Source organism: Podarcis raffonei, chromosome 3 (genome assembly GCF_027172205.1).
Source record: "Podarcis raffonei isolate rPodRaf1 chromosome 3, rPodRaf1.pri, whole genome shotgun sequence".
Lineage (NCBI taxonomy): Eukaryota > Metazoa > Chordata > Lepidosauria > Squamata > Lacertidae > Podarcis > Podarcis raffonei.
The window spans coordinates 29,934,431-30,006,519 of NC_070604.1; the positions used below are offsets into that span (position 1 = coordinate 29,934,431).

At 44.1% G+C, this 72,089-nt stretch overlaps 1 protein-coding gene across 1 annotated transcript; it reads left to right on the forward strand.

Moving 5' to 3' along the window:
• Positions 1-3,211: 3,211 nt before the first annotated feature.
• RNF144A (ring finger protein 144A) lies at positions 3,212-56,956 on the forward strand. Its single transcript, XM_053380937.1, has 8 exons — positions 3,212-3,382; positions 41,770-41,915; positions 50,154-50,258; positions 50,452-50,512; positions 51,262-51,469; positions 52,915-53,062; positions 54,921-55,010; positions 56,444-56,956. The coding sequence occupies exons 2-8, from the start codon at positions 41,781-41,783 to the stop codon at positions 56,573-56,575; spliced, it is 879 nt and encodes a 292-aa protein (XP_053236912.1). The 5' UTR covers positions 3,212-3,382; positions 41,770-41,780; the 3' UTR covers positions 56,576-56,956.
• Positions 56,957-72,089: the final 15,133 nt, after the last annotated feature.

Sequence of the window (72,089 nt, forward strand, 5' to 3'; positions counted from 1 at the left end):
TATGGAGCGGCATCTGCTGGCTTCACAGTTTTCCCCACATAGTTCTTTTTGCATAGCGCGCGTGTGCACACACACACCATGAATGTAATATATTGCCAGGTCAAAAATTATGAAAGCAACATCATGATATGGACTTCAAACCAGTTTTGGATGATATATCGCCCCGCCCTAGCGCATATCCTGATTTAAGTTATATTGCCGGGTCAAAAACTATGAAACGGATATCACAATATGGACTTCAAATTGATTACTTTGAACGATATATCGATACAGCGCCCAGTCGTATCCAGGACAAACATCATGACAAGGGGGAGACCAGCTTGGCCCTCATCCATTAGTCAGTGAAGGAACCGCTGTAGGGAGCTTGCTCCCCTCCTCTCCCAACACCAGAAAGAACACTGGACTCTCCTTCCTTGAGATTCCTGCAATTCAGGGGGCTGGACTAGATGACCCTCAGAGGTCCCCTCCCACTCTACAAGTCTATGATTCTATGGATAGCAACTGCCAGAGACCATGAGATTGCAGGCCCCAAGCACGGAGCATGCACTGACCATCAACAGGGCTGTTGGCCTGCATGTGAGTTTTGAGCTTGTTATTGCTGCTGTCAACAACTTGTAAGCTGGCCTGAGAATAACTGCATTTCAAAGACAAGCCTAAAATCCTCAAAAAAATCATCATTTTTTTATTTGTATGCCACTTTTCCACAGTTAAAAACAATACACAAGGCGGCTTACAACATGACAAGATTTACATAATTACAAAAGTCATAAACAATAAATAAACCACATCAAAAAATACACAACCAAATGGAAAACAATTTCCACATAAATCAAAATCTAAAACTAAGAATACAGCATTAATATCACAGATTAAAATGACATAGGTAAAAAATAACAGCAATTTAAAATTTAATAAATATTCCGAATGACAATGAACCTGGGCAGATACTGTAATGCACCATTATGCTACAATCCCTTCCATTTGAGAGGGATTTTATTTTGTCCCTTTAACCACACAGCCTAGTAATATTTTGAAAGATGAATTTTAAGCTGGTTATGATGACCTGCGTTACATTGGCAAGACACCAATTTAGACCAAAGCCACAGGCTCTATATAAAGATGTATCATTTGCTGCCGGGACAAAATAAATATGTAAAAAAAGAACTTCTTGAATGGTAATTCTCTGAATCACTATTTTTATTGCCATAACCATAATCATATACAACAAAGTGTGTCCAGAAATTCTCCCATCCTTATTATTTCTTTTATGTAGGCCTTTGACATTAGTTTTCCCCCTCCCCGCCTTCAAAATATGTAAGAAGAAATTATGGGGCTTGATTCCACAGCAGTTTAGCCAAATCTGCCCTCTCTTCAGATGGAATCTTGCCTAAATAAAGTTTGCAAGTCTACACCCAAACCACATATATTTCATTATGGATTGCATTGAGCCTTAAAACCTCAAAGCCACCAGCACACATGTTGCAAGAAATGTGATGGCGTCTGTTCCAGCCTTACTAGCAATGCTACTCTACCATTACAACCGCTGCCTGCTGTTCATCCAGAATATCTGCTACTTAGCAGCTGAATGTATTACAACAGCCTGTAGAACTGAATCTCCTAGCTCAGTTAGCCAGCAATGTAGTTTTCCTGGGCAATTCTGCACAGAGATTCTTCCTGATGCCCCAGAGAATGATCTAATTAGTGTGTTGATCTTGCTCATAATTAGTAAAAAAGTTTTTTTGTTATAAACAGATTAGCCATTCAGGTCATCACCAGACAGTTCAAAAATGCTGCCCACTTGTGCTTGATGGGAGTGTGAGGGGAGAGGTAGTACCTCTGCTGGGGGAGACATGTTGTGGTCCTCCTGGAGTAGTTTGTCCACTCCCCCCCTCCCCCGCATTCAGCTGTCACCTGTGGCTCCTATAAGCTGTCAGAATGTGACAGCAGCCTGGGGAATGGCTTCAACTGGCTGACTAAACCAAGCGAGGGCAGCCAATAGGTATCAAAACCTTAATAAGTGAAGGCAGGCTCTGGAGGATTGAGCAGACAGACCAATAGAGGGTCCAACAGCCGAGAAGGCAGTTTCTGCACATGCTGTAGAGCTGGCATCCCCAACCTGCGGCCCTCCAGATGTTTTGGTCTACAACTCCCATGATTCCTAGCTAACAGATCGGGGTGATGGGAATTGTAGTACAAAACATCTGGAGGGCCAAAGGTTGGGGATGCCTGCTGTAGAGGGAAGTGAGGAGCACATATGGGTCATCAACTTGGGAAGGTAGCCCATCTAGAAGAAACGACCGTAAACCTGAACTGCCTTGTGCGATATCTTCAGAAGAAAAGTCTACACAAATCCCTAAGGCAGTTGGATGGCACCTTGTACACCTCCTTCCGGCAACTCCAGCAGCCAAACTGGTGCCAAACGTATTGCTCTGCTTTCCTTTGGACCACATCAGCAAGGCTTGTCATCTGGGCAGCCCAGGTGCTCTATACACACTGCCCAGGTGAAGCAATGAATGCCTATTACCTTTCTCCATCTCGGATTCCCAGATGTTGTTGTACTACAAACCACAACCATCCCTGGCCTGCAGAGACCAGCAGTCAGAGATGACAGGAGTTGTAGTCCAACCCCACAGCAGGCTAGTTTCTACTCACACTCATCCTACCTATATTGGCCAGGGAGTACACAATCTCTCCTCGCTTTCTGTCACGGGTCGACGGCAGCCATTCGCACTGCCGCACAACCCACCCAGAGGCGCTTTTTCGCAACGGGTGAAGAAACCGCCCTCCAGCTCCTGGAGCGCCATCCGGAGGCCTATCCCGACCACCGGGCGCTGTGAGGGGCTGCTACCCCCCAGCCAGCCCTCTTCTCCGGGGGCGCTTCTCCTTCCCAAGCTGGAGAAAGGAGACCCCCACCACGCCAAACCTCCGCCCCGTCTGAGCGAGGCGCGAACTGGGGAGTCCGGCAGGGGGCGCGTCCTCCCCGCGCCGCGCCCCGACTTGAGCGGCGCGCTTCAAAGCCCAGCCGCCGCGGCTGCAAAGCCGCCGGAGCTTAATGGCGTCCTTGCGCTCAGATTAGCGGCTCCCTTTTCCTTCCTTCCTTCCTCCTCCTCCTCCTCCTCCCCTTCCTTCGGGGAGGCGGGCAGCGGGCAGGAGGAGAAGAAAAGGAGCGGCGGGAGAGGGAGAGGCAGAAGCGCCCAGGCGCGCGGGCATCCGCACACAATGCGCCAAGAGGCAACACCCGGGCAAGGCAGCGCGGGAGACTGAGGCGCGGCGGTCCAGGCGAGCGGGAGGAGGAGAAGCAGCAGCAGCAGAGCAGGAGGGAAGAGGCAGCGGCGGCCCCAGTCCCCCCTTCTTCCCTCGCGGCGGCGGCGGCGGCAGGAGGGTAAGGCGGCGCGGCGCGCTCGGCTTTGTGTCTGCTTGCATCCGACGGGGATGGCGCGCTCGCTAGGCCGCTCGCTCGGGGATTGGCGAGGCGGCTCCTTCGCCGAGGCGTCCGTACCGATACGCGCCTTTGTGTTTCCTTCCCGGTGACGAAGATGCGGGCATAGGAGCCCCTTCTTAGGGCCGAGGTCTCCCTTCGCCCCCCTCCCCCAAATAAAATATTGGAGGGGGCTCCCCCCCCTCCACAGTTTATGGACATTGCCGTTCAAATGGCTTGTGCGCACCGCCACGTCTTGTGGTGGATTATGCGGGGCGGAGCTTACCTGGTCCCCCATCCCCAATATTTTGTTCAAGTTGGTACCCCTGTGCAGGGTTAGATTTTAGCCCCCACTCCCCCAAGAGGTTGAGGTGGCGCCTTGGAGAAGTTCACTTTGCCCCCCAGGGCGGCTGGGAATGCGGATTCCAGGTTCTCGCCTGTCCCTCTGGCTGGGTCGGTGGGTGTGCCTCTTGGGTGGTGGGCATCCTTGTCTATTCTCCTCATTCTTCTCCACCAGGCAAATGAGCGTAGGAAGTTGGATCGGGCACCTCTTAACGCTTCTTGATTTATAAAGTGCTATATAGGTAGCATCTCCCTGAAACAAAAAAAAAATAAAATATCCACGCAAGTCGTTGTTCGCCAAGAGGCGCAAATTGATTTTGTGTTGGTTATTTATCTCTCTTGGAATTGGTTTTCACGTCGGTTATTTATTTCCCTTAGCTGGCCTGCACGCTGGCCAATAAATGAGGGTGTATGGGGAAAGACCTTCTTGATTGGCACCCGTGGCAGGTACAGATGGCTGTGGAAGTACTTTATTGGATAGCTATGTGGCATCTTGTGGCACAATGAGTCATTGCATCTGGCTGTTGACCCCGAAGCCTGGTGGTCCGAGCCCACCAAGGCACAGCTGTGGGCAGGATTCCTGGGGGTTGGACTAGATGACCCTTGGGGTCCCTTCCGACTCTACGATTCTTTGTACGCACACAATTTAATATAATCATGGGCCTCTCTCCTGCTGTCCTCCTGCCGCATTTGGCATCCATCCTGACGTGACCCTCCATTTATAAAGCCCTCTGCGCCCATGGGACACTTTTTGTTTTTTTGTTTAGTTTCCCCCACCCTGTCCGAGCCAAGGTAGAAGCAGGTTTGTAGAGACAGTACAAAAAGGCAGAGAGATGCAGCCAGCATCCACAGTCTCCACTGACATTAATACTCAGGCAGCCTTGGAATCCCTTCGCATGGAGAAGCAGCAGCAGGGAGAGCAATCTCCCAACTTAATCCTTTCCACTGGCAGATTTTCTGCAGGGGGAAAAAGGGTGAGATCTGACAACCTTTGGCCGCACTTGAAGGTCTGAGTATGTGGGGAGGGCTGCCAGAACAGAGGGAAAAGCATTGGGAGAGTATTTAAGAAGCTTTCAGAGGATTTAGGCCTGGGATGGTGCTATGTGTGTATGGATGGATGGATGTGATTATAACGCCCAGATTCCCCTTTGCTGGTTCTCTGATTTGTTGAGACATATAATATCCCCCGAAGGGACACGGGTGGCGCTGTGGGTTAAACCACAGAGCCTAGGACTTGCCGATCAGAAGGTCAGCGGTTCGAATCCCCGCAATGGGGTGAGCTCCCGTTGCTTGGTCCCTGCTCCTGCCAACCTAGCAGTTCGAAAGCACATCAACGTGCAAGTAGATAAATAGGCACTGCTCCGGTGGGAAGGTAAACGGCGTTTGCATGTGCTGCTCTGGTTTGCCAGAAGTGGGTTAGTCATGCTGGCCACATGACCCAGAAGCTGTATGCTGGCTCCCTCGGCCAATAAAGCGAGATTGTGCGCCGCAACCCCAAAGTCGGTCAGCACTGGACCTAATGGTCAGGGGTCCCCTTACCTTTACCTATTATGTCCCCCGGGAAGGTCAAGGCTGTAAGGCTGCGATGGGGAACCTGTGGGTCCCTCAGATGGGTTTTTTAGGACTCCTAATTCCCATCATTCAAGAGTATTGGCCATTCTGCCTGGGGCTGATGGGAGTTGAATTCCAACAGCATCTGGAAGGTGGTAGGTTCTCCATCCCCGCTGTTGGGTAATTGACTTTATTCTTATACCTGTGGACATTTTCAGATGAGCTGTCTCTTCAGGATACATTGTTGGGAACAGCTGCACCTGTAGTCACTTCATCCATGTCACGCTTATTGGTTCTGCCTTGTGTTGCAAGAGTGCTATCCAGCCATGTCCATCCCCTGTTGGAAAGCCATTTCATCCAGTGGAGGCTTCCATTAGAGCAGGGTTTCCCACACTTGGCTCTCCACCTGCTTTTGGACTACACTTCCCATTATACCTGACCAGTGGTCCTGCTAGCTAGGGATGATGGGAGTGGTAGTCCAAAAGCAGCTGGAGATACCCAAGTTTGGGAAGCACTGGTTTGCACACACTGGTGAGGTGCTTCCACCTCTTTCCTGAACCCATTGGGCTCACCACTTCTTGTTATGGAGATCTTCTGTGTGAAATCACTGCAATCACTCCAGCTAGAAAAGCACTGGCATTGCTGCTGGCTATTGCCATCTGAAGTCATTGTGGTTGTCTGTGCAACCCTATAACCAGGAAGGCCTTGGGCAAGGTTGCTTGAGAGATGGGTGGGGGAGAGAAAGTGGCTGGCTCGCATGTGTGAACCAGTTCCTTGTGATCATAAGGAACCAGATGGTGGAGCTTGCCTGGACCAATTCATGGACTACATAAGGGGGCAATCTGGTTTATGGAGTACCTGGTTCACAATCCGGGAACGCTTTGTACCTCCTGTTCACATGTTTAGCAAACGTCCTGATGATAATAATAATAATAATTCTTTTGCAACACATTCTTTGGGCACTTCACAAGTGGGTTTTTCAAAATGCAAGTGTGGAAGGGTTGAGGCTTAGAGTGCAAGCGCCTTTCTCCCATTCCCTCTGTCCGCTGGAGGAGCCAGAGTTGCGTGAATGTCAAGTCTGTCTCTCTCTCTTGTGTTGCTACTGGCAGATGCCTTGCTCTTGGAAGTTCAGATCTGCTAAAATGGCTGAAAGATGGTGAGTTCCTAAAATTAGCCTCAGAAGAAGCAGCAGAATTGTGCAAATACCAAGTGTTGTTGTTGTTGTTTAGTCGTTTAGTCATGTCCAACTCTTCATGACCCCATGGACCAGAGCACGCCAGGCACTCCTGTCTTCCACTGCCTCCTGCAGTTTGGTCAAACTCATGCTGGTAGCTTTGAGAACACTGTCCAACCATCTTGTCCTCTGTCGCCCCCTTCTCCTTGTGCCCTCTATCTTTCCCAACATCAGGGTCTTTTCCAGGGAGTCTTCTCTTCTCATGAGGTGGCCAAAGTATTGGAGCCTCAGTTTCACGATCTGTCCTTGTAGTGAGCACTCAGGGCTGATTTCCTTAAGAATGGATAGGTTTGATCTTCTTGCAGTCCATGGGACTCTCAAGAGTCTCCTCCAGCACCATAATTCAAAAGCATCAATTCTTTGGCAATCAGCCTTCTTTATGGTCCAGCTCTCACTTCCATACATCACTACTGGGAAAACCATAGCTTTAACTATACGGACCTTTGTCGGCAAGGTGATGTCTCTGCTTTTTAAGATGCTGTCTAGGTTTGTCATTGCTTTTCTCCCAAGAAGCAGGTGTCTTCACTGCAGATGGTGACAGCAGCCACGAAATTAAGACACCCAAGAAAGTAAAATCTCTCACTGCCTCCATTTCTTCCCCTTCTATTTGCCAGGAGGTGATGGGCCCAGTGGCCATGATCTTCATTTTTTTGATGTTGAGCTTCAGACCATATTTTGCGCTCTCCTCTTTCACCCTCATTAAAAGGTTCTTTAATTCCTCCTCACTTTCTGCCATCAATGTTGTGTCATCTGCATATCTGAGGTTGTTGATATTTCTTCTGGCAATCTTAATCTTAAAAATACCAAGTGTAGGAGGAACTATATGTTGTATCCTGCCACTTCGAGACCGCAGAACTGCACAGAGGCCTCCTTACACGTTTTCTAAAGGAGCTCCGGTCATCTCATCCATAGGCTGGCTTGGCGAATATTCCACTCCCTCCAACTCTGCTGCCTGGAGAGGCTCATGTGCTATTCTTGGTATGTTTTTTAAAGCGAGCCTTGCTAAAGCCGCTGGCAGGAAACCCACACAAATTGACTCAGAATACTCATCATTTGCTGCAGGGAAACATAAAGGAGATAGATGGGGGCAGGGAGGGGGAATAGTACCCTCAAGTATGCTGTCAACGCAGCGTCGCTGGGCATTTATCCATAACCTTGCTTCACAATAAAGAGGCTCAGAGTGAGATCGAAGTGTAAGAAATAGAACACGGAGAAAGAAAGGCAATAAGTATTGTTTGGCCGAGTCGTCGTTCTGAATTGCTGTATGCAAGCTTTCAGGTGACGCAGGTTTCATCCCTGTGTAAATCAAAATTTAGGAATATATGTGTATGTGTTGCATCGTGTCTGGGCTGTACTTATTTACTTATAAACTTATTTATAAGCTGTCTTTATGGGCATAGTCCTTACAAGGCGGCTTCCCTATCATAAAAACACAATACCATTTAAAGCCAAACTAGACCGTTTTAAATGCTAGCAGCACAAAATTACCCGAAACATAGACCAGTTAAAAATAAATGGAACAGCAGCATGAATTCCAGAAGCTAAAAAAGCTATGCATTCCAAAACAGCTATTTAATTTTAGCTCCTAAAATTAAGGCCTAAATTTAAAAACTGGTGTGGTTTTTTTTAAGCCTGTAGATTTTAAAATTTGCAAAGTTGAAGCCATCTGCTGTTGGGGATGAAATCTGGAATTTTAATTTTTGAGCAACTGTAACGGATGAATTAACTGGGTGGCTTATCATGAGGGAGTCCATCCTTTGCTAACTAAACACTGACAGCATGAAAACTTCTCAGTTGTTGCTGTTTCGCCTGCATTTTTCCATAATTCATTGGAGTTCTCTGCGTCCTTCCCATCTTGGCTTATATTTTGGGGCAGATTTCATTAATGTCATGAGTCACCCTAGGCTATTTCAAATCTAGTTACATCATAGGAATCTTATTTTATTCCAGCAGATCTTCCGGTCTAATTATATGAGCCTCCCTCGCTGACCTTTGACCTCTTCACATCCTTCAGAATTCTTGTTCTCTTCTGCTCCTCGGCCATTTCTTCTCTGTAGAAGCACACCAAGCCTTTATGAGGATCCTATGGTTTCTCTTCAAGAGATCTCTCCATCCTCTTACCTTTTTTGCTTGTTAGTTTAAACATGAATATCTACTGAGGGTTTCCTTATTATCTATAAGAGGGGAAATAACAACAACAACAACAACAATAATAGCAATAATAATAATAATCTGGCTGGGTTTCCCCAGAAACAGAAGGGGGGGGGGAGTTGAGTGAGATGGAAGGAACATTGCTGTAAATATTTACAGCACCATGGAGTTAAATCTGCAAAAGAAGGAACCCTTACAAAGGCTTGCTCTTGGCCTATTGTGCAAAATTATCTGCAGTTTCTCAGCACAATGGTGGAATAGCTATACCTTCCAGCACAGGGGTCGAAACAGCTCTTTTATAGAGAGGAAAAATAATGAGAGAGAGAGAGAGAGCATCCTGCAGTGTAAGCTGATTAGAAATAAAGGCTAACAACTTTCTCTTCTTCTTCTTTTGCCCTGGCAAGTTCCTTTGCCCATTTACAGCAGTCTGACAGGCAGAAATATAGCAGATGAAGCTTTTCCTGCCATAAAGACGAAAGGATGGCTAAAGCTGCACCTGCTACATTTCTGCACGCCAGGTAGGTGTTAAAGACCCAGGAGTCCTGCCAGGAAACATTTGGCAACCTTAGCTGGGGTTGGGGTGGGAATAGTACTAACTGTGCTGCTGACTCGCTAATCGCTTATGCTGGTATGATCTCAATGTCTTTTTTTCATCCTTTTAATGGGGCACCAGTGTTTGGTTAATTGTACCCTTAGGTCAGGGGTCAGCAAACTTTTTCAGCAGGGGGCTGGTTCGCTGTCCCTCAGACCTTGTGGGGAGCCAGACTATATTGGGGGGGGGAGGAATGAATTCCTGTGCCCCACAAATAACCCAGAGATGCATTTTAAACAAAAGCACACATTCTACTCATGTAAAAAAAACGCTGATTCCCGGACCGTCCGTGGGCCAGATTTAGAAGGCGATTGGGCCGGATCCGGCCCCCGGGCCTTAGTTTGCATACCCATGCCTTAGGTATAGTGTCCATTTCATTAGCAGCCCTCAACTGCACACTGTACTTCTGAATCACAAAGGAGAAACTGGCTATTTTGAGGGGGTTAGAAACTCAGATATATAAGCTAGGTACCAAATGGCTCCTTAAACCAGGGTTGCAGTTGCCAAAACAGAATGTCCATTTGCCATTTTGGGGCAAGATAGCTTCAAAGTCTTATTTTTCAAATGATGGACTGACTCTGATTGATTATCAGTTACACCTCGGGCTAGTGCAGAAGACAACCTTGAGCTTGGTTAAGAACTTGGAGAAGAAAAGTCACTTGATCCAGGGGCAGCCCACATAGATATTGGCCGATTCCTACCTCTTTTTCTTCATGGTGACACGGACCATTCATAACATAAGAATATTCTTTACAACTGTGAGCAGGACAGTGGGGTGGAGTAAGTGGAGACAAGTTACAACAGTTAACTATAATGTTGTTCACTGCACAGAAAAAGCCAAGTTTGGTTCCTGAAATTTGTTCCGATTCTGCAGATAAAATATAACTGATAGAATTCTGCAGGATGCGAAATTAGTGTGTGGAAACAGTCAAGATCCAGTGATCCCCAGGCATGCACCTCCAGATGGTGGAGATGTCAGGCGCCATCTTGGCACCCAGGAATCTTCACTTGGTCACAAGTGGCCAGTAAAGGTAAAGGGACCCCTGACCATTAGGTTCAGTCGTGGCCGACTGGGGTTGCGGTGCTCATCTCGTTTTATTGGCAGAGGGAGCCGCCATACAGCTTCCAGGTAATGTGGCCAGCATGACTAAACTGCTTCTGGCGAACCAGAGCAGCGCACAGAAACGCTGTTTACCTTCCCGCTGGAGTGGTACCTATTTATCTGCTTGCACTTTGACGTGCTTTCGAACTGCTAGGTTGGCAGGAGGTGGGACCGAGCAACGGGAGCTCACCCCGTCGTGGGGATTCGAACCGCCGACCTTCTGATCGGCAAGTCCTAGGCTCTGTGGTTTAACCCACAGCACCACCCGCGTCCCTTAAGTGCGGGCACCTTAATCAGCCTGGCACCTGGCTGATTTTGAACACTGGTTGGGAAGGCCCTCCAGCACCCAAGTGTGCATCTGTTGAGCAGTAGTTACTTTGTTCTGCTTTAAGGGTCACGTTATCTACCTTCAACACCACCCGCCATGCAGATAAGCAGCTAGCATAAAGCACAGCATGGGTATGGCTTTATAGAAAAGGCTGCTGTTATCCCTGCCTCACCAATTTTTCAGAATTCTTTGACACTGTCAGCACGCATGGAGGAAGTCACCCATTGGACTTCCAAAAAGGTTTCAACATTCTTCATTAGCTCTTGGGTAAATTTAGCAGCCTGGGGGGGGGGAATGGTGGATTCTCGCGTGGTTCAGGAATGGATTAAAGAAAGCAAAGAATCTACGTGACATTTTAACAAATAGCAAGTTTACTTTGGCATTAGCTTTCATAGACTGAAGTCTACTTCCAGATAGGTGAAAGGGTTATCTTAAGAGGCACATTTATGTGTGGGTGGAAGAAACAGTGGGGGTCAGATGGCAGCGGAATGGATAGTGAAAGGCAATTTAATATGTAGAGTAAGCTAAGGGAGGGGTTCACAACAACAGTAGCTAGTGAAAACTAAATAATCTTAGATTTTCTAGGTTGCTTGGCACTAAATTTGTAGGCTTTTGAACTCAGGAGATCTGGGCCTCAGGGATCTATCCATTCTTAAAAATGCCTGGAAGTTAAATGTTTTGAGAATGCTTGCCCACATGTTTCTGTCCAGGGTAACTCCAACAGCAGAGATGTCGGCGGATGATATTGGGTGTGTGGCTATCCCTCCAATTGTTTTAGGGAAATGTTTTAGGGAACCGTCATCTGACACCTTTCCCCAGTTGGTGCAGATGATGACTTCTTGCTGTTGGTGTCTGTTGGTGTTGCAGAAGAATATGTTGAACTCTCAGTGCAATTCATTTTTTTCCGCATAGCTCTGAGGCATAGTTTGTGGAAATGTTTCAGCAGTGCCTTTAAAGGGCTGTTTGCTCAGAGTTCCACTCAGCACCATTGGCCTGTGCCCCCACCCTTAATTTAAGGAAGGTGGAAAATTGTTTCAGCCTAACTGAGTTGTCCTTCGATGCCGTCACTTGCCGACACGCCTCAGGTTATTTTACGAGCGGATTGCCATCCTGTGTAATATAGAACATCCATCCATCTTTGTTTTGGCTGCTCGTACTTCTGGACTGCCCGTTAAATGCAGAGGCCAGCTTCTACAGCATAGTTTGGTTCAGTAAAAAGACTGACCTATGCCTCTGAGAACACCTGAGTTGTGTTTCAGAAATGCTGCTTTATTGTATGATCTGAAGTAAACTGCTTTTTAGGGAAGGTATGTGGCATTTTTGCTTTGCAGTACTTTGGGGGGAAATGCTCAAGAGCCACCAATTAAATAGGACTATTCTTGGATTTTCCAAAATTAACTGGTTTGAAAATTCTGTCTGTTTACTAGAACTTACAGTACAGTATCATTCCTAGATTTTTATAGGGAAGTAAAAAGAAGCAGCAGTCAGAGTTTTTTTTATCTATTTAGGTCTTTCGGCGCATTATGTTCCAGACATTTAGAAAACAATTGCAACCATAATTGGCTCAGTTGCTCCCTCGAAAGCCTCTAGATAATGTCTCATTCAGGAGCTGCCCATGTAATCCATTCTTGCTGTCTTCTCCAGAAGGATGTGAAAGAGGAAGAAATAAAGCAGCATATTAGCAGGCTATTTCCAAGCTTCAGTACACTAAAGCAGAACACTAGGTCTTTTTGGGTCCAGACTTTTGAGATACAGTGGTACCTCGGGTTACATACGCTTCAGGTTACATACACTTCAGGTTACATACGCTTCAGGTTACAGACTCCGCTAACCCAGAAATAGTGCTTCAGGTTAAGAACTTTGCTTCAGGATGAGAACAGAAATCGTGCTCCAGCGGCGCGGCAGCAGCAGGAGGCCCCATTAGCTAAAGTGGTGCTTCAGGTTAAGAACAGTTTCAGGTTAAGTATGAACCTCCGGAACGAATTAAGTACTTAACCCAAGGTACCACTGTATAGGAACTCCAGCCCAGGTAGACATTTAGCTAATATTTTGAAAGGATAGCTTTTGGAGGTATGAGCTTTCAACAGAAAACAGTACTCAATATAATATCCTTTAAATTCTGCTCCAATTTCTAGATAGCTTTCCGGTGCTCATGCGGGAATTCTTTGAACCTGAGGTGCAAAACTCTCATCTGAGGCCTGTTTCATGCATGATTCACATGCATCCCTTGATCTTTCTGTCAACTCTTATTTGATTGACTGTTAAATGTGTCAGCTACTAAAAAGCTCTGTTTGTGATGGCAACTCTTTGCTGCCTGTGGTGATGGTCCATTATGAAGTCTGACAGTCATGAAGTAGGGAAGAGCATGCATGTATGTATATATGGATCAGCCTGGAGATAGGTGTGACTCCAGCTAGATATCCAACTTTTAGAAAATACTTCCGTCTCAGCTACTTAGTTCCTGGCTGTCACATATGTCTATGGGTTAGACTCAATCTGGTTCTCTGTGCACAGTGACTCTGTTTCAGGAGCAACTCGAACCGTGGCTTGGAGTATCTTCCCACAGCCGTGGTTGTAGGGCGCTAGGAAATTTTTGTTTGCTCGTAGGTTTGGACTCCTGGCTTAAGTTTCTCCCTCACCCCACTAAAAAACACCTCCCCCAGCTGACCACTGTCTTACTCCATGACCCAACTGCTGACTTCTGGTTCCCATCTCCTGATTTCCCTCTGACAGCTGGTTGTGGCTTAGCTCTGATACAGAGCTGGGTAGAGTGTGGTGGTTCCTAACATATTCTCCAAGAACTGAGTATTTCCAGAGCCATACTTGACCTTGGATATGCTGGCAGCACAGATGAACATTGAATTGGGTACCACATAGCAAGGGACTCTTGGGCAAGCTGTGTACAGCAGCTTGCAAGTGATGTGCAGGTGTCCTGGCATGTGCTTTTCCTGCCATTAAAGGCTTTCCAATGTGGAGAGAGTCAGTGTGGTATAGTGGTTAAGAGCGGTGGACTCGTAATCTGGTGAACCGGGTTTGATTCCCTGTTCCTCCACATGCAGCTGCTGGGTGACCTTGGGCCAGTCACACTTCTCTGAAGTCTCTCAGCCTCACTCACCTCACAGAGTGTTTGTTGTGGGGGAGGAAGGGAAAGGAGAATGTTAGCCGCTTTGAGACTCCTTCGGGTAGTGATAAAGCGGGATATCAAATCCAAACTCTTCTTCTTCCCTGGGCTGGACAGGCAGGAAGTTATTTGTAGCCCATTTGAGGTGCCAGCCTCCCAGCAAAGCCATGGAACTCCTCACCCAAGAAGCACTTGTGAGAGGTACATCCAAGCCAAAGTAGCTGCCTTGGAAGAAGCAGAGGTGAAGTACCACCAAAATCTTCTTCCCGTCTGGAGAGAACTGTGGCTGCTGGTAGCTGCTACTAGACTGCATCTGTGCCCTCCGAGGCACCATGAGATTTGATGGCAGGGTGATCCTTACCCTGGATCTCTAAACCTTTGTTCATGGGCACCTAATCCTAGCCATAAGGGCCCACTTTGGGTATTCCCAGTGCTGCTGACAACTGAATGTTCTTCAAGCTGAGAGCAAAACAACAATCCCGTTGGGATGGTGTGAAGTAGTCACCGTCTCCTCCGGTGATTCAGTAGGGGAGGGAGCAGGAGGCAAAGGAAACAAACATATCAGCATAGAAAAAGAAAGCATCGTTTATTATTTAGAGAGACTCGATATGTTTGGAGATGCTGAGAAATGCTACAAAAGTGACTTGCACTTTCTGATCCTGCACTTCCTCAGTGCATCCAAACTGGAACTTTTGCATCTTTCCCCACACTAAGATGCTCAAGAAGATGGCTTTCTATTCTGTGGGGAGATTGATCACCCTGAATCTTTGTGTTATCTAAAGGTGATTTCTTTAAATATTTTTTAAAATTAGGATTTATAAAGAAAAATACAAAGATTATTATCAAATAGCTTTTTTTTGTCCAAACTAAAACAATAATCTAAAGGGGGCGGAGAGAGAGGAAAGAGGGTAAAGGAAAAAAGAAAGAAAGAGGAAAAGATAGAGAAAAAGGAATGGAAAAAGATTTCAGAGAGAGAAGTAAAGAAGCTGAAGAACTTTTGATTCTTCGTCTGACTTCTATATATAATTATTTACTTCATCCATTCCAGTATAATTTCAGTTTTTCTCTCGTTTCGTTCTGTTTGAAATCCATAGCCCAATTCAGTCATTTGATTTCTCTCCCCATTTCCATGTATGCTGGATACATTTGAGGAGGACAGATCATGCCCAATAGCTCTGTCTTCCAAACTTTTTGTGTTCAGTGCAAACATGGAAAGGGGTTTTTCTGCGTGTATACAGCTGTATATACATTGGCTTCTCCAAATGGTTGGACACCCAGATTTCATGAAGAACCTTTTTTAGCTTCCAGATGTTCCTAAGTACAACTTGCATCATCTGTGGCCATTGGCCATGCTTGTTGGGGCTGATTGAAGCTGTAGGTCAGCAACATCTGGAGTGCCAAAGGTTGTCACCCCTGGCAAGGCACACAGATCTCCTTTCAACTTACACAGAACCATGGAAATCTGATGGATACATATAGTTTGTGAGACAATGAGTGAAGCACTAATACTTGCTGCCAGTGATATCCTGTTGGAACAGATGAGACTTCCCATCTGAAGAAGTCTGAAGCTCATTATGTGTGGTGCCTCCTGTACTGGACAAGGAAGAGCATTTCAGAGGGTGGGTGATACCACAGAAGAGACCCACATCTGAGAAACTGTTAAACAACAGTTTGCCAATAATGGTATGGTTAGCAATGCTCCCTCTGAAGATCTTATGGTTCAGCTGGGTATACAACAGAGTGGCCGTGTTTTGTAACTTCTGAGAAACTTCTGTTGTGTTCTTGTATCTCCCTTTTAATTTTGCGTTAACAAACTTTTATGGCCCCGGATCATCTGCTTGGTCCACTAAGTGTTACATATGTAGTATTTTGAAACACAGGGGGAATTTGAAGTAAAGGGCATTTTGACAGGTGTGGTCTCATTTTATCTAGTAGTGTACTTCTTGTGGTTTTCATTATGCTCAAGATGAGATGAATGGGATACGGTTTTAATGTGCCTTGGAACATTATTTCTGAACTGTCACTGCCAGATACTTTCTGCAGCCCTGCATGGATGCAGACCAAAGTTGGTGTGTGTGTGTGTGTGTGTGTGTGTGTGTGTGTGTGTGTAGGAAGCTTTCCAGTACAAATGATTCAGTGCCAAACTGCTCTACACAGGGTTTTAAAAGTGATTTGGCTTCAGTGAATTGATAAAATCTCAACGGTTTGAGCACCTACATCATGAACGGGGACTCTGTGGCCCTCCAGATTTTGATGAACAACTCATCATTAACTCTGACCATTGACCATGCTGCTTGAGGCTGATGGGAGCTGCAATACATTAACATAAGAGGGCCACAGGTTCCTTGCCCCACGCATACACACTGACTTTTACACATATGCTGGTGGCTTCTGGGAATCAGTGTGTCCAGCCCCACTTAGACAACATATAGCGGATTTCGAAATAAATCTAATCTGAGACAAAGAAAGGTGGAATTCCAGACTGTTAGAGCCACACCCCATAGCTGAACATTTTTTTTGGGGGGGGGGTCATTCAAATGCAGGTTGAAGTCAACTCACTTCTGCATATAGTAACTGCCCTGTTATTGGAAGAATCATCACAAAGTTACTTCTCATGGGGTGAATATTTCATTTTAATATGCCTGTTTATGATTCAGACCAGATATTTGCACCATGGGGGGGAAGCAACGAAAATTAATTTGCCCTGATAGGTAAGTGTCAACCTTTGCCAACAAACAGGGCATACAAACAAAATAACCCCAAATATGGTAAAATTGCCTTATGTTGACCTTTCTGTATCAAAAACAATGGGTGGAACTGGGCGTTGTTTTAAGACCATTGAGAAAAATGAAGAGTCCATCCTTCCTGCAGGGGTCGTTGATCCTCTCCTGATTTCATCCTCTAATTTTAGTAGAAGGGCTAAAAGCATGCATGTACGAAAAAATGAATAGCAAATCATGAAATCAGAAATACATACGTTGCTAATAAGGAGAGGAGCTGCTATTTGGCAAACTGTAAAACACTAGGAAAATAAAACGGTTTTCAATTGGTGCCTGAAACTTAACCATGTGGGAGACAGACACTCCTGAGTCAAGGCCATACCACAGAGAAGGCTGCCCTGTGCATCCCCTCACCCTTAATCTTGGCAGGGTCTGCAAGCAGATTTAGTTGTCTGATGTTGCAGAGATTTGGGTCCCAAGCTGTTTAGGACTTGTATCCGTCACTAGCACTTTAAATCAGATCTTGAATCTGAAGCCTTGAATTGAGGTTAGAATAATATACATGTAACTGTTGCCTCAGCAGCTCAAGGAAACCGGCATTTGCTACAGCCAGCTAATCTTCTCTGTCCTGCTGTTCCCCAGAATCATTTATTTATTTATTTTTATTACTAAGGAAAACAACTGGCGTAAATTTGGCACAATTCCTCCATCCCCACCAGCAGTGCACGAGGCATGCACTCCTGAATCATTGGGTCTATTTCCTGAGATTAATCCTGCTATAACAGAACCTCAGCTTCCCTCTCTGGTTTCTAGCAAACCTTTTATTGATTATAACGAAAGCTGTGCAGCAGAATAGTACGGTGGTACAGGATCTGCTTAGTTTTCAGTAGAGATAGTAGGAAGAATGGTCGAGTCCGCTACCTAGTCTGGAATGTCCTTGTATCTTTGTTGACTGAGGAACAACGAAAATGCTGCACTGCTGAACACTGGAGTGTTAGGCCTTCCATCTTATAATGTTCCCTCCCTTCACTCTGACAATTTCCCAGCATTTAAAGGTGAGACAGGCTTACAGGTATGTTTTTCTTAGCCCACAAGACATCTACAACAGAGTATTACCTCACTTTTCCTCTGAGGATGTTAAGGTCAGGTACATAGTTCAGAGCAGCCCCTATGAGGCTGAGAGATGGTGAGTTGCCCAGGGTCACCCAGTGAGCATATCCTTGCACATTTATGTTAGCTAATTACCTGTGGCATATTGATGACTTGAAAGGGAGGGGAAACTGTTTTTACTCATCACATACAACCAGAATAGTAGCTCTTAATAAGCCTGAAGAGAAAAGTGGATTTTGATATGGAATACTATTGCAGAAAAGGGGCAAGGAATTTTAAAGCCTCGACACCCAGTGATGAGGTCCATTTGTCCAGGAGATGTTGTTTCCTGGCAGAGGGGTTGTTTAGTTGTTGTTTTGCCATTACTGTGATAACAAGTGGCTATCAAGTGAGATTCTGATTTCAGAAGCTGACAAATCTAAAACCAGCCAGGGCAAGTTTAGGACAGTTGTATCTCGAGGTGGTGATCTGTTTGGGCTAAGATCTGTGTTTTCTCACTTGACATCCAGTCTAATAACAACACATTTTCAAACTGCCCAGTTCTAATCTGCTTTGAACTTTCACAGTACCGTATTTTTCGCCCTATAGGACGCACCGGCCCATAGGACGCACCTAGATTTTTTTTGGGGGGGGGGAGAACGGGACCGACCCCTCTCGCTCTCCAGGCTTCAGCGAAAGCCTGCATTCGCCCCATAGGACGCACACACATTTCCCCTTCATTTTTGGAGGGGAAAAAGTGCGTCCTATAGGGCGAAAAATATGGTAGGTACATTTCCCCTCTTAGCCTCTAAAATAGTCTGTCTTTCTTTCTTTCTTTCTTTCTTTCTTTCTTTCTTTCTTTCTTTCTTTCTTGCATGTATTGCATTTTCCCGAGGTAGCTGTCAATTGGATAAGGAAACTAACAGTGTTCAAAGCCTTTCTCTCACATTTTTAACTTCTCACCATATTAAGTCATCAGCAGGGTTTCTGCCTTCTGTAGATAAGTTTTGGCAAGAGATTCTGCATTTTTTTTAAAAAAATAAAATCTTGGGATACTTGCCTGAGTCACCACATCTTTCTTGCCAAAACTAAAACTGCCATCTTGGGGACGCACGGCACGTTCTGCCTCAGCCTCATGTCTTCAACACCCTGCTACCGTTTCTCCTCTGCAAGTTGGGGTGGTGGTGCCAGAAGGTGTTGATACATGTATTGAGGTGGCGGAGAAGTGGGCAGAGGGGGCTTAACCCACCAACCCACCCCCAGCTGCTTCCTTCTGCAGCCCAGATTACAGGCCCATGTTTCTGTGTCAAAGGCAGGTTGCGGCAGGATTAAACTCTCTTTGCTTGCCTGCCCACGTATCACACCTTCTGAATTCCCCCGCACCCCTACTTTCAGATGAGAATGGGAGCTGAGTGTGGAAGACATGAATGTGCAATTCCCCTTCCCCATGGCAGTTTTAATTTTGGAAGGAAAAATGGAGGAGGGGCCCCCATGGAAGAAAACCAGTGAGCAGGAGAAGGGTTAAATATTTATCCCACTTATTGCTCCCCCCCCCATGCAAATTAAGCCCTTCTAGCAGAGGGGAAGGTAAAGGTAAAGGGACCCCTGACCATTAGGTCCAGTCGTGACCAACTCTGGGGTTGCGGCACTCATCTTGCTTTATTGGCCGAGGGAGCCAGCGTTTGTCCGCAGAAAGCATGACTAAGCCACTTCTGGTGAACCAGAGCAGCGCACGGAAACGCTTCCCGCCGGAGCGGTACCTATTTATCTACTTGCACTTTGAGGTGCTTTTGAACTGCTAGGTTGGCAGGAGCAGGGACCGAGCAACGGGAGCTCACCCCGTCACAGGGATTCAAACCGCCGACCTTCTGATCGGCAAGTCCTAGGCGCCACCCGCGTCCCATTGCAGAGGGGAAGCAATGGCCAAAACACATTGACTAGACTAGGCTGAAACAGAAGGCAGTTCCTCCCTTGGAAAGTTAACGTTGTTCTTCCTGCCCTTTGTTCGTGTTAGACTAGCTACATTTTTGTTGGTTTTGAAGTTAGATTAGGTACATTTTTGTTGGTTTTGAAGTTATTTATTTGTTAATTTATTCCATAAACTTTATACAGTTCTTTATTGCAACTAGCTACATTTTTGTAAAGGTTTTCCTTATTCTTAGTAACAATGGGGCTCCTCTTAGGACTGCCACGTTTTGTTCCAGCATGGTTCTTGTGCTTTTAATTTCGGTGTAACAGTCTGAAATCCAACAGACACACATACAGTCGTACCTTGGTTGTCGAACTTAATCTGCTCGACTCCCGAAAGGGTTCGAAAACCAAGGTACCGCTTCCAGTTGGCTGCAGGAGCTTCCTGCACTCAGTCGGAAGCAGCAGAAGCCTCATCGCACATTCGGCTTCTGAAAAAAATTCGCAAACCAGAACACTCACTTCCGGGTTTGCAGCGTTCAGAAACCAAAACGTCCCAAGTACCAAGGCGTTTGACAACCAAGGTACAGTACGACTGTACAGTGATAGAGAAATTCCCCATTACGATGAGGTTTTTTTTAATGAGAATGCAACTGTTAAAGGTACTGGAACCCACTTAGTTTTAGTTTTACAGACAACCATAGGTATTATAAAAGGGCTGCAGAACAGGATCTAGCAACACTCCTTCACAGGCTTAGGCTGAATCCTGCACACCTTTACCTGGAATTCACCTTGAACTCAAGTGTGACTTACTTCTGAGTAGACATGGGATTGTGCTGTTAGTGGATGGACCTCATGCCTCAAAAGTTTCATATAAATTTCATATAAATTCTTCTGATGTGTATTTTTTGAAGTTGAAATAGCTTTAAGAAAAATAAATGGCTAAAAATGAATAAATTGCTAACAACTTAAAAAGTGCTAGCTGGCAAGTTGACGCCAGCTGTTTGCCAAGTTTGGAAAGAAGAGCTATATATGCAGAAGTTCATTCAGCAGTAATGCAAAGATAGAGCTTGGTATTTTTGTCATTTATTTTAACCTTGCACCTGCAACACACAAGTGCTTCTGGGTTGAGAGAATAGAGTTACAAATAATACAAGTACAAATAGGTACAAATAATAACGTTGCTGTTGTTGTTTATTGATGATGTTGTTATCATCATCTCAAGTCCAATAAAACAACAGCCTAGCTGATAAAATACAACAGATAAAGATTTTTAAAACTGTGTCAACTCAGAGGTAGGGATGGCGGACAAATTAGATTTAATTCACATTGAAAGGCAAGCCTACCTAACTACAAAACATTACACAAACTGAAATTCAGGCATCGTTTGAATTCACACTTTGCACATTTTTCTTTGCAGTTCTCCTGCCAAGCAGTGTGTACTAACACACATAGGCTAGGTCCAAGTGCTCATACAAATGTATTTATTAGTGGAAGCAACATTGGAAAGGCATTGAATTAGGGAAAATTGCTTTACAAAAATGTGTAGATTATGCAAAACTGCATAAAAAGCCTATGTAGTAGTATAAATTTGCTGATGAATTTTCACGAGGACTTAAAAATAATAATCACAAACTTATGTTGGATTGTGGAGAACTGAACTAAACATTAGAAAAATGGGAAACTGAGTTTGACCAAATTGCCAGTCCCTACTCAGAAATCAGGGACGGGGGTGGCGCTGTGGTCTAAACCACTGAGCCTTGGGCTTGCCGATCGGAAGGTTGGCGGTTTGAATCCCCGCGACGGGGTGAGCTCCTGTTGCTCGGTCCCTGCTCCTGCCAACCTAGCAGTTCGAAAGCACGTCAAAGTGCAAGTAGATAAATAGGTACCGCTCCGGCGGGAAGGTAAACGGCGTTTCTGTGCGCTGCTCTGGTTCACCAGAAGTGACTTAGTCATGCTGGCCACATAACCAGCAAACTGTACGCTGGCTCCCTTGGCCAGTAAAGCGAGATGAGCGCCGCAACCCCAGAGTCATCCGCGACTGGACCTAACGGTCAGGGATCCCTTTACCTTGTACCTTACTCAGGTCAGTAGGTATACATTTGCAGCTTATATTTCAGGCAGAGATTTTTGTGCCCCCTCCAACTTTTCTCCAGCAGGTCCCTCATACCCTGGCTGCTATGGGGTAAAACCCAGAGTCCTGCCTGCTTCAACAAGCAGAAGGAGACTGTCATCGAGGACCAGCTTTTCAGTCTGCCCCTGCAGCTATGCCTTTTAATAGCTGCACAAAAGGCAAGAATTAGCCAGCAAAACATTTCTCCTGTACAGAGATGAACATTATCACATGCAAATTGCAATAGATCACACTGTTGGTGCTTTGTTTTTTAAAGACATCGTTATAGGTGCGAGTTGCAAAGTTGGCAGCCTTAGACAGACAGGATCTGGCAACCCTACAGCTGGGTTTCATGACTGTAAGTGATGATTTGCAGCCACTTTATAAAAATTGAGGCTTTTTATTTATCCAGGTTTATAACGGGCTCATAATTGCTTCACTTTGCTGGGTTAGGATTTTATTTATTTTTTTGCCATTGAGAAGCAGGATACTGAGGTTTGCAGAGGTTATTATTATTATTCCAGGGATCTAGAACGTGGATGTTGGGCAGGGAAGGACAGAGGAGAAGAGACTGACTTGCAGTCTTGGGATGGGGCTGTATTAGGTGTTCCCTCTCTGGCCTTTATGTTACTTCAACTTGTTTGATCTAATTTTAACTACATGCACCAGGTTGCACAAACAGTGTCGTTTGTCATTTTTGTTGGTTATTTTCATGCACTGCTAATTGTTCCTTAAAACCAAGGAATCTTCGCTGTTCTTACACACCCACACACAGACACACTCCTCTGCCAGAGTTGCCAGTCCTTTCCCTGGCAGACATTCCATGCCTTTAAATAGCTCTTTGGCTTTTAGAAATTAAGCAGGGGAAGCTTTTTCCCATGACTTCTTCTCCAGGCCTAGAAAAGTTTCCTCTGCGGAAATGCTGCACATCAGGCAGTTCTTCCTTAAAGGCAGAGGATCACTGCCACCCATTCAGAACTTGGTGCACCCTCCCTCTTTCATGCCCAAACAAATGCCGTAGATTTATTCCTACAATTGCCATCTTTTCCTTGCAGGTGTCAGGTGCCTTGAGAAATGCGTGGCAAGCAAGGTTTCAGCTAATGCAGCTTTTCCAGATTAGAGGAGCAGCGATAGCAGAAAGTTTTGCTTCCAGCACGCATGCCGACCGTGCGGCTGCAGGCATTGGAGTCCTTTCAGAAAGCATAGTTGTTGCATTCAGAAAGCATAGTTGTTGCATTGATTGGTGGGAGCACTTGCAGTTTGCTTGTCTCCATATCCTATACCAGGCATCCCCAACCTGTGGTCCTCCAGATGTTTTGGCCTACACCTCCCATGATCCCTAGCTAACAGGACAAGTGGTCAGGGATGATGGGAATTGTAGTCCAAAACATCTGGAGGGCCAAAGGTTGGGGATGCCCTCGTACCTACGGGACCGCCTCTCCTAGTATGTCCCACTTAGGACCTTACAGTCTTCAAACAAAAACACCTTGGAGGTCCCGGGCCACAGAGAGGTTAGGCTGGCCTCAAGCAGAGTCAGGGCTTTTTCGGCTGTGGCTCCGATCTGGTGGAACACTCTGTCACAAGAGACTAGGGCCCTGCGGGACTCGACATTCTTCCGTAGGGCCTGCAAGACAGAGGTGTTCCACCAGCCTTTGGCCAAGGCACAGCCTGACCCCCTCCTTTGGTAATTCTTCACAGAACTCTAGCCCAATGGTTGCCATTAATTTGATTTGAACTGATTTTATAATTAATTTATTTTAGAATGCTGTATTATTTTACTGTTGTTAGTTGCTCTGAGCCCGGCTGGGGAGGGCAGGATATAAATAAAAAAATATTATTATTATTATTATTATTATTATTATTATTATTATTATTATTTGTTACGGGTTTTCTCTACCTGTGTTGTAACACGTCTAATATAGAAATGTTTAACATCCCGCCTCCCTATACATACACACTCGCATTTAATGCCTTATTTGTAAATAAATAAGTAAATAAATTGGCAGTTCCACACAAATTATGTCCCCATCGCCTCATCTGTGTGTACAGGCAACCCCTGATTTGTGTGGGGGTCGCGTGCCTGGTCATCGTGTGTGATGGCCACTTCCGAGTCATCGCGATGCCTGTGGGGGCGTCAATTGGACGTGCATAAATCTGCCATTGCCTCTATGGAAAAAGGGAGGCAGCACAATACCTACTGGTACTCAAAGTCTGTCAGCAAAATCAGGCTGCTTGGCACAGTTTCTTCCCGTTTAACCTCTGTCTTTTGTTTCAAGATGGGAGCTCCATTTTAGAACTCCCAATGTGGAAGACAGATTTAACAGGGAAGAGGAAAATTAATTTTAACTGCAGTTTGTGTTAGAGGTTTATCTTGAAACGAGGCTTTGACAAAATACCTCAAAGACTTGCAGAATCAAAGCACTTGGATGTCTCTTTGCAGAGTGTCAGCTGGTGCTAAAATATTTTCACCAGCCATTTCGCATTTCATTTAAATCATCAAACGGCTCCAGTTCACAGTTGTACATAAAGCCTAACACTTCCCTCTTGTTCCTTACTTTTGATCATGTATTAGCCCTGGTTGTATTGTCACGCAAAGTTTTCACCCGGTGTTGCTGTTGTTTTTTAATTGCCTGTCTCTCTAACTACCAGACAGTTGCTCTTTTGAAATAGCGCAGGCTGCTCTTCCTTCCATTCATCTGCCCTGTTCTTTGCTAAGGCTGTTTGTGCTGAACAATTCACTTCGATTTTGCAAAGTGTTCCAATATGTTTTAGCTCCTATTATTGCTGAGCGATAACCCTAAGGAATGTTATGAGTTTGAGAGTGGGGAGGAAGCAAGATGTATTTGAGATCCTTCTAACCTCTGGATCCAGCAAATTCCAAAGGGAGAATACAATTACAAGATAATAAATGAATAATCATAGAAAGTTTTAAAAAGAATGAGTGGCGTAAAATATATTCCATACTGAAATACAGTGGTACCTCAGGTTAAGTACTTAATTCGTTCCGGAGGTCCGTACTTAACCTGAAACTGTTCTTAACCTGAAGCACCATTTTAGCTAATGGGGCCTCCTGCTGCTGCCGCGCCGCCAGAGCATGATTTCTGTTCTCATCCTGAAGCAAAGTTCTTAACCTGAAGCACTATTTCTGGGTTAGCGGAGTCTGTAACCTGAAGCGTATGTAACCTGAAGTGCATGTAACCTGAGGTACCACTGTACACAGTTTATATTTGTACCAAATATTCATGAATGTTGCCAAATAGACTCATATTTAGTGGTAATGTGCCAAGCCAAACTCTATTTTAAAGGCTTTCCTCCCCTCTGCCAGGCTTAGGTCAGCTCAGCCAGAACTTGTGATGTAGCAGTGTTTGTCTTTTCTGAAAATGCATCACATATGCAGGGGGCATAAATGCGAAAAGGAACGGCTTCAGGGTAATCTCTCTCAAGGCACAGAGGAATGATGGCAAGCCATGCATGCAGAGAACCCATGTTCCTTATCAAAGTCACAAGGATTTGACAGACATATAAATAGAAACCCCCTTAAAAAAAAAAAGACTCAAAATGCTGAATGTCAGGCAGGCTGTGACTTTTGATAGGTAATCTAACGTTGCTCTGTTATGGGGAGAAGGGAAGTGTGTGTGTGTCTCTTTTTCCAAGTACAGTGGTACCTCAGGTTAAGTACTTAATTCGTTCCGGAGGTCCATTCTTAACCTGAAACTGTTCTTAACCTGAAGCACCACTTTAGCTAATGGGGCCTCCTGCTGCCGCCATGCCACAGGAGCACAATTTCTGTTCTCATCCTGAAGCAAAGTTCTTAACCTGAAGCACTATTTATGGGTTAGCGGAGTCTGTAACCTGAAGCGTATGTAACCTGAAGCGTATGTAACCTGAAGTGTATGTAACCTGAGGTACCACTGTATACTTGCAAAGTGATGTAAAAATTCAGCTCTTTAAGAAATGAAGCTTTTCTCCCAATGGGAAAAAAGTGGTGGTACGTTAAGAAAATGGAGATAACAACACAGTAAGCCATATTTTGTCCACAGGGGCATCTGATAACTTTGGCCTGGTTTCGACAAGCCTCAGGTCATGTGATAAAAGCTGTTCCTGGCTCTGTTATTTGGACTAGCAGCAGAGGATTTGCATGTTTGAATGTTTGGGAAGGGGGGGGGGAGAAATAGCGTGTCAGTGAATGCTAGGCTGGAACCCTGTTCTTCAACCTCCAGTTCTTTATGAGTAGAGAGTTTCTTTAAATACAAGAAGATTCAGTCATGCTGCTGCTCCCTCCTGCGGTCTTTCGATAGCTCTGTCGGTAGAGCATGAGATTCTTCATCTCAGAGTTGTGTGTTCAAGTCCCGCGTTGGGCAAAAGATTCCTGCATTGCTGGGGTTGGACAAAATGACCCTCGTGGTCCCTTCCAACTCTTATTATTCTATTATCTGTGTAGAAGGTGCTGTCCATGTGATTTGCTCTTTGCCCACGTGACCTGTCATCAGCACTGTATTCGCCAGTTAGGACCAAACCGAGATGTAGCTGTAGCATATCCAGATGTTTTAAAACCCGGATTTGCCCAAACTGTATATAAAGGGGTGGGAGGAATATGGTTTTTAAAAGCAAAAGTGTTACATAGGCAGAGACCGCTGAAGGTGGCAGTTCATCTACCCAGACTCAGTTTCCCCGCCTCCTTTACTTGAGCTGTGCAACGGAAAGCTCTTGGGCAAATGCGTCTAAGAACAGCAGTGGGGAGCAGCAAGAAAGCAGGGGTCAGCAAGCCTTTTCAGCAGGGGGCCGGTCCACTATCCCTCAGACCTTGTAGGGGGCCGGACTATATTTTGGGGAAAAAAATGAATGAATTCCTATGCCCCACAACTAACCCAGATATGCATTTTAAATAAAAGCACACATTCTACTCATGTAAAAACACCAGGCAGGCCCCACAAATAACCCAGAGATGCATGTTCAGTAAAAAGACACATTCTACTCATGTAAAAACACGCTGATTCCTGGACCATCCATGGGCTGGATTTAGAAAGCGATTGGACCGGATCCAGCCTCCGGGCCTTAGTTTGCCAACCTATTGCAACAGAGACGGTGTACGTGACCAGCAACATGGAAAAAAGTTGCACCGTTTGCCAACACCAGCAATAGGAAACAAGTCATTGAATCGTAGACCCTGGTCCAATTCCCATCACCCTTGACCATCACTAGTCTTTCTAGCTAGGGATGATGGGAGTTGTAGTCCAAAAACAGCTGGAGGACCACGTTTTGGAAGCCCTGATTTAGTCCAACCCCGTTCAATGCAAGAACTTGCAGCGATTGCTTCTGAAGAATCGCTGAAGAACAGCTGAATCGCTGAATCGCTGAAGAACAGCGATTGCTTCTGAAGTTCAGATTATCCCATACAGGGATCGAACCTGCGACCTTTGCATTATGAGTACCACACTCTAACCAGCCGAGCTATTTCCTCAATCCTCAAAGGTATGAATTGAGGACTGAGGTGGGCAGAGAACAGCGATTGCTTCTGAAGTTCAGATTATGCCCAGGGGGACAGATCAAGAGCCTCGAGGTTTCAAGCGTTAAGAGTTAAATTTGGGTCTTTACTGAAAGCAGCGTGCACAGCCTAGTTCCATTTCCACCTAATGTATTCAGTGGCAGCGGACAGTTGCCCTTTCTTCCCATTCAAAAGAGGCTCGCTATTCAGAAAACCTGCGACAGCTCATTTAGCTCTTTAGTTACCAGCCTCATAAAGCCCGAGGTATAAAAGAGTGACCCTTCAGACACGAATAATGGTGGTTCCATGACTCGGTGCTTTTTGTGCCTCTGTTTTAGTTTAGTAATCTAGATAAGGTTTGGTCCTCCAACTAGTTCTTCTGTTAGATATTTGGCTCACAGTATTCTAACGTTCCCCCTGCTGCCCTTCTCGTGGGATAGGCAGTGCAGACAAAAGAGACATTGTTGTGCTGGACTTTGCATTAGCTGTCTTGACAACAGTTGGCCTCTGCACACAGTTTTCGCTTTTTATCCTTTTATTGTCGTCCGGTGCCAAGAAGAACATGGATTTTACTTTGCTTAAAAATAAAAAAATATTATGGCAAGTTCCTTTGAACGAATCTGAGATACAGTGCAACTTTCTATTTATATATCCCCCCCCATACCAACCATGAAAATAATTCAATTGCTTTTTTAAAAAAAAGAACCGGAAAGATATATATGATAAAATGAGTGCTCATTACTAAACTCTTGGCAACAAATTTCAGCGCAAAAGAAAGGACAGAGTTGACAAGATTTTTGGCAGTGTGCTAAACAGGACCAGGGTAAATTGCTTTTTAAAGTGATTTTGGGTGGCTTTTTGTCATTTTAGCTGGAATCCCTCCCCTCCCCTGTGTAAAATACTTAGCTTGATGTACTTTATCAGTTTAATATATTATTTTAGTGTTGCATGAGAAATGCATTTTCAGTTTTAAATACAGCTAGAATGGCTGCTATCCAAATAATGAATTAGTGAAGCAAAATGCCAAATTTCCTTTCATACTGGAGAAGCTCTGTGCATTATATCATTAAAAGAGAATCCTATATTGCAGTGATTCCCAGTTAGCTAAGGAAGGCAGACCCCCCTGTTTTTCAAAAGCCAAAGCATGGACCTCCTACTTTGGAAAATTCTGATATCTCTGTGGTAATTTTTGTTATTTTAATGGTGCCATAGACCCCCTGGGTGGGTTACATGGAGCTTCTGTGGTTTGTGGGCCACCAGTTGGGAACCACTGCTGGTATGTTTATGACTTAGAGCAACATGGCTTTTGTGAACTGCTATTTTTTTCTGACGGTATGGCCACCACTTGGGATGATTCCTAAACCGCTTCCAGATTAAAACTCAACTCCTTCAGCACTCCAGTTCAGCTGTACTGTATACTTTGAGCAAGAGAATAAATCTGTAGGGTCAACTAGTGTGCTCCTCCTTTCTACGTACAAAATAGACCTTAGTTGTGCTGTTGTGCCAGAGATAAGTAAATGTCCTTTCTGGGAGCTTCATATTTAGTCACAGTATGTTTTAGGTCTGTTAAGGGGAGAAGCAATGCTGTCCAGGGTTGTAAAGACTGCGGAGAGAATAATTGGGTGCACTCTTCCCACCTTGGATCAAATCTAACCTTCCAGGTGTCATAAGAAAGCTGCAGAGATAGTGAAGGACAGTGCTCACTCCGGAAATGATCTCTTTCAGCTTTTGCCTTCTGGAAGAAGGTACAGGGTTATAAAGACTAGGACTAGCCGCCTGGGAAACAGTTTCTATCCAAATGCAATTCTGGTTTTAAACACAGTTTAAGGTAGTCTCTAAGGGACGTGGGTGGTGCTGTGGGTTAAACCACAGAGCCTAGGACTTGTCGATCAGAAGGTTGGCGGTTCGAATCCCTGTGACGGGGTGAGCTCCTGTTGCTCGGTCCCTGCTCCTGCCAAGCTAGCAATTCGAAAGCACGTCAAAGTGCAAGTAGATAAATAGGTCCCGCTCCGGCGGGAAGGTAAACGGCGTTTCTGTGCTCTGCTCTGGTTTGCCAGAAGGGGTTTAGTCATGCTGGCCACATGACCCGGAAGCTGTACGCCGGCTCCCTCAGCCAATAAAGCGAGAAGAGCGCCGCAAGCCCAGAGTCGGCCACAACTGGACCTAACGGTCAGGTGTCCCTTTACCTTACCTAAGGTAGTCTCTATGGGAGTATATGGTATTTAATTATAGGGTATCAGAGATTTTAGGGGGTTAACCAGGCTGGGATAGCTGGGATAGCAGGCTTGTTGGTTTTTGAATGTCTGATGTAGATTTTTTTCAGTTTCGTTGTTCTGTATGGGACAATGACAATAAAGATTATCGTATTGTATATTGTGTAGACTAGGGTTCTAACAGCAAGCCTAGGGTCTGTTCTTGTCTGAATTTGCCCATGGCCAAATTACAGGTGCCCAATTGCTGCCTACATTTTCTGACCCTATTGAGTCCCCTGAGCAGATTTGTGTGTTAAGTTTAGTAGATCAATTGAGTTCAAAAGACAGTATTGCAGAGTAACTCTCAAAAGCACTGCACCACACAAAATGGCTGCAAGTGCATTGAACAGGGGCAGATAAACACGGGTTGAGTTATTAAGGGGCATGTGCTAAATCAGTAGCCAAGTGTTATAATCCATTAGAAAGTTAATTTCCTGGATTCTGAATCACAAAAGGAGACTCTGTGAGTACAGGGTGCTCCTAACTTCAGAAGTTCACCACCCAGTTTGCGGAGCAGGGTGGTGACAAGGGAACGTTCTCCCTCTCAAGATGGTACTCGTGTAGCAGGCTGTAACGCCTGTAGAGGCCTAATCAAATCGCCCGGTGCCAAAACTCAGATGCCCTTGACCTAAACACTTGTGACCAACCCCACTTAGGGTCACATGAATTGGCCACAACTCCCTCTTGTTTCACCTTTTGAGTTTTTCTTCATAGTTAGATTTGCCCAGTGTCGGAAGCAACTGCATAACTCATTCCTTCCACCCAAACGGACTCGCGCTTCCAAAACCGCAGCCTTCCCCGCCATCCCATGACTGTGCCAAATGGCTTTTAAAAATGAGCGAAGCTTCAAAAGCAATTTATGATATAGCCTAGACGGAGGTTGCTCTAAGTATGACTGACAACTGAACAGTAGCTTCTTGGATCCTGGCCGTTTCACGTGCTCTCCCTTTTCTGCTCACATTTCTGGTGCAATTGTGATGAATGTGCCACTTGTTGCTACTTTGTCGTAGTTAGACGGAGCCATTTCTTTTAACGCAGAGAGGGCCGCTATAACAATAGTTTTCTACGAGGGCAAGCGTAACCTTGCCTACACAGGTCAAGCGGTTGTTTGTTTTCTTTAAACTGCCTCTAAAGGGAAGGAAGAGCTCTATCATAGGAATGTGGTGAAAGCTAAAGTACATTTTAATTGTGTTCTGTGGTTGGGAATGGGCAAATTTAGAACTGTACGCAGCAGGTCTCCCACTGATAAAAAAACCCCAGGACTTGGATGGATGGTATCGGAACAATGCACAGCTAACTTCATTTCCGATTATGCAAGGTCTTTTGAGAACCATCAGTCCTTTGGTTTTCTTTGTTAGGAAGCTTGACTAATCATGGCGGCATGGTGCCGCAGCCACTTCCTGAAAGTTGTATTGAAATAGTATGGACTTAAAAGTAAAGGTAAAGGGACCCCTGACCATTAGGTCCCGTCGTGACCGACTCTGGGGTTGTGGCGCTCATCTCGCTTTATTGGCCGAGGGAACCGGCATACAGCTTCTGGGTCATGTGGCCAGCATGATTAAGCCGCTTCTGGCGAACCACAGCAGCGCACGGAAACGCCATTTACCTTCCCGCTGGAGCGGTACCTATTTATCTACTTGCACTTTGACGTGCTTTCAAACTGTTAGGTTGGCAGGAGTAGTATGGACTTAATTTCTAGTAATTAATTCCGTTTGGGAGTCAAGCAAATACTAACGTGGGGCGTTGCTACTCATGGCTTTGAAAGTCCTGACCTGTAAAACCCTAAAAATTGCCAGATGCATTGAGAAGAATAGATCACATTGCTGATTTGATCCTCGTTTGGAAGGTTTCGTCAAGTCATGGTTCACAGGTTTAGACGTAAAGGCGTTTCCGTTGTTTTATTCTTTGTGTAAACTGTCCTGGGAATACAACTGAAGGATGGTAACAGAAATACTTACAATGCATAACACAGTATACGAAGCTAAAAGCAGAGAGGGAATGTGGAGATGCAGGGCTTGTTCCAGATTGCCCAAACCAGGACATCTGAATCTCACCAATGGGACTTAAGCCAGCTTGCAACTGAGATTGGTTCCATTGATTTTGGTGACTTTATAGCTCAGTGCCAGCCATGTTTGCACAGTGGACATAAGTCCTATTGAATTCATTTGGACTTACTCCCAGGTCAGTAGGGTTAGAACTGCAGCCTTAGTCATGACTGAAGACTTTTGATGTGTTGGTGACTCACACTAATGTTTTTGCATCAAGAAACCCTGTGCAAGTACTTCTGCCTGCACAGCAAGGACCCCCCTCCATATTGGCTCAGGGGGCTGTCAGGAGAACCCCAGAACAGCAGGGGGAGGGGGTATTTTTTTTTTTTTTTTTTTTTTTTTACATCTGACAAGCTGGAATGCTTGCACAAGTAGAACCGTCGGAAAAGCGCAATGTTGAATTCCACCCAGAACCACTTTTAAGAGCATTTTTCCACAAGGCTCCACTTCAAGGCTGAGATGTGCTATTCCAAAATGTTTGATCCCAGCGAGCAACCAGCCCAGCCCAGCTAGATAGTATAACACAGGGGTCAGCAACCTTTTTCAGCCATGGGCCGGTCCCTCAGGCCATTTGGTAGGCCAGACTATATTTTGAAGAGAGAGAAAAATGAACGAATTCCTATGCCCCACAAATAACCCAGAGATGCATTTTAAATAAAGGGACACATTCTACTAATGTAAAAACATGCTGATTCCCAGACCATTTGTGGGCTGGATTTAGAAGGCAATTGGGCCGCATCCGGACCACGGGCCTTAGGTTGCCTACCCCTGGTATAACAGACCAAGGGTGTGGGGCTGTTCCTTCAGAGGCCTACATTTCAGTTCATTATTTGCAGTTACAGTGGTACCTCGGGTTAAGTACTTAATTCGTTCCGGAGGTCCGTACTTAACCTGAAACTGTTCTTAACCTGAAGCACTACTTTAGCTAATGGGGCCTCCCGCTGCCACCGCACCGCTGCTGCACGATTTCTATTCTCATCCTGAAGCAAAGTTCTTAACCCGAGGTACTATTTCTGGGTTAGTGGAGTCTGTAACCTGAAGCGTCTGTAACCTGAAGTGTATGTAACCCGAGGTACCACTGTATTCCTATTCTCCCCACCTCAACCTCCACCAAAGGCATGGATTGCCCTCTTAAGTATTTTCTGCTTTCATTTTCTTACCATCTGAGGACTGCATTTGGTTAGTACAAGTGTTGTCATAGAATCATAGGACTGTAGAGTTGGGAGGATCATCTAACCAGTCCAACCTCCTGCAATATAGGGGATTGAACCTGCAACCTTGGTATTATCGGCACCGAGCTCTAACCCATTGAGCTATCCAAGCTCTGGAAATATACATTCTGCTCAAGCGCAGACCTCTTTGGTACGCATTTGCAGTAGCACGTGAAACAACAACAAAAACAACCTCCCCTGGAAAAAGGAGAAAGTTTATGAGTTATTAAGATTTAATCTGTTACTGGAAATGTCCGAAAACAGCTTGGAAGTCCTAATTTAAGCATTCTGATGTAATTTAGGGTGTTCAGTTTTAAAATAGGAAAACCCGAGGTAGTGCCCTCTTAGAACCCAGATCCTATTTTTGTATCTGAGATGGTAATTCTGGACTATAAGGCTGCCCTTAAGGAAAGAGTGGTCATTAAAGTAAATAGGAAAGGACAATAATGAAAGAGACTGACCCAGAAAAAGATTCACTGTTGGAACAGTGGTATTGCTTTAAATAGACATGTATGTCCCAGGAGCTGATTTTCTTTTACCACATGACTCAACTGGGCTACTGTGGAGGGATCTTCATCTATGATCGTCCCAGAAGCTTGAACAGAGGGCAGGGCCCTGTGGGTTTTGGACTGGTTTGATCTCTGTCAGCATAAGTTCAGTTTTGAGATTCCTACCTTCTAAAATATTCAGCAAACACTCTCTTTTGGAAACTTTGGAACAGGCTTCTTCCTCTTTAATCACAGTCTCTTTAATAAGAACTTGATTTTTCCAGCGAAGCTTTTTATAAGAATTTATTTGAAGCGTTTACTTTTTGGGCATGATGAAAAAGCAGGTCTTCTAAGCGTATCCCAAGAACTCTTTGAGAGAACGGTTTGCAGAGCAAAGCCCGATTCAAGCATTCCTTTTGCTGTTTTTAACCACCATAGTTAAAAGGATCATATTACTGCAAGGATAAAGATTATTGCAAGAATACAAAATGCTTATTTATAAAAATGGTGTCAAGGGAAAGGGGGGGTCTGTACTTTTCATTTAATTTTAAATTTACAGTATATACTGTTTTTGATCATCACTGTACACAAGGCAGTTTTTCAATTGATAAATGAGTATGCATTAGATTTGTTTAGTATTCTGCAGGGCAGTATTCTGAATTGGCAAATCCCCCCAAATTTTACCCAAGTCCTCCTTTGGGTATACAGTGGTACCTCGGGTTATATACGCTTCAGGTTACATACTCTTCAGGTTACAGACAGTTTCAGGTTAAGTACGGACCTCCGGAACGAATTAAGTACTTAACCCAAGGTACCACTGTACTTCAGTAGCAGTGATGTGCCTTTCTCTTTCTTTCTTCTCCTTTCCTTGCCAGTTTCAGAGCCAAATCACATGAGCCTTTGTGCACATGGTTAGTGCTGATGGTTGTCATTTATTTCCTTCCTTCCTTTCTTTTTGCCAGTTCAGGCTAATTTCAAGCCACAATGCTTAATGCCAAAAGGGTCACACAACTGCCACACATTAAAATTGCACAGCTAGACTTTTAGGATCCTTCTACAACAGAAGCTTCTCAAGGGTTTGCTGCAATGTGCACATATTCACACAACCCTGCTCCGTGCAGGCAAAGCCAATCCAAGCAGAATGAACAGTGTGGCTGTTGAGCACAGATGGATTTGTTAGAATGGGTCCCTTAATCCTGCGAGGAAGCTAAAGCCTTTCTGTGGTTTCTGGGCAGGTTGACTCTGAACTACTGTACCTCCTCCCCCACAATCCCTTTTGTGTTGTGTCTTTTAGATTGTAAGACTAAGGGCAGGAACTATGTTTGTAAGCTGCTCCAGAAGCCCTCTTTAGCTGAAGGTTGAGATTTCTTTTAAAAAGCTTTAAATAAGTCTTTAGAGCAGCTTGCACCTTGATAAGTGTGTTTAGGAGGATTGCAGCCTTATGAAGGAGTCCCATGCCTGGTTACTCACAGGTAAAACGTATCCACACTTACTTTTTGCCCCGCCCCGCTCTTTTTTTTTGCCCCAAGCTTTCCTTGCAAAAACCTGCTCTTTAAAGCTGAATCGGTGCAAATGTCAGCTCGACTTTCTCCGTGGATTGACATTTGCTCCAATTGAGCTTTAAAGAGCAGGTTTTTGCAGGAAACGCAAAACAACAACCCCAGGCACTCAGACATGAGAGCTTTAAATCGCGAACTGTGCCAGGAAAGAGCAGAGGAAAGGTAAGTGTGGATAAGCCCCCCGTTGAGCTGAATGGGACTTGGTGCTATGTAAATATGGACAGAATTGATTGGAATTTGTAGGCACTAAGCTTTTTATGGAGCAGGAAAAAGCATTGAAATCCTCAGCTTCAAAAGTTTGCAAGCAAACCAGAGGTTTGTTTTTGTTTTCTTTTTACAGCCCTTAATTCCCCGTTTCTTTCTTGCATGATGGAATCCTCACAAGGTAAAAGGAATAAAGCAGTTTCTCTCTTCTGATAACCACTCATGGCTAGCAGCTTCTCCTCAAGCAGGGACATGTTGGGTGTCACATCAGGACATGGCTGAAGGAGGATTTTGTTTGATGTTCTACCAAAACCACTTCACTGCTTGGAATGTGCAGTTCTGAGAGGCACAAGCAGATGCTTTGTAATGGAGCACTAGGATTTATTCAAGACGTCTCTATGTTTGAGCCCTTCACGGAGCCCTGGATATTATTAACACCGACATAGGTAGGCTCGCAAAGGTAAAATAGCCCAAAAGGAAAATTCCTCCCAGAATAGTTTCCTGGCAGGACAACCCGTACTCCTTCGTGGAGTATGGTCAGCACAATATGGCATGTGTTGTCTACTGCCTGGTGCATGCAGTCACAGATGCCAGCGGGCACACAATCCATTGGGAGGTTTTCCAGCAAAAGCCCCATTGTAGTGAATGGAAGCTGTACAAGATTCCACGGCGGGCAAAAAGATGGCAGGCATTATTTCTGGGTGAAGTGAAAGTCTGTAATAGCATTTTCATAGCTTCTGCCCATTCACCTGTAGGTAAGGTAAAAGGTAAAGGACACCTGGACGGTTAAGTCCAGTCAAAGGCAACTATGGGGTTGCGACGCTCATCTCACTTTCAGGTCGAGGGGGCTGGTGTTTGTCCACAAACAGCTTTCTGGGTCATGTGGCCAGCATGACTAAACAGCTTCTGGCGCAACAGAACACTGTGACAGAAACCAAAGCACACGGAAACACCGTTTACCTTCCTGCCACAGCAGTACCTGTTTATCTACTTGCACTGGTATGCTTTCAGACTGCTAGGTTGGCAGGAGCTGGGACAGAGCAACAGGAGCTCACTCCGTTGCGGGGATTCGAACCGCCGACCTTCTGATCGGCAAGCCCAAGAGGCTCAGTGGTTTAGACCACAGGCTCTAACAATAAGCACCACTTGTTTAACTCTTCCCCACCAAGGGAGAGGTGCCCCCTCTTCCCCCTCAACCTCCTATGGTTGGATGTCTGTTGGAGACAACCCAATCCCCTCCCCCCAATGCACCTTATAACTTAGTCGCAATCTGGAAGTTAAAAATAAAACTTGCAGTTCTGAGCGTGCTTACTTGAAAATCAATTCCATCGAAATCAATAGGACTGGTGTTTTCAGAAGAATGTTTAGCATAGTATAAGAGAAGTATATCATTATTATTTCTCTTTCTGAAATCTGATAGGACGAAGGAATCTTGTCCTGACCCCTGCAGTCCACTTAGCTTCTTTGCTTCTCTGTGCTGTGTTCCACCACACAAGTTATTTGTGGCCTCATTGCTGTCCATGCCAGCCATCAGGTACTTGACAAGTTGGGAGAGCCAGACCATTATGGATCCCTGCGTGCCCAGCTTGATGTGGCATTGTAGTATCTACTTAGTTGGTTTATGCAATGGCCATATGGTACACGGTTGCATAGACAAGCAGGCTGCGCATAAATCACCCCTCTTCAATTAGTGCAATTTCATTGGGAGCAGTGGCTTATGATGGGAAGTGTGGAAAGTATTGCTGGCTCTAGTATCTTGAGATTCAATTCTTCATTGAGTTTTTATGTTCAAGCTATCAAGGTTATGAGTACATGTTTATGCACACCACCCAACATTTCTCTGATCAAAATAGGGGTGTCCTATTCCATACCTGCCAACACTTCTCTGATGAATATAGGGACATCCTACCACGCCCTCGAACATTTCTGCGATGAAAATAGGAAAAGCAGGAGATTCTGGGATCAAATCAGAAATCAGGACAGCGTCTGTAAATCTGGGACTGTCTCTGGAAAATAGGGACACTTGGAGGATCTGATTTATGTAAAAGTACAAATGTTTGGTGTCTTTTTGTGTATTTCTTGCTTGCTGTCCGCCCACTCTTGGTCCAAGTGCTACTAATTACCTTTGAAAACTCTTAATGGCTTTGGACCCTGGTACTTAGACAACTGTCCCCAGGCAGTACAATCCTCATCAGTGGCCCTGTTCTGTATCCTGTTGCCCTCTGAAGGTGGGTGGATGGTGACCAGAGAGAAACTTTTAAGTAGTGTTGCTTGCTTAAGAAGCACAGAACCATCTGTAAGGGGAACACAAATTTGTTTTAGCTCCAACTGAAACGGAAAGTTAATTTCTAAATCTGGCATTCCTCTTCCTTAATTTGCTTAGCTTGCTAGAATTGCTAAACCACTTTCAGAGAAGCAGCTGAGACATGGAGGGAATTAATCAGTTTACTAACTCAGAAGTTAATTTTCGATTTCTGCTTGAGACGGACATGGCAACAATAATGATCTTCTAGTTAAGATGCTTCCTTCACCCCCCCCCCCCAATTTTTTAACATTTAGTTTTAAATAAGCGGACCATAAAAAATTCACAAAATGCTTCCTCAATTACAAAGTATGTTGTAATTTTCATTGGTATATTAGTAACAGACGTATTTTCATATTTTTCAAGTAATTGCCAAAGGGGGCAGAAATTGCCTGACCAGAATTAGGGTTTGCCTTGCAATTCACACCTGTGGTACCAGCAACCTTCCACCTGGAAGGAAGGTCCAAAGCACATGCCTTTTGTCCCGAAGAAGGAAGACTATTACGCTGGGAGTACCGTATTTTTCGCTCTATAGGACGCACCTGACCATAGGACACACCTTGTTTTAGAAGGGGAGAACAAGGGAAAAAAATTCTCTCCCTCTTTGCGCAGCGCCCCTTCAGCGAAGTGGCAGGAGAAATGGAGCCCCTTCCATTTCTCCTCCCGCTTTGCTGAAGGGGCGCTGAGCAGAGAGGGAAAGCTGCGCAGGGCCTCTCCAGTGAAGCGAAGCCAGGAGAGTAAGAGGGATCGGTGCACACCGACCCCTCTCGCTCTCCAGGCTTCAGCGAAAGCAACGCAAAGCCTCCGGAGCGCGACGGGAGCGTTCCCACTGTGCTGCGGAGGCTTCGTGTTGCTATCGCTGAAGCCATGGAGCCTGCATTTGCTCCATAAGACGCACACACATTTCCCCTTAATTTTTGGAGGGGGAAAGTGCATCTTATAGAGTGAAAAATACGGTATATTTTTTTTCAGTGGCTCCCTCACATTGTCTGTCACACTGTAAAATGTAGCATCTAAGGCTCTACCATGATTCATTGCTATTATGGGTGGACTTGTGCATACTGGGAACAATAATTTACCACAGTGAAATAGCCCTCAGGAAGCCTGTGGGATGTTTATGTTGCTTCCATCTTTTGTAAGCTGTGCCTCATGATATTATTTTCATCGTTTCTCTGGGATGGTGCTCCTGTTCTTAACACAGGTTAACACTTTGCTGAATGGGACTCGCTCCCAGTTAAGTTTGTCCAGCTCTCCCACGTGCACCCTCATTGGAGCAGCCTAGGTTGACTTGATTCAACACATACACACACACTTCATAATCTTTCCCCTTAGGAACAATGTTTCCTCATTCAGCCTCCCAAATAATATATATGCAGGCCTCTGTTGATCACCTGGCTTGGGGATTAATTACTTACTACAAGCGGCAGCTGCATATGATGGGACTCTTCAACAGCATAAGGCTCTGAAACTACTCGGCCAAACAGCATCATGTCTGGGTAAGGGTAGTCCATTGCTTTTGGACCTAAGACACTTTAAGGCAGGTCCAAGAACCCTTTGGCCTTCGAGATGTTACTGAACTACAGCTCCCATCAGCCACAGCAGACGTAGCCAGTGGCCAGGGATGTTGGGAGTGTTATTGCAACCACATCCGAAGGGCTAGTGCTTCCCCACACTCGCTCAAAGGCAATCCGGTGCCCCTCCAGATGTTTTGAACTCCAACTCCTATTGGCTTAGCCAGCATAGCCAATGGGAGTTAGAAGAATAGAACTGGACCCTAGTTGGACTTGGGTCATCTGGTCCAACACCCTGCAATGTAGGAATCTTTTGCCCCACGTGGGGCTCATACCCACAGCCCTGAGATTAAGCTAACTGAGCTATCCAGTGAGACTTCATAGTTGTATAGGCCAAAACATCTGGAGGGCACCAGATTGAGGAGGGCTGTTCTAAGGCACTCGGGTCCAGTTTAAAAAATCATTACAATGGAGCTATGCTGCTTGCCCCTTTTGAAACATATTTGGGAAGGGGAAGCTTGTAGCAAAAAAGGGTGCAGAATGGGAAGAGGATAGGGTCTTTCATTAGTGGACTATTTTCTCTTGACACCGTCCTAAGCTGTCTCCCCACTCCCCGCCCTGCAGGGTTCCCAACTCATATTTAACGAGGGTTCCTTTACAAGGGAGAAACAATTACTGGACTGGCATTACTCATGATGTGTAGTTTTGCTCAGCGTGTGAGTTATTTGCAGCTGAGCTAATGGCAGCCAGAGTGCCTGTGATGTCATGCTGCTCTGCAGCCGCAGGTGACATCAGAGTAGATCTTCTGGTGTACCAAGAGGGCAGTTAGCGAGGGCAGAGTTGGAGGATGAGGCTGCAAGAGGGATGAGGTCAGCAGAGATAGAAGAGATTTTATGGGATGGTGGATATTATACTGATGGGATTTTTTTTTAAAAAAAATACAATTAGTTAACGGTACAAATCAATGTTGTCTTGCTTGCTTCTGCATGAGGCCCAGCCTCTTCAAAAGCTTCTCTCAGAGAGATGTCTCTCCTGTGTACCATCCCTGACAATAACAGAAGAGATGGACACCCTTTTCTTCCCTGGACGGACTCTGCGCCTTTAACGGTTCTGTGGCCTGCACACAGCCTGGCCCTATAGCACTTCCCAACAGGAAATAACACAACCCTGGATTTCAAAATATTAAGTGTTCTACTCCCACTTGGCTCCCGACAAGTAAACAGGCCTCTTTGTTCTCTGCTTCGCACCAACCAAGTGCCTGCGTTTTTCTCACCCACAGACAACAGACTTCCTCTCTAAGGGCAGCTTGTTGTGTTGTGTTTTGTAATTGGATAGGGAGCACAGCAAGTAGAAAACACACTTGCCTCCACATCACTTATGAGAGTGCACATATGTATAAACAACCACTTTCTCCTTTAAAATCCACAGACTTGGCAACTGGGGAAGGCTCTTCTCTGCTACTTGTGTGTATCTTGAGAGGAAAATAGTACAGTTGAGCCACCCTGGCATATTGAAAACAGAGCAGCGCCTTGAGTAGTCATAGATGAAATGGCAACTCTTGATGTTCCCATTTTCGGTGTTGTTTTTGTTTTTGTAATGCAGCAGTAAGTGGTACACCCAATGCATCGCAATGCTTAAAAATGTACTGGTAAGCAAATTTCATTCCCGCATAAACTCAGGTAGTTCAGTGTCTCTCAGTTTGGAAGCAAAAAATGGAACCATCTAAAAATAAAGTGGTTTCTACATATTCCAGGAAATCTGTAGAGACACATTTGTATGAACGTTTTTCAAAACCAGCCCTGGGTTGATTGGTGGGGGGGAGGGGAGTGAACCCCAGTAAACCAAAACCAACAAAAAGTGTGGTTTAATATACACACAAATATCTCTACCCTCCTCCTTCTGCCTGGTTCACACACGCTTGCACACCCTTAGAACTTCACACAAGGAAAATAGTTTGTTCTGAGGTCCACTGTATCTCTGTAACAACATGATCTAGAGCTAATATCCAGTTCAGTACCTTTTTCTATCCCCTCGCCGCGAGCAAAGTTCATGCCATGGATTTTCAGAAGAAATGATCTGGGACGTCCACCCCAATATATGATTGCTTGATCTTTTCTTGCTTTTCTCTCTCTCATCCAATTCTTGCCAGTTCAATGTTAGCTTTGCCCGATACTGCTTTGTGGCGAAGAACTGAAATATTTTGTTTGTTTGTTTGTTTCCTTGGAGACCTGAAGGCCAAACTGTAAAGCGATTTTTCGTAACCGTTGGAGGGCTTCAAGTCCGCAAATCGATAGTTACAGGAAAATGCAGCCTTTTGAGCTGAGATATGAATTACGAAAAAAGCTAAAACGGTAGCTTGATATAGGGATGAATCTATGTAATTACATTGTTTGTTAGACTGGCGGGAGTGCGTGGGCTTTTATCCCTTTTAGTTTTAAGGTGCAGGTGTGTGTTTGGGCATTTAAAAGAATGGGGGAGCTGTATGTTATGGATTATGTAGCCTGTGGCAGAAAGCTCATGCTCTGTTGCTCTGCTCCCCACCTCAGTAGAACAGAACTAAAAACACACCAAGGCTCAGGATTCACTAGCATGGCACAGTCTGAAGCTTGGACTCAGCTTGCAGTATATTTGCCAGCAAGGCTGGCCATTGCTGAATATAAACATCCTCTTTGGCCTGTGCATATGAGTTATGTGATAACATAAAACAATTTCTCCTCAACAAGATTACGTCTTAAGTGTCCACTCTATGCAACATTACACTCTGCAGTTTGAAACGGGACTAGTGATTGAGCCCATTAGCGCTGTGATGGAAGTGACGAATAGCCTGATGCGATAAACTGACCTGTGGCGCGAACGCTGTGGGCAGAACACCCAGTCAAGTAGGGTGGCCAGGCCTGTCCCCTTTCTATGCACATTTCGGGAGGGAAAAATAAGGCTATGCTCAGCTTTGCATCGGGGCCAGGTGACAGAAGATGGACCAGGTGTCTGATAAAGTTCTCTTTCTTTCTTTCACTGAAGCATCTCTTCTCTCTCATTTCAGATTATTCTGCAATGACTGCAGCAAGATACAGACCTACTTGGGACTTGGTGCTCGATCCTCTCATGTCGTGCAAACTCTGCCTTGGAGAATTTCCAGTGGAGCAGATGACAACAATCGCACAATGCCAGTGCATCTTCTGTACTTTGGTTAGTAAGCTTCAAACAATGTATGCGCCTCGGCTGGAATCGGTTCTGTTGTCCACACCACACCCGCCAAGATGTGTGCAAAGCCAACGAAAGTTATGCTTGAGGATTTGTGGGTTGTACATAGTTAATGCAGGCTTGCGGGCATAGTCCCAGGGTTGTTGTGGTGCTTTTACACCTCCTGTTGTATTACCCTGGTACTTAATACCACACATACAGACCTGTGGGAAAATTCTGGGCTGCTTCAGGGAAGATGGGAGTGGTGAGGTTTATTGGACAGAAGCTCCCAAGATGCACCTTGCTGGTTCAGTCGCTGGCGTTTGGCCTAATCTCACTTGCAGTGCCTGTGAGAGGATAAAATGGAGGTAATCCTTATAGGTGCTGCTTTTGCAGAGGAATGAAAATATTATAATGATAATTATGTACCCATTTATGGATGAGCGGGCACCTGGGGCTTATTCAGACCCATATTGTTATGATCCGTTACCGGATTGTGAGGTTGTGTTTATTAAGTTGTGTGCCTTACTTCATAAAAAAGCACATCTGAAAGAAAGAGGGGAATGGAATGTGTGTGTGTGTGTGTGTGTGTGTGTGTGTGTGTGAGGAGGGTGTCTTTGTGCTACATCAGTGACATTTCAAACAGAGAAGCCAAAGAGCAATCTCCTAAATGGCTGTGTGGAGCTTTTGACGTCTGGGTTTTGAAAAGCAGCGTGCCACAGAAGAGAAAGAGCCATCTGGGTAAGGTCATAAGTGTATTGAAAATGGCATGGGCGGGAAGTGAGTAGGCGTCGAGCTTCATCCATCTCCAGTTAAAAACAAAAGCCTAAAGTAGCTTCAGTATGTATTTACACAAGGAGAACTTGGCCGGGTTGGGTCTAGAAGGGTAGTAAGGAAGAAGACTAGTTTCAGTCAAAGAACACCACCCACTTCTACAGGTTTTTTCCCCCTTAAAAAAGAAATTAATAGGACTGAGTCTAAGCAACAGCCAAGCAGAAAATTCTTTGGAGATTCTGGGGGTGGTTAGAGGGTGCAAAACTCCTCCCTTGGCTTAAACAAAAAATGCAACCCTAAATGACTTTCAGCTTCATTCTTCTGCAGCTTCATTCTTCTTGCCCAGGTGATGGGGACTCTATTTCCTCAGGCGCTGCACTTTGCAGCACAGGAAGGCTTAAGGGCAACTCCATGTTTCCTGGGCAGTGAGGTAGTTCCCCCACACTTACATATACAGTGGTACCTCAGGTTAAGAAGTTAATTTGTTCTGGAGGTCCGTTCTTAACCTGAAACTGTTCTTAACCTGAAGTACCACATTAGCTAATGGGGCCTCCTGCTGTCACCACGCGATTTCTGTTCTCATCCTGAAGCAAAGTTCTTAACGTGAGGTACTATTTATGGGTTAGCGGAGTCTGTAACCTGAAGCGTCTGTAACCCAAGGTACCACCGTACAGTATTTCATTCACCAAAAAGCAACATTTTAGCACCAGAGCATCTAGCTCAATTATGCAAAGTTTTACAACAGCAACAAAACCCTTAGCTTGCAGTTTTGTGCTCTCTACTGCTAGTTGCAGCAGGAATTTCTGCACGTATACAAATTGCTGGTGGCAAGCAGCAATCATCCCTTATAGAGCAGGTAACTGGAAAAGTTTAACTATTTTCTGGACCTCCCCGCGGTGCGGGGCTTTTCAAATCCACGACTGGCAGCGTGACATGCCCCACACTTCGGTTTTCAGCCTGAAAGACAGCACTGTCCACACAGTCCTTTTGCTAAAGCAAGGTTGGGGGATCTTTTTCAGTGCCATGTTCCATTCTGAGTAACCTTCCAAGGGGCAGGGGAGGGAGCAAACGAGAGCAGAGCAGCAACTGTTAATTGACTCAGGCAGCGCTCCCTTAGCAAGCAAGGCCTATTCTCAGTTCACGGACACATTCTAGTTCCAGGAGGAGGCGAAGCAGGGTTGTTGAGTGGTGTGGTGTGGCCTGGAGACAAGAGGTGGCTGCGGAGAGTTCTGAAAGCCAGTCAGAGAGGCCTGGCGCGCTGCCCTGCTCAGGTTCCCCATTGCCTGATTTTTAACTATCCGGATAGTCAACAATTCTGCGGCTACACTCATTCCACATTTGGCTGTTTTTGAGGTTCTCTTCCCTCCCACTTTCTCTGAAGCTTGCATTGTACTTCCATAAACCTCTGGGTTCCCCCAGGCTGGCTGACATCTCCCTTTTGTGTGTGCATGGGAGCATTTTGGCTACATAAACAATGGTACTGAAAGCCTGAATGTTGTAAATAAAGGGAATGATGGCAAGGGCCTTTTAAGGCAGGGTTTCTAGGAGCGATTGAGCCTAGGTACAAACCTGACTGTTCTAGACTCTTTGAGCCTAGGTACAAACTTGACTGTTCTAGACTCTTTGTTGTTGTTGTTGTTGAAATCACTGGGTTTGGCTTTACTTCAAACTTTTTTTATAGAATTGCAGTTCTGAGCAGCTCCCTTAAACTGGGGAGGACTAAATGCAGCTGTTCAGAGATCTGCCATTTATTACAGTTCAGTATGTTGGTAGGAACTGCTGGAAGATCTCTTTCATTTTTGTGGGTGGAAAAATGAACGGAAAAAGAGCCACATAGAGATCTTTCAGAACTACATAGTCGGAATGAAGTACACATCCTACGCCAACGTTTTAGTCTGCACTAGTAAAGGACCATTATATCACTGAATAGCCCTCCCTACATTGGCAACCCCTGAAGTGTTGCTGGAAAGGAGCTCATAAAGGATAATCTCCTTGACACATTAGCATAATGTTGTCGTTTTTTGGTGGTGGGGGGAGGAAATAGATTGGTCAGCTTAATTCACTATGTTATGTTTTGGAACAGTTTCTATTACAAACCACCCCAATCGCCGCTAAGCAATAGCAAGAGATTCCCGGTGTGTGTGTGTGTATGTGTTTGAATACTTAACCAGGGTTTGTGTTTCCTTGTTGTGTCCTGCACCCATGCCTTTCCCTGATTGCTAATTATGTGAGGGTGAGCGGCTGTTGGGGAATCAAACCATCTTTAAATTAAAACACAGTTCACGAGCTGAGAAGCACCTAAGAGTACTGCTAATTAATCCTTTCGGCAACAATTTCTGAAACTGCTTTCCTAGAATATATTCCAGTTTCTCGGCTATTAATCTCACCGTCTACAGCCAGTCACTTCCCCTAGTCATGCTTATCCCAGCTTCTTTTAACGGGTAGCCAGCGCTGTGGTCTCTCTCGGGGCAGCTTTGCGAGAGCATCTGCTGCCAGTGCCCTTTGACATGTTCTCCAGCAAACATGTAGCCCTGTGTCCTTTTTTAAGGAAGCATCTCTCTCAGCTCCATCTGAGGCCTTGTATAAGCCACAGCCGTGATTAAAAATGCACTGATGCTTTGCAGGGGAATTACTTGCCAGCCGAGCAGGATTAGCGCGGTACGAAGGTTGCAGAAAAGGACCCGTTTCCTCAGCCCACGTTTCACCGCTGTGTGGGCGGGAAGAGCTTTCCAAGGTTGTCAAGCTGCCTGTTATCTTCTGGTGCAGAGGAAAAAAAAAACACACATAGTGCTGGCCCTGGCATAGTTGGGCAGCATTGCTTGTAGAAGAAATGCAGTTGAAATGAGTTTGCAAAGAGGCAGGTAGAAGAGGGCAGGAGCTCCTGTAGCTCAGCTGTAGCTCAGCAGTAGAACACCTGCTTTGCATGCAGAAGACCCTAGATTCAATCCCTGGCATCTCGAGGAAGGGCTAGAGAACCACTGCTGGTCATTGTAGACAATATGGAGCTAGAGAGACCATTGTAGATAATATGGAGCTAGAGAGACAAATGTCTCTCTAGTACAAGGCAGCTTCCCATGAAGAAGAAGAAGAGATTTGGATTTGATATCCCGCTTTATCACTACCCTAAGGAGTCTCAAAGTGGCTCACAATCTCCTTTCCCTTCCTCCCCCACAACAAACACTCTGTGAGGTGAGTGAGGCTGAAAGACTTCAGAGAAGTGTGACTAGCCCAAGGTCACCCAGCAGCTGCATGTGGAGGAGCAGGGAAGTGAACTCGGTTCACCAGATTACGAGTCCACCGCTCTTAACCACTACACCACACTGGCTCCTTGAATGAACTGGTCCCCTGCTCCCTTGCATTTGGAAGTGGAATGAGCAGTGACACCCATGTATGGATGTTGTTCCTCTGTACTCAATTGTATACACATCCTCATGCAAGGGAATTATTATCGTTGTTATTGCTGCTGCTGCTGCTGCTGCAGTTTATATACCACCCTTTATCAAAAGATCCCTGGCAGTGTACAGCATTAAAAACACATTACAGAACATCGATGATAAAATAATAATAGAAAGCATACTGTCAGACAGCCTAATAATAAAATAATCATCATAATAACAGCCGTCTCCCCTCACCCGCCTACTTTCACAGGCCATAGATTATTTAATAGCCATAGGCCTGGGTAAAGAGGAATGTTTTTGCCTGGCCCCTAAAGACATGTAATGATGGCCAGCCAGGCGAGCCTCTCTGGAGAGAGCATTCCACAATCGGGGAGCCACCACAGAAAAGGCCCACTCTCTTGTTGCCACCCTCTGAACCTCTCTGGGATGGGGGACATAGAGAAGGGCCTCAGATGACAAGCACAGGGCCTTGGCTGGGTTTGTACCAGCACTTTGAAGTGGGCCTGGAAACTAATCAGCAGTTGCACCAGGATTGGAGTTACATGCTCAAATGATGTCCTAGTTACTTTGGCAATAGAAACAAAGGTGCCCTCTTTCCCTGCCCCAAACAGAGAGGATTGGAAAAACATTGGCAGTAAATGGACACCCCCCCCAAAAAAAGTGTAAAGGGGTGCTAAGCAATGTGAACATCTGCTGTGCAATATTCCGTGCAACAACACTAAAAGAGATGTTATTTGTGACAGAGATAAAACAGCCCTCAGTGACATCTATCATCTTTATATAAAAATGCTTTGGCCCGGATGAATTATCAAGTAATTATTCTGATTATGAGAGCTCATGAGCGGTGTGTTTCATCAGTGCAAAGCATGGGTTTTGCCTTTCTTGTACTATATATTGCTAGCTTTGATGCATGGATATGTTGTACGCCGCCGTACAAGCATGCTACCTCTGGCTATTTATGTGTAGCAACAGCTCATTGTGTTATGCGTTGTGACACAGCTGCCATCCTTGCCCACCTAGCAGTTTACCTCTGCACTAAAAACAACAACCTGGTAATAGTGGGAATGAACCTGAGCTGCTGTTGTTTTTTATTTGTTAAATTTGTATACCTACCTGTACGTGTAGATCTCAGGGTTGTGCATGGGTAGACCTGTATTAACACAACTGGACTGCCTGCCATGTATCGCAGGGGGATATTCTGTATCCTCTTTTGTTTGGAAGATGTTGGGAAAATAAAATTCCAGCTAACCTTGCTGGGAAGAAGCCCTTTTGTTTTAAATGAATCATTCACAAAGTATACTCATCTCTATATGTGGCTCTCTGAGGGCTAAATGTTGTCATCAGATATGCACGCAGTCTCATTTTAATGCACATTTCTTATGTGCAAGTGGGGTAACATTCTTGATCGCTCTCACAGCACCCTGTCGGAAATCTCACTGTCCCTGCCCAGCCGGGTCCCAGTACTGTGTGATATGTGGCTGATGATCATTAATGATGCTCCTGTTGGAGAAGGATGTGCTTCTTTCTGTGATCTGTGAGCGCACAGAGCTGTGATGTGCACAAAGGTCCCCTCCCATATTACTTTCGCTGCAGAAGGCTGCTCTGCTTACACAAGGCAATTTGTGTGTATATATATTTCTTTGTTCGTTCCGAATATTTATATCCCGCTGTTCAGCATGCAAGATGACCCCACAGTGGGTTGCCAGTAAAATACCTAACCCAAAAACCCAACCCGCAAGGAACACATCAACAAACTCTAAAAATATAAAATAGCAGCAAGATAAATAAATTACACAGCAGCAGGTATAGAGGCCAATAAATCACCCACAGGGCTGTGCAAATAAATAAGTGTTTAATTGATGCCAGCAACTTAAGAGTTGGCATTGTTTGGGTTTAAGAGGGAAGTTGAGGTGCCTGAGAATACCTTTTCCCTTGTCACTGTCTCATTGGAGGAAGAAGAGAGACCATCAAATGAGCAGCGCTTTCTGTGAAAGCGGATGGGAGAGCCTAGTCTCATTTGAGTAATTTGTAATAGGACTGGAATCCCTCAGAGCAGATCCAGTCACCTGAACAGACCATGAAATAGGCCCGTTCTGCTTTAGAGTGTCTTGGGAAGGAAAGATATCTACAACTTCCATCAACCCTATCTAGCAGAACCCGTGGTCAGGGAAGTTGGGAACTGTAGTCCAGAAACACCTAGAGGCGCAAGTTTGGGAGACACTGCCTTAGTTCCCTCCCCTGAAGCCAAAGTGAAATTGAAATGACCACCTGTTCGTCTCCTGCCTAGCTGTGCCTCTTATTCCCACAACTCCATTCTCTTTAGAGTCTGCAGTTCTTAGCCATTGGGAACATGGGAGAAAGAGAAGGAAGTTGGCCTCAGAGGTACTATAAAAGGAAAAAGAGAGCACAGCACCAGGTTGCCACATGTGTACATATGTGTACAAGTTTTGCTTACAGTCCCATTCAGCGCACCCATTCCCTCCCATCAAGAGAGGCTGAGTGTGAGCAGAACACAAACCTATATGCTTTCCATTTTTTCTGCAACCATTAATCTTCCCAAACCTGGATTCTCACCTAAAACCTATTAAACGTCATATGAAAGAAAGCTATGGCAACTGGGGGGTGGGCGGGTATCTGCTGGTGTGAATGGAGGCTGCCTGAGCATGCATATATGTGTGTGTGTTTTAAAAAGCATGGGTTCGTTTATGTAAAGCACCGTGGGTGGAAACAGCTATATAAAGAAAACGATTATAGCAAAATGCTCTAGTATTGTATCCTTGAAGATGGGAACGGCTTGGTAGTTGCATTGTGGAAAGAGCTGTGGGAATCCACAGTTCACACCACGAAGGATGAAAACATGTTACCGGTCTTAGAAAATGAAGCTGCCGCAAACTTGGTTTTAAATGTAACTGTCAATAGGCCCTGTGTGCTGGGAAGGGACCATAGAAGTGTACAAAGAGTTCCAAGGGTTGTATGAATGAACTTAGTCCATAGCAGCCCCCCATGCCACAGTTGTTTCTGGTCATGTGACAGGCTGCTGTTGAAAGGGAAAGAGTTCAACACATCCCACTGGGCGAGCTGAGCTGTAGCCCTTAGGCTATCCCAAAATAGCCCTTTGGATCCCTGGTGTCTGATTCTGTAACTCATCAACCTTCTCTTGAGTCTGGTCAAGTCTGAGTCTGGTTCAGTCATTCCTGTCAAACTATAGCTTGGTCATCAGGAACATGTTGTATAGACTTGCATCCTGGGGGTGGGGGAGGAAAGACCCTCTTGCACTTTCTGCTTCATAAATGAATATAGTTTGACATGAGGTCTGAATCGGGTAACCAATCACCATTGTTTTCCCCCAAACCAGAAATGGAAAGCACTTCAAACCATGGTTCTGATCCTGGTTTGGAAGCCAACTATAGCCAGTTACAACCATAGTTACTGGTCTGTCATGAAGGTAACAGCAAACTGTGGTTTACCCTGAACCAAGGATGTGCAGGAGGGCATTATTACAGACTGATGCTTACTCTAGTAGGCTAGTGACTTGTTCACGAAATGAAGGTTGGCTTTCCTTTTAAGATGAAGGGTTCGCCAATCCTCACATGGCAAACCAAGCTCTAAATAAACTATTCATAGTTTCCCAGCTGGTGTCCAGGAAGTTGGGAGTCTAACCAACCACATGACTGTTTACATCCAATATATTACCAGCCTGGTTAAAAAAGGAATGGACATGTGCAGAGGAAAGGCGCATGATTTCCCCACTGCATGCTTGGTATCAAAACTGTGGGTCAGCCATAACATCTCAACTGGGCCATGGGCAGGTCAGATTTTGTAGGAGCTGTCCGATGAGTGCAAATAGACATTCAAACTGGGGAGCAGAGGCAGGGGTCTTGGAGAAGGCAGGTATTGGAGAAGGAAGATTAATAGCATGGAAAATGCTCGAGGAAGATCTGAAATAACGCTGCTCACATGAGAAGACCCATCGGGATTTGCACCTTTTGGATGACAGAACAACTGTTATTGTTGAAGCATATATTTCAATGGTGAATAATATTGACAGCCACTGGGTCTGACTTTCTTACAGTGCCTGAAACAGTATGTGGAGATTTTGATCAAGGAAGGCTTAGAAACAGCCATTAGCTGCCCTGACGCCTCCTGCCCGAAGCGAGGTCATCTTCAAGAAAATGAAGTATGTTTCCTGACATGAATTTTCTTACGTAAAAGTTCAGCTCAGTTGTTATTGCAGATATTTGTGCGTGTTGCCGTTATGTAACTTCTGCTCCAAGCTCATTGTCTATCTTTGCCTGTTATCCCTTTAGTTATCGCTATCATTAATCGGATGCTTGTATCTCTCTCTCGTTCCCTCTCTCTCTTTAAAACAGATTGAGTGTATGGTTGCATCAGAAATCATGCAGAAGTATAAGAAGCTACAGTTTGAAAGAGGTATACAGCAGACATCCCAGGTGGCCCCAAACTGGGGGTTGTAGCCAACTAAATTCCACTCACAGTAGACCCACTGAAATTAATGTGCCCATGTTCATTAACTTCAAAGGGTCATCTCTGAGCATGACTAACAGTGGATTCAATCTCGTGTGTGGAAAATACATTTCCAAACCATGAGGAAGAGGCGCTTTATTTTTATTTTTTTTAACCATGCGGGATAGCTCCCCACGGAAATTTGAAATGTGCTGTCAATATTGTATTTCCAACAGATGTTAAAAACTTACCTGTTCATCCAGGCATTTATTGATTTTGATTACATTCATTACCACCTATTGTAGACTCTGTTTTAATGAGGCTACAGATACTATTTAACGAGGTTCTTATTTATTTTTCTTATGTCTTCGTTATATGGTTGTACATCACTTGGAACATTTATAAACAAATGGTATTTAAATTTATTTATTTATTAAACTTCCTGCTTCCCGTTGATATTCCACAGCCATACCAAAGAATAAGATATTGGATATGATCAGGAATTGGCATTCCACTGTGTGTGGCTTGATTCAAGAAGAATTCTGCATCTTAAAAACTTGCCTTATGCTTGAGTCAAGCCATTGTCTTCCAAGGACAGGGATTTTCCAGCCCTACATTGAGATGCTGTGGAACTGAACCCATGCAAAAGCATATTATATACATGCTCCTTCACTGAGCTGTGGCCTTTTCCCAACTGCAGTTTGTTTCCCCCATAGAAGTGCTTTTGGATCCTTGTCGGACTTGGTGCCCATCCTCTTCCTGCCAAGCGGTTTGTCAGCTTCAGGAATCAGGCCCCCAGAACCCACAGCTGGTACAATGCAAATCTTGCGACATAGAATTTTGCTCGGCGTGCAAATCCAATTGGCATCCGGGACAAGGCTGTCAAGAAAATATGCCAATCAGCTACCTTCCAGGGGAAACAAGGTATAGAACTGTGCATTACCAATTGACCTTGGCATAATTCTTAACACATTAACAGCTTCGCTCAGCAGTTTTTTTTGTTTTGTTTTAAAAAAGACTGATTTTCATTGTGATAGCCTCAGGTGTCTCCTTATTCACCTGTTATTTGAAGCCGTTTCTCCCTCCCATCACAAGACTGAAGCAGAAAAAGCCCAACTCTGGCAGATAGATTGCCCTACTTCTGAAACCAGGTATATGCTAGGAATTCCTCAAGGTTCTGGAAGTTTTAGGATGTCACCTTGTCAATGTGGGTTACCTTTTGGACTGTGGCTCTATGCCCTGCTGTTTGGTAAGAAGTCCATGTTCTGATGGAAATATTCCATACCATGGCTTTATCAGCACACCTGTGTTACTCAGTTTCCCTGTGGAATTCTAATGCTGCTGATCAGCATGAAAAAAAGTCATGGAGCTGTCCACCATCTCAAGTAACATTGGAAGGAGCCCATAATTGTGTGCACAACTTAGCTCCCCGCCCCCAATTCCTAGGTTTATACAAATCAATTTTATACAAGCAATACTGGCAGATGTATTGTTAGTCAACCTGACTTATTTGAGGTTTGTAGAAGCTATTAAAACTGAATGATAAAGATGAAGGATGTGTAGTTTCAGTGGAAACGAAAACCTGCCTTTGGTCTTGTGGCTGTGTGACAAATCCATGCAGACATAGGAAGAGCTTCAGTCTGCAAAAGGGTCAGAGTGTTTTAAGAAATGCAGTTTTTAAAAACCAAGAGCATTTTGTCAAGAATGAGCCAGTTCCAAGCGAAGGTTTGCAGCCAACTGCAGAAAGCAGCCAGGAACAGAGAGGCTTAGATCAGTGGTGGCCAAACGCTGCCCTCTAGCTGTTTGTGGGATACAGTTCCCATCATCCCTGACCGCTGGTCCTATTAGCTAGGGGTGATGGGAGTTGTAGTCCAAAAACAGCTGGAGGGGCTGAGTTTGGCCACCACTGGCTCATATTGTACTTAGGCTGGGCAAAAACCATAGCAGACAAGGGTAACTCTTCCGAACATTGGAATGTTGGTTGCCAAGGGAACGACAGAGCGGGGTGGAACATAGCCAAAGCTCTCAAAAAGCTCAAACAGCTGCAAACAGAGACGGAAGCAGTCTGTCAGAACGGGAAGAGATTGGAGCTGATCCAATCTCTCCTAAAAGTTGTCAAATGGGAGGGCTGCTAGACAGGAAACAAAATGAGACAAGGTATGAAAGTTCAATATCTTCTGTAGAAACCGGAAGGAGTCTTCAGAAGGGTCATCTTGATTGATGATGCTTTGTTAGAGCCGTCCGGAGCTATCTGTTTGTTTTTGTAATAAATTCTCCTTTTTAATTAACAACACTTACCGTGTTACCAAGCCGGGAACCTGGACTTGCGACACATTTCTCCCATAAAATTTCCAAAATATCTCTTCCAGCTCTGCTTATAAAATGGAAGAAGATGATGCACCAATCAAACGCTGCCCGAAATGCAAAGTTTACATTGAACGGGACGAAGGCTGTGCCCAAATGATGTGCAAAAACTGTAAACATGCCTTTTGCTGGTACTGTTTGGAATCACTTGACGTAAGTATACGTAGTTGAGTAAGATTGGAAGATGAAATTCCTTGATTCTATCCCTGTAATAAATTCCTGTTAATAAAGCATTCAAAATGTCCATTGATATAATATTCAAAAACTGTAAAGGGAAGCATTGAAATGTTACAAGTCCCAGAAAGTTAGGTTGCCTCTGTAGACATAAATACAGAGACATAAATACAGACTGTGGCATACATTTAGCTGTACTGCAGCAAACAATTAGCAAGATACTATTGCATGAACTAACATTGTTACAAAAAATTAGAGTTTGTATATATTTATGGCATAAAAAGCCCCATCATCTGGGACAGAAGTGACATTTAGGTTGGAGTTACTTTGGCCATATCAGAGTTTAGGCTTTGGCTTAGCTGCTGTTGAAAGCAAATTTAGCTTTGTTTTAGAGATACATTTTTTGTTGCTAAATTTAGGGCTGTTTCTGGGTGGTGGTGGTTTTGTGAATTCTTAATATGATGGGCTGTTTAATCTTAAGTTTTCATACTGAATGTTTCGATGCGGGATGTTAAATGTTGATTCTCTGCTGCTGTAAACTTCGTTGGTATAGTTTTTGTGCTTTTTTGTTTTTAAGCAATGAACTGTTTGAAAAGTTAGGGTTACATTTTTTGTTACATAATATTGTTTTACTGTTATACCGATGATGGCACTTTGGGCATGGTTTAACTGCAGAAAAAGAGCACAAGAACAAACCCTGAAATGGGATGAACTGGGGAAGGGATCTTATTTGTACTATCTCAGTTTGGGCATAGAGTGGTACCTCTAGTTACGAACTTAATTCATTCCGGAGGTCCATTCTTAACCTGAAACTGTTCTTAACTAGAGGCGTGCTTTTGCTAATCGGGCCTCTTGCTGCCGCTGTGCTGCCCACACACAATTTCCGTTCTCATCCTGGGGCAAAGTTCTCAACTCGAGGTAACTCTTCCAGGTTAGCGGAGTTTGTAACCTGAAGCATTTGTAACCTGATGTGTTTGTAACCCGAGGTACCACTGTATTACCTTTTACTTCTCTTGTCTTTCTTTAAGTTTTTTTGTTTTTGTCTTTTAAACTCCTCCTGGCATTAACTCACATCTCTGAAACGGCTGCTGCCAATTTTGTAGATTGCACAATGGCCCACTTCGGCCTATTTCTGTGAAATATGTGTTATTGGGTTCCACGGGGCCCTTTCTGCGGTTAATATTGACTTTGCGCTCTGTGCCATAGAGGTGAGCGGTCTGACTCATTTATGCTGGCTGTTAGCTGCTCCCTGTTCCAAAGGAGCCAACTCAGTGATGTCATTGCTGTTGGCACAGCAGCGGAATCCATAGCTTGTGACGTTGCCATTGCATTGTGAAATGTGACTGATGTGCCAAAAGTAGATAGGGGGGAAAATGAAAATTGACCTCTGCGAGTGGGGGCGGAAAAACAGGGAGAAGTACCATTCACTCCTCTCTCTCTCTAGCCTGTGGCAGGATCCTAGAACTGCAGTCTTCTGCACATTTACTTGGGAGTAAGCTCTGCTTGCTAAACCCAGTAGGACTTATTTCTGAGTACACAATTGGACTCCCAATCGAAGTTATTCAGCCCTCATCACAAATCAGGTTTATTACCAAAATTTGCAGACTTTCAGCTGTTTGCTGAAAACAAGAAGCAATTGAAATAGCTCAACCCAACGGGTGCTTCAAGTAGTTTCCGAAAATTCAGCTGAAATTGCAACCGTACCTGCTAAGTGGAAAGGTTTTGTAACCAAAAGGTTTTGTAACCTTTTGACTGCTTGTCAAGAGTCAAGTTCTCAGCCACGGCTGAAATAATATATATGCATATTTCCCCCTCTCCTTTTATTGACACTTTACAGGATGACTTCCTTCTTATACATTATGACAAGGGACCTTGCCGAAATAAGCTTGGTCATTCCAGGGCATCAGTTATTTGGCACAGAACGCAGGTAGGTGTTGATGTGACTTTGCGTATCTGCTGGTCCCCGTCCCCCCCAATTTTCGTCTTATTCATGAAAAAAGTGAACGTGGGGAATTGGGAGTCAGAGGAGGGAAAAATGGCATGAGGAAAATGGGAAGGTTTTAAAAAGCAATGTTAGCTGGCTTGCCTCACATACAAGTATTGCTGATGAAAGCTGATCTGAGGTGCAGAAACAATAGTTCCTCTTCAAGGTGGAGAGACTACAGAGTCACGTTCCAGGAAAATAGAGGCAGTTACTCAACTTGCAGTGAGGTGGAGAGTAAGGTAAAATTGTGTCTCAGTCAGTTATTCTCTGTAGTTTCTGTGGGTCTGTAGCTGCTAGATTTCTGCTGGGCAGAAACAAAACACCCTGAGAGCTGTTGCAGGATTTACAGACATCAGTCCGCAAACTCAAGATGACATAATTTGATCGAGGTGGCCCACAAGACAGATTGATAGCCGTTAAAACCTACCATGTTTATTTTGACATAGAAGAACCTTGGAAGAATAATATTAAAAGAGCAACTGAGCTTTTATTACTACAGCAGGCATGCTGTTGCAATGGGGAGCTGTGTTGCTCATGCCAAAATTACACTTCAGAGGTGATGTATAGCAGGAGATTGCAGAGAGGGAAGCAGACATATTTTTCAGGGGATTCGGGGGAAGCCCATGTTAAGCACAATAATAAATTCCCCACTCCACAAAAATATAAATATTTGAGGAATTATTGGGGGGGGAGAAGGGAAATGAAATGAAAACCTCCAAATATACTATTATATAATACAGTAAGCAATGCATGCCATTCCTTATTTTGAATGTTGTTCAACAGTACCACCTGCTGGCCAAAAACAAATTGACTTTTTCAGGACCAATAAAGAGAAAGTAAAGTAATCTGAATCTGAAGCAGAAAGGGGGGGAAAAGATTATTATAAAGTGGCTTTTTTTTCCATAAGAAAAACCCTCCACCCAAATCATCCCTGTTTAACTTAAGACAGTTATGTTAATGGATGTATTATGTCAAATGCTAAAGGCTGCACCTGTTGTACTTTTCTTTAGCTGGACAATTTTATAAATCATTGGAACCATACTTTTCAAGTAGGTCAGCAATTTGGAGATTTTGATCCTCCATGAAACTGAACCCTCAGGTGCATATTGAACAATACCCTTCTGAATCCCATACCTCCTCATAGGCTACCCTGGGGAGTGCGTAATTCCATGGATAAACTCAGGGCCTTTCATGAGACAGGTGACGGGGGCGCAGAACAGTTGAAATTGCAGTTGCCAGCCCTTTATTCTGTGTGTGTGTGTGTGTGTGTTGCAACGGTGTGCAACCCCTTGCCACTGAACAGTTTGGAAGGGGGCGGGAAGAACTCTCCCCCAGTCCCCCCTTATTGATCTTCTTTCTTTTTCTTTTTTATCCAGGTCGTGGGGATCTTTGCAGGGTTTGGTCTGTTACTGTTAGTGGCCTCCCCTTTCCTTCTGCTTGCTACCCCATTCGTGCTTTGCTGCAAGTGCAAGTGTAGTAAAGGAGACGACGACCCCCTCCCGACTTAAAGTGGAGTGAAAGTGGGACTGGCTCACCATCACAGTGCATTTCCTACCCACCCACCCCCTTCTTGCACTTGACATTGCGTTGGCCTTACTCGCCCTGATTCCCGACGTTGCAGGAGACAGGAGGCGCCACGATTCCCAGCGAACTTGCCCACAAGTCGGTTTACAGAGTGCAAGGCATATCCTGGTGTGTTTAAGGGGGGCCAGCGTGAATCAAGCTGGGACGTCGGAAACATCATGTGTCAGTAACGCAAGGCTACGTTGGCCGATTTGGAACTGAGACGCTACGGTGTCGAAACAAAGCCCGTTCAGCATATCTATTTGCATCAAATTGAGGTGTTAGACATGTGTTTTAAGAATCGCTTACCATTAAAAAAACAACAACAGCCATTTTAAAGTGTGACTTTAAATATCTTGTCTAATGAAACTGAAGTCTCTGTTAATATTTGCCCTGGGAAAATATTGAGCATCTACACACCCCTGAAGCTGTTTCCCATGCAACATTACAAGAACAATCTGGCCACGTACGTATAGGCCAGGAATGTTTGAGGGTGGGTGCTGATGCAGCCCTCCAAGCAAATGTTTCTGCATCCCTCATGCCACCAAATTTGGTAGTGACACTAAAAAAGTCGACACAGCCTGGGGGGGGGGGTTGAAACCTTTCTGCCCACCCCAGCACCAGCTAGGGATGCCCTTTCCCCCATAATGTGGAATTGGATAGGATTGGGCTATAGCCCCCGCTTCTCAGCTGATCTGCATGTGTATGTGTGTTGTCTGTGAGCATGTGAGAGTATGGGGGGGGGCGAGTTGCACCCGCCGCTGGCATGGAGGGTTAGCAAAGTGTGAATGCATCTATTAAAAAAGGTTAGCCACCCCTGACATAGGGCATCCTATGCCTATATCTTTTCAGTAGGATGCCTCCTAACATTTTGGGAAATGTGAACTATTTGTGTGGATGCACATTTGTTCTTTGGAACAGAAAAAGAAATTGCAAACCATTGAGGCTGAGATACACAACCCAGACCTGCTATTATTATCAAGGCTCTTTAAAAAAAAAAAAAGATGTTGGTATTCCTTTTCTTTGAAAGTCTGTCCGACATTCTTTTCTACATCTCTCTCATCCATTACGTGGTTACGTATTGCATAAATAGGGCTACCTCTGGTCAGGTATGTTGTATGTACCTATATGTCATTTTAAGCCAAATAGACCTTCTCCTGAATAGAAAGAAGAGGGAAGGAAAGAGTGTAGTATTGAGCCTTACATCCATCTCAGTGCATGAGATGTAAATTTATTTGTACAATCATCTCCACCCTATAGAGTATGCAGATTTTTAGGCTTACTTGAGTTTGCTTTGTTTTCACTTTTCTTTGATTAATGCAAGCGCCCGCAGTTGAGGTTGATAGGTTTTTCAGTCCATTTTAAAAATGGTTATATCTTGTGCTGTACGATACTGTGACAACAAACATTTTGCTCTGTTTGTTTTTAAGCAGCTCTCTCCCCACCTTCGTTTTTCTTTGTTTATCATTTTGCTGCTCTGATTGTTGTCCCGGGTCTTGCCTAAATTGAGGTGCTGCCATTATCCTGAAGGAGAATGATGTGGACATCAACTTACTATATTGATAGGCTACTCTATGTGTGAGTCTTTTGTGCTGCTTTAGTTGAGAACTGTAAACAGACTCTCTCAAAAGCACGTAGGTTTCCATAGTAGGAAAAAGTATGAGTTGAAAATGTATATAATCAAAATGAAACGTGATCCCGAAGAATGAAGAGAATGGGAAATGTTTCGATGCCTGTGCAATGACAGTGAACAGGAGCTAGGCCTACATCTCAGGTAGGTGACAACCAAAAATTTCCAGGCATTAAGTACACAGCAGTGGGGATTGAGCAGGTAGCTTGTGAATCTAATGTACACCTGTTCATGCTGTTCCCCACATTCCAAATAATCGATCCATTGATTGCAGGAGGGAAAGGATCTTTGGACCTTGTTTTATATACTAATTCGCCCAATCAACAGCATCCTATGTTGCTGTGGAGGTACCCCGTTAGAAATCAAAGTGAGGATGGTTTGCCTGCTCCTGTCAAGTTGCACAGGCCGTCTTGTATGGAAACACTTAGTCCCCTGCTGTGTTTTCAGCTATTTAGCTTATGAAGTTAACAAATTCACTGCCTGGCTCTCCCATTTCTCACCCTTTCAAATAACGATGGAGCTGAGGCAGTGAGCATCGGTGAAAAGTGGAAGAGACCCGCTAAGGTGAGCACTCGCTTTTGTTCTCTCTGGTTACCTCAGGTTGCTGACTGCAACTTTGTTTTGTGTGTGCTTGCATGTGGGTGAGTACAGAACCTCCAGAGGCGTTCTGTCCATCTGACACCGTCAGACGACAAAAAAATCCAAAGTTGCATCGCAATAGAAGCAAAATGGCGTTAGAGGCACACTTCTTTACTTGCCTTCAGGTTGAAGCCTCCATCTTATCTTTGGAAGCCATGCTCTTCCTGACATATCACGTCCTCAAAGAATACTTCAACGGGGGGGGGGGGGACCTCCTTTAACATAAACCCAGATACTGAAATTGCTTTTGCATCCTGCATATCAGAAACATCACACTGTGTTTTAAGTTTGGGTCCTTGCTTTGAATCAAGTAGTGGCCATTTGTTGGGAATCGCATATTTTGACTGTCAGTATTTATTTGAAATGGGGGGTGGGGCATGATATAACATGAACTTACTTAAACTTTAAATTTCAAGCCTCTGTAGAGGAACATCAGATATTAGCATTTTTATTGTCATTCTAATGAAGGGTGGACCTCATCTCCTGGTATCACTTGTATTTTATTTCTGTACTGTTGCTGCTTTTAGTGCATTGCCTTAAATCCCTTTTAAATGGACATAATGTGTTTTCTTTTGGACAATACTGATGTAAAGCTCATTCCATGGCCTAGGACGTTCCAACCCCTACCAGCTGACCTGGGTTATACTTCTACACATGCTAAAATGAGAGCAGCAACTAGCAAAATGTTCTGCCACACCTGGTCCCTAAACTTTAGACAAAACTTCAGTGTATGCCAAACTGAGCTTCACCCATGTGGGGCAAGTCATTTTGATTGCATCTTTCCTTGCCCACCTATAAACAAACCTCATTTTGCAGGTGTCTTGTGTCTTTCAAGCTTCTTTGGGAAGCGCTTGGGGTACAATTCTAGTTGTCTTCACCGTCAACCCTTGTACCATACAAAGTCATCGTTTTTCTAATGTTGGGCATGGCAGTGTTTTAGATAATGTTTTATTCTGTGTACCTTTGGGCTGCAAAAAAATAAATAAATCAGAACTATTTAGACCAATTCTTCGTATGCAATGAATGGTCTAGTATAGTTGGCACAATATCTTTTTGTCTGAAGCAGAGCGACAGAAATTTTGGACATATGAACCATGTTAAGAAATATATACATACAAATACTTGTTTGCAATTGTAAATATTTGGCTGGGAGAGAAAGTAATAGTTTATTTCCTAGAGCTGCTTCCTCTATGGGTTTGGGTTTCTGAATTACTTGATCTTCATTGCAATATCGCACCAATTCATTAGGAATCCATCATTGTTCCATTTTTGATTTTCAGACTTTGTTCATGCTGCTATACATGCACACAATGTGTCACAGTTTTCAGTTCCTGCTCATTTGTTTTTAATGAACATGGGTGCATATACATGCTTGTTGTTGTTGTTGTTTTTAAGTCCACCTGAGGCAATGCTATGATTGCACCAAGATCCTTTGAAGGCCTTTTTTTAAAATCCATAGTTCAATTTAAGTTCCTGCACATCAGTGACCTGTAGAAGAGAGGGTGGTACAAAAAAAGTGAACTGAAAACTGCAGTAAATTCCAAAAATAATGTTGAAAAAAGTCTTAAGTTGAACAAGAAAAAAGGGTGAGAGAATGCAGGACAGAGCCAACCCATGGAACTCATCTCTGGTTTTGTGTGTGTGTATCAAAGCTCTTTGGCCTGGTTAGCTTTACAAAGAGATTTCTCCCAGGGACTCTACTGAAGATGGACAATAATGGATTTAGTTGATGGTGATGGCATTAGGGATTTCCAAATAGCTTGTAATCATGCTTACTTACTAATACTCTTCCATAAAGTAAACGCCTGCCATTTGTGTTTAAAGCCCATGATGGTTCTGGCTTTGTTAATGTGTATATCTTTCTTAATAAAGATGAGGAACCTTTGGTACAGGTATAGGTATGTGCCCTATAAACAAATCCCTCCCTTACTCATTTTACCATGGATGTATTTTTAACCTTGTATAGAGAAGCACGGAGGAGTCATGCATATGTATAAATGATGTATTTGACTAGTGTAAAAAGAATTTTTGTTTTCTGTATTTGAAATGTAACTACATTTCGTGCCACTAACACTGTGATGTATAAAAGAGCTGTTGAATGCCTTTGAATGTTGTTTTGTACTTCGAATCATATTGAAGAGTTTTATTTGTAATTTCAATAGATATTTTAAATGAACCTGTCTCCTGTCAGAAGTTTGTTTGTTTATTCCCCCCTTCCCTCTCAGCATAATAGCCTTCTCATGGGCTTGTTCTCAATGAGAAGTCAACACAAAGTGATTATTTTTTCAGGGCTATGCATTGGATGTTTTCAACTGCAAGAAAAAAACCACATTTAAGATTTGCATCTTGGTCAGCAATAAGCCACAGGGACTACTGGTTTGTTTCAGCTAAACTATTTTCTTCCGTCACATGCAATATGTGCTTCATCTGTCTGGCTGCTTGCAAGAACAGTACAAAACCATCCACCTCACTCCATGGAACTGTGCAATGATAGCTGATAGAGATTCTGGTGGCTCCAGTCTTTTCTGTTGTTCCCAGTCAACCCATATCAGAGTGACAAGATTTCAATCTTGCCCAATGTTTCACTAACATCCTACTTGCTACTTCTGCTCCACATAACCCAACCATCTCAAGATGGTGAAGAAATAATAATATTTCAATGTCAAGTCTGTCCACAGTCCTGTGGCTGTCAAAAGGCCCGGTTTAAACTTAAAAGCCTGGGGTGTTTCCAATGGCATTTTGTCCCAAACTAACCCCATGCCAGAGGGACGCTGGTGGCGCTGGGGGTTAAACCACAGAGCCTAGGACTTGCTGATCAGAAGGTCGGTGGTTTGAATCCCCGTGACGGGGTGAGCTCCCATTGCTCGGTCCCTGCTCCTGCCAACCTAGCAGTTCGAAAGCACGTCTAAGTGCAAGTAGATAAATAGGTACCGCTCCAGCAGGAAGGTAAACGGCATATCTGTGCGCTGCTTTGGTTTGCCAGAAGCGGCTTAGTCATGCCGACCACATGACCCGAAAGCTGTACGCCGGCTCCCTCGGCCAATAAAGCGAGATGAGCGCCGTAACCCGAGTCGGCCAAGACTGGACCTAATGGTCAGAGGTCCCTTTACCTTTACCTAACCCCCTGCCTGTAAGCAGAGCCTGGTTGCCCCCTCCCCAACCTGGCATGCTTTCTCCCTGTCCTTCTATACAGGCTGATTTTGTATGTGTCATCCCCACTGCTATATTTATTTATTTTTAGAAAAAGAGGTGCTGGAACTCACCATGAATGCCTCCCTTGTTCTCTTATAATGGCAATGGTGCCCACCTGAGAGGAGCCGGAACTGAGTTCCGGCTGTAAAAAAAAAAAAAGCTGGTCATCACCATGTTTAATCCTCAATCACTCAGTTGATTTTCCATTGGGAAATAAGCTGTATCTTTGAAGTTTGCATGCACTGGATTATTTGTGTGCAGGATCACATTTTGACAAGAAGGTGAGCATGGGCACAGTGATGACAAGTGTGACTTAACTTTGATCTGCCAAATTGAGATGAAATTATCATCTGAACTCACTCTGTCCTTTTTTCTCCTTCCTGGAATCAAAACACAATCATTACTGCTTTTCCCCCATTAACGAATCTCTGCACAAGAGGCACTGCAAAGCAACTTGAAAGGAAGAACCCTTAGGATTGTGTGATGACTTTTGTATAGTAAATTGAGAGTTCAACCTGTGCCTTTGGAGATGTAAACAGAAACGAGGTCAAAATGCCAGGATGCTCAAGACAGCCATAAGATTTGCAGACATCTCCCTGGAAAACGCTTCGGGTGATATCTAACCCAAGGAAGAATTCCTAGCTTCCCTTGCCTGTCACTCCAGCCTACTCTCCCAAAACACATTTCGCCCCATGCATTCATATATCTGGTAAGCTGGAATGATAGTGGCCAGGCACACAAGGTTTTCCCCTCCCTCCTCCATCACTTGGTAGCAGTGTGCCAGCATCTAAAGCCCAAGTGACGGTCAGAAATGTACCCAGGAGAGCTGGGAAAGTGTCATTGCTAAGTAGGCTGAGGAGCGAGAAAGGGAGGGAAAAGAAGAACAAGACTTTAATGGGAACCTCACCTCTGTTGTGATCCCTTGTCCCTGTCACTTATGGAGGAAAGGAGAAGAAGTTGGACTTTTGTTTTGGTGGATTGCAGGTGAAGGCACTGGCAGATATTTTTTTTGGTATGGGCAAGGGTAGATTTCCAAACCCCTATATTGGCTTAGAAAAATTATTAGATTTCCTTGTTTCCCCAGGGAAATTCATCATTTCCACAACAGCACCTTTGAGAAGTGATTCAATCTGTTATTTGTGTACACTTATTTGTGAAGATGAATTGACCACTCTAGTGCTATATCAAGTTTAATTTAAAATAAGAAGAATAAAGAAAGATGCGAAAAGAACAGCCTTTTTGTTTTCAAGCTATGCATAAATAAGGCCTGCCTAGTTTTCACCTCTCTAAACAGAATGCAGCCTTTCAGCCATATATTCACACTGTAAACATTTTTTTTTAAAATCTGCTTTGCAATCTCAGGCAAGCCACTAAAAGCAAGTTTATTGAACCGCTAATAGCCCCCAGTTTTGATATGAGTTGTATTCAGCCTGGTTGGGCAACTGTTGAACAGGTCTCAGTTCAATCAAACCCAACAGATACACAATGAGGGGATTTTTTAAATCAATATTTGGCAAGTAAAATGTTTTTAAAAATTAAAAAAATGTGCAGGTATTAGCATGAGAGTGTAATTTTTGCCTTTATAATAAATACTTTGTCTAGCCATGCTAGAAAATCTGAGCTACCAACAAAAAGATTTCCAGGCAAAGACCACCATGCATACATTTTATGCTTCAGTAAATGTTGGTTGTTCATCCTGAAAACTGAATGGCTAAAGGCCCCACAATTGTTACTTTAATGATGCAATTCTGCCCGTTTCTTTTACAAGCAAGTGGGTTTTTAAGCATCTCATATTTTCACTTATTTTGCTAGGAAACCAGCAGGGTGCACTCTTTACACACATTAAAGTATGCCAAACAGCTTCCTTGATCAAATATTTAGCATGCATCACATAAGAAATAAATTTATTGTATTGCAGATCCACTAAACATTATTTTGTGTGATAAACATTATCAGTGATCACTTAATCCTTGCTGATAATGAGGCAGGCACATGTTTAGGCCGCTGCAGAACATTGTTAACCCGTCTTTTATTGCATATTAGAATGCTCTGTTTTAGGAAAAATACACAAATGAAAGCGAGCGGCATATTACTTTAACTGAGGTCAAGCACACAAGCACTTTTTGCTTAAGCTGAAAGTGTCCCAAGATGAGAAAATATTTTTTGTATAGAAGGCGATAAGTATACTCTTTAGAAGACATCTGAAGGCAGCAGGGAAGGGTGTTTTTAAAAAAATATTTAATGTTTTACTGTATATTGGAAGCTGCCCAGAATGGCAGGGGCAACCCAGTCAGATGAGTGGGGTACAAATAATAAAATTAATATTAATTATTATAAGGCTGGGTGGTGATGGTCTAAACAGATTCATTGTGGGGGAAATTGGGAGCAGGGTTTTTACAAACACAACTATAATGGAGCAACAAGATTTAAAACGTGCAGTCACAGCAGAAGCAGATTCAGGGGACAAAAAATGTGTGTGTGTGTGTGTTTTTCTTTCTGAGGTAAAACATTTGACTTTTAGTATGTAAAGAATGGCAACCTTCTGAGGTGAAATATTGGACCATGAAGCATGACAATAATGGGAGTTACCACAGTGAAACCTTTTTTTAGTGCTACTTTCCACCAGGTAACAAATTCCCAAACCCCAGTAATCCATTGATTTGACTTTGTGGTGCTGCATTCACAGCCAAAGGAGATGCGTGAGGACACCCATCTCTTTCCATATCTGCTGCCCCTCCCAGCCCTTCCAAGCCTGCTGTTTGAGGCAACTGCCTCAGCGATACAAATGGTCAGGCCGGCCCTGAAGGGATGGAGACTTGTGGCCCTCCTGATGTTGTGGGACTCCAACTCCCCACAGCTTCAGCCAGAATGGTCAGGGGGGATGGGAGTTGTAGTCCAGCAACATTTGGAGGGCTACAGGTTCTCAAAACATAGTCTATGCTAAGAGGTTTTTGTTGCTCTCCTCAAATGGAAAAGAAGAAATGGCTGGGTATGCTGCAAGAACCAAACAAGTTACTAACTGGGCACAGAATTGAAAAGACAAACATGGTAGAAACAATATGCCTGCTTTAAAATTGGGAGTGGTAATGGAATAATTCCAGCCTTCTCCTACCAAAACACAGTGAAGCACCTTTCATTCTTTGCTCATTGCCCATCAGGTATACATTTGCTACATTTCTTCCCCCAGGCTCAGAATTTACAGATGAGATCCAAATGTGCACATGGACACTCAAATCAATAACATTTTATACATATTCCGCCTAATATTTCATGTCCGTGGGTTAAAGCCAGGCTTCCAACCTGTAGCAGAGACATAAAAAGAAGCCATATGTCTGCACTTTGAATATTTATAAGTGCTCAATCACCCCTTTGTTCTTACAGTTCTGGGTGATCTTTATTATTTTAAGAGCAATTAATCACGTTAAATGTAAAGTAATGCCTTCGATTCGAGCATCAGGATGAGTGCTTTGATGATGGCCTTGTACTCAAGTTGTGCCTGCTAATAATTTTCTCTCAGCTGTCTCTGTGTAAGAATTATTGCTGGCACTTATCTCTTCCTGAACATTTCCACAGACTGAGCTGGTATTTTATTAGCGTACAGGGAGGGGATGATCACGCTGTCAGCATTAACACATTTTTGGTAAAGCACTTGCTCTCCAAGGTATTTCAAGATAAAAACCTCAGTTTATTCTTGTATTTAAGTTTCTGCTTTTTGTCTGAAATTCAAACTGCTAATTAGAGAAACTCTTCAAGAGCGAGAGTTGTGAGATCGAGGAAAAGCCCGAAGGAAAGGAACATAGATAGGGTTTTTAAAAAAATAAATACATAAATTGGGCATGATCCAAACTCTGCAGGCTTAGACGCAAACATGGGATTCCTCCTATATAGGAAGTGCCTGTTTGCATCTGCGGTGAGCAATACTCTATGCATTCAATGTGAAATCTCTGTACAGACATGTGCGCAAGACTCTTTAATAGTATATTGTCTCTTAAAGAGAAATGTGTTTGATGGCACCTTGAGACCGATTTTTAATATGCTTCTATTACAAATTGGCATGACAGGCAACCACCTGCTTCTTCAGATGCTGAATTGGAAATGGGGAAAGTAAAAAAAAAAAAAGCCAGTTAAAAACAAATCCAGATAAAGCATTCAAAAGTTTTTAAAGGGACAATACTAAATACAGTGGTACCTCGGGTTACAAACACTTCAGGTTACAGACTCCGTTAACCCAGAAGTAGTACCTCAGGTTAAGAACTTTACCTCAGGATGAGAAAAGGAATCGTGCGGCGGTGGTGCAGTGGCGGCGGGAGGCCCCATTAGCACAGGTTAAGAACAGTTTCAGGTTAAGAATGGACCTCTGGAACGAATTAAGTTCGTAACCAGAGGTACCACTGTAGTGCAAATTATGCCACATCTTTATAGTGTGGAAAGAAACCATAATCTCTGTTAAACCCAACAGATTAATATAGTTCCATTTCTGGATGAACTCCTGTCCACATATTTTTGCATTTCATGTGCCCACATGGTTTTTGCCTTCTTAAGAGTAGCTCTGAAATCTGCAACACTGTGTTTTGGGTTCGTTTTGTTTTGAGTGCCCTCTGTATTTATATCTGACTTTGGTCCTTGAGTCTTTGCCTTCAGGTTAGGCCCACTTGCCCAATGTCAATTGCTGGTGCACATTTAATGCATGTAATTAAGTACACAACACTGGCAGACATTAAGGTATAAGTCCTATGCAGTGCAATTTTCCAGAGAAAGAGGTGCCTGAGCTCACCATGAACTTCTCCTTTGTTCTCTTAGAATGGCAATTGGCATCCACCTGAGAGGTGCCAGAGCTGAGCACCGATGAACTCTGGCTGGAAAAAAAGCTGTAATTGTCTTTTGAGATGATGTGCTGTTTCCTATTTCTGTGTTAACTCCAGTTGTAACTAGGTTGGTTTGGTTTGCCTTCCGTCCTGGTGCAGCTGCAGAACTAGATGCAAATAGCTAAACTCCTTAACTCGAGAAAAGTTAGGCAAGTCGTCTTACATATGAATCTTCTAGACTGCTTTAGAAGCCCCACAGAATTGTGCCTCAAACTCCTATCTGATGCTTCTCTCGTGATGAAAGAGTTGTGTTGGCTGCTTTTCACCCAATTCTCTAGTGAAAATTTGTACAGTGGTACCTCAGGTTACAGATGCTTCAGGTTACAGACTCTGCTAACCCAGAAATAGTACCTTGGGTTAAGAACTTTGCTTCAGGATGAGAACAGAAATCGTGCTCCGGCGGCACAGCGGCAGTGGGAGGCCCCAATAGCTAAAGTGGTACCTTAGGTTAAGAACAGTTTCAGGTTAAGAACAGACCTCCAGAACGAATTAAGTTCTTAACCCAAGGTACCACTTTATTGTTGAAGTCATCCATCATCTTCAGCAGCAAGTGAGAAGGTGTGTAGGTGAAGCACAAAATGTAACGATGCAAACTGACCTCTGGAAAAAGACAAATTTGCTGGAAAGTTTATTCTAATTGGATGGTTTTGCATTAATCTCTCCTCATCTTGCCCCTATCCTTTCCCATCAACATAATAAAGCCCCCTCTGTGCCTAGCTATGTTGTGCTGGAAGTATATCCCTGGCTAACTCAAATATTAATGAACGTTCTGTGACAACACAGCAGGTAGCCGGTGGCTGAGGATTGGTGCTCATTTCAATAAACTTGAAGGTAGAGCTCTGGCACCTCTTGACTTTCAAGTTTGCAGCTAAGAGGCAACTGCAAGCTGAGTTTACCTCACATTTGTCTTAGTTTTCAACAGTCCCTGTGACATTTTTTGGTAAATTGCTACTAGTTTTCAGGAAATATACATTTCCGATACTTTAATTTGACGCCTCATTCATATATCTTGAATATTTTGGAAGGGAAGATTTTTGCTTTTTTAAAAGAATTTTTTCTTGGCAGGCTTTTAAGTATCTCCTGGTGTCTTTGCATGTTTTATTGCTGCCTTTTTCATTGTTTTATGGATAGCAATCCTCGATTATTGTTGTATGTTGCTTTGGAAAATAGCACACAAATGGAAATGTGTATATTGATATGTAACATGCATAACGAAAGTACATAATCTTTGACCAAAGATATGCATATTTCCGTTATGCATATTACATATCTATATGCACATTTCCATCTGGCTGCTATTTTCCAAAGCAACATACAACAATAATCAAGGATTATTATTTTATTGAGTTGACATCCTGGGATTTTTCACTGAAAGACAGCAGTATTTGAAATAAAACAAACCAACTGTGCCCTTGCAGTGCCATATTGCAAGAGGGAGCATGGCATGCTAGATTTGACACAAACTCATTTGAATTGAATTGAGCGCAGGTATATTAATCTGGTAAGCTCATAAAAAATCGCTGCCTTCTGAGATACCAGATTTAAGGCATTTTTTTTCTGTTACAGGAATGGAAACATCAGCATGTCAAACACTTGACTGATTTTGTGGCAGGAGGAGATTTTTATTCTGCTTGTCATCTCGGGAAAGCGAGTGGGGGTTGAGTCTCGAAAATCATGCCACACTGTGATGCTTTGAGACAATCTCATCTGAGTATGAATTGCGTTCCCTGCTTATGGTTGGGACAAGATCAAAGCGAAGATGGCATCCATATGGGTATATTGGCAAGCCACTGTTTTCCAGGTGTGTGTTCTATTCTCTTCTGGTTCCTTGGAGCTGCCTGTGAGCTAGATAATTATACAACAGAACAATGAAGACTCTTGAGGACCAGTAGCCAAGGGCAACAATGCTTATGCAAATCTTATCCACTCTGATCACACTCCTGCTGCACTGGCTTCATGAACCAGCTGGACCTAAAGTTTTCCTTACAAAGGAAGGAAACAGGACCCTGCTAATTTAAATCTGAGGTTCCAAAAGGGAGTGTCAGCTGCGTTTTAATTTTCAATGCACTCTTCTTTAAAAAGAAAGAAGGAAAGAAAGTCGCTAGCAGAATTAACAGAGAAGAGACAAAAGGACACCTCACAGAAGAAACACACCCAATAATTTTAAATGAATGGTTTGTGGGCATTGTTAAGTTATTTTAAATTCCTGCCTCTAAATAAAACATTTTTGTATACCAGCATATGACAAAAATGATGCAACAGTACATCTTGCATAAATACAGTAGCACGACATGTAATATGTAAAACCAGCATAACATTCACTCATTAAATAAAGCTTGCACTGTTTTTCAAAAGGTGTAATAAAAAGTTTGTTTAGGTGTGCAAATTATTATTCTTAAATTGTGCCCCAAAGAAAATTAGAAACAGTAAGGTATTTTAGGTGGATCAAACTATTTATACTTTAAAATATATACTTTGGAAAGATAGAATTTTGATCCAAATTATAGCATTTCAATGATCTGAATGTGAAAACTAAATATTTTGCAAAACAACAACAACAACTTTAGTGGATGTGTGTATCTCTCCCCCCCCCCCCCGGATATATACACAGAGTAATGCTAACAATAAAGTTTGGCGAAAACATCCATTTTAGCATTGTAGTTTTGTACTGGTGCTACTACAGTAAAAATGCAGTCCTGACCTACAGCGTGACAAATGCTACCTTAACCATCTGTTGATAAACTCTGACTGTTGTCAATGACATATACTAATAGCCTTCCATCATCTCAGACCAGGACCCACGTTTAACCTCATCCTGCAACATGTGCCCCACTTTTCACTGTTTAGTATAAGTCTGTCCCTCCATTTTCCTCAGCAAAAGTAGATCAAGACAGAGGATCAGAGTGAAGCCATGCTATCATTCACCAGCATCTGATTGCATTCTACCTGTACAATGAAGAAAACATTGTTACAGGATTTTTTTTTAAAAGTAGAGGCTAGATGGCCATGATCGGGGATGCTATAGTAGTGAATTTCCTGCATCACCAGGGTTGGCGTGTTAGGGGTTTTGGGGGAGAGGTAGTACTTCTGGTGGGGGACACGTTGTGGTCCTTCTGGGGTAGGTTGTCCACCTTTGATCCCAATCCTGCACTCAGCTCTCACCTGTGGCTCATAGAAGCTGTTAGTAAGTGACAGAGATATACCCCAGGAAATAGCTTTGATTGGCTGGCTAAACCAGGTGAGGGTAGCTGATGGGTCTCAAACCCTCGGTGAGTTAGGGACTTCCCCTATGTGTGAAGACAGGCTCTAGAGAATTGAGCTGATGAGACCAATAGTGGGTCTAATGCTCAAGAAGGCCTTTCTGCATGCTTTGTGGAGAGAAGTGAGGGGCAGATGGGGCTCATCATCCTGGGAAGGTAGACCATCTAGAAGAAGGAAAACTCTGATCCTAAACTTCTGCTGCTTTCTGGGATATCTTTGGGGAAACAAAAAGCAAAGGAATAAACCCTACACAAATCTGGAGTGGAGTCCCTGCTGCCAAGATGGTGCCAAGAATATTGCACTTCTTTTCTCTGGACCACATCAGCGAGGCTGAGAGGGGAACCTGTTGTCTGTGCAGGACCTCCATATGCTCTTCCCAGGCTTGCGCCCCAGAGGTGCACTCCATTGTGTCTCAAGATGCCAGCAACAATCAGGGTTAGACATGATCAGCCTTTCCCAATCTGCTGCCCTCCGGATGTTTTGGACTACGAGCCCCATCAGACCCAGCCAGCCTGGCCAATGGTCAGGGGTGATGGCCAGTTGAAAACAACTGGAGGGTGCCAGGTTGAAGAAGACTGGATTAGATGTCTTTTGTGTTCCCTTCCAATCCGATGACTTCTTTTGGTGCTCAGATTTGTTTAATAAAAGCATGCACCAATCTCTGTCATCTCCAGGCAGGGCTGAGAAGGACGTCCACCTGAAACTATGGAGAGCTGCTGCCTGCAAGTGTAGACAATACTGATCTAGATGGATCAATGACTTGTCCCAGTATAAGGCAGCTTCCAGGTTCCTATGGTGACAGTACTGTGACTCCTGAATGTTTTCTGAAGGACATGTGCCCCTGCAGTCTCCATAACAACATCCTCCCCCCTGACACACACACACACACACACACACACACACACACACACACACGATAGATAGATAGAGATAGATTAGATAGATATAGATATAGATATAGATATAGATATAGATATAGATATAGATATAGATATAGATATAGATATAGATATAGATATAGATGATATAGATGATATAGATGATATAGATATAGATATAGATATAGATATAGATATAGATATAGATATAGGATTACAGTGGTCCCTCAGGTTAAGTACTTAATTCGTTCTGGAGGTCCGTACTTAACCTGAAACTGTTCTTAACCTGAAGCACCACTTCAGCTAATGGGGCCTCCTGCTGCTGCCGCGCCGCCAGAGCACAAGTTCTGTTCTCATCCTGAAGCAAAGTTCTTAACCCGAGGTAATATTTCTGGGTTAGTGGAGTCTGTAACCTGAAGCGTATGTAACCTGAAGCGTATGTAACCCGAGGTACCAATGTATGCAGCTTGTAATTGTGGTGTCCAGAATTATCCTGGAAACTGAAGTGAATTTAAGTGATTTTTATTTATTGTTGTTGTGTGTCCCTGCTCCTTCCCTCATTTCTCTGAAATGATCCACATACAATATGTATGACAGGCAGGTTTACAACAGGGATAGCTCTTCTGTCCATAAACAACAGCATCCAATATATTAAAGCCTACTTCACTGTTCCCCTAAGGAGCCAGAGATGGCAGCTTTCGCCTTATTTTTAAACCTCAGTGTGTTCGTTGATGTACAGGAAATCCAAGACTATGGACATCTGGCTTTCCTTCCCCGCTTTGCCACAAAGGTCCATTATGGTCTGTGATGAGCACAGCCTCTTCTTTATATGTCTCCATTTCCCACAGAAGTTGAGGTGCCCCCGCTTTTTTTCTAACAGGGATTTGTTTCAGAACAGACAATTGCAAACCATTTTCAATATTAAAAAGAAAACGTGTTTTGTGGAATGGCAGCGAGTGTGTGGGAGGGAGGGAGAGTGAGACGAGGGTAGTAG

Excerpts from the sequence above, each read along its gene's own strand:
- RNF144A (XM_053380937.1), top strand. The coding sequence starts at position 41,781 with ATGACTGCAGCAAGATACAGACCTACTTGGGACTTGGTGCTCGATCCT. Across the intron at positions 50,259-50,451 it reads GTCATCTTCAAGAAAATGAA|ATTGAGTGTATGGTTGCATC; the intron begins GTATGTTTCCTG and ends TCTTTAAAACAG. Across the intron at positions 55,011-56,443 it reads TTATTTGGCACAGAACGCAG|GTCGTGGGGATCTTTGCAGG; the intron begins GTAGGTGTTGAT and ends TTTTTTATCCAG.